Source organism: Diadema setosum, chromosome 17 (assembly GCF_964275005.1).
Source record: "Diadema setosum chromosome 17, eeDiaSeto1, whole genome shotgun sequence".
NCBI lineage: Eukaryota > Metazoa > Echinodermata > Echinoidea > Diadematoida > Diadematidae > Diadema > Diadema setosum.
This window is the reverse complement of record NC_092701.1, coordinates 10,736,850-10,798,997: the sequence shown is the minus strand read 5'-3', so window position 1 is coordinate 10,798,997 and position 62,148 is coordinate 10,736,850. Positions and strand designations below refer to the sequence as shown.

The 62,148-nt window shown below is 38.2% G+C and overlaps 1 protein-coding gene across 1 annotated transcript; it reads right to left on the bottom strand.

Annotated features, from left to right (window-relative positions):
- Nucleotides 1–17,048: 17,048 nt before the first annotated feature.
- LOC140241168 (sodium- and chloride-dependent neutral and basic amino acid transporter B(0+)-like) lies at nt 17,049–48,227 on the bottom strand. Its single transcript, XM_072320929.1, has 12 exons — nt 48,089–48,227; nt 37,498–37,629; nt 35,887–36,232; nt 33,114–33,246; nt 32,273–32,407; nt 31,498–31,601; nt 28,273–28,397; nt 20,598–20,710; nt 19,972–20,100; nt 18,904–19,119; nt 18,405–18,569; nt 17,049–17,072 (listed from the first exon to the last, which is right to left on the bottom strand). Exons 1-12 carry the CDS (start codon nt 48,225–48,227, stop codon nt 17,049–17,051), a joined length of 1,761 nt encoding a protein of 586 aa, XP_072177030.1.
- Nucleotides 48,228–62,148: the final 13,921 nt, after the last annotated feature.

Below are 62,148 nucleotides of genomic sequence, written 5' to 3'. Positions count from 1 at the left end.
TTTGACTTTCACTCAATATTGGCATCATGTTCACAGTGGAACTTGAATAAACTAAATTAAGCAGTGGTAATATTCTCACTTGTGCTGCTAAATTACGTTCTTTTATGACATAATTTATGCAAAAGCATGCCATATAATAATATACAACAGTTATATCAAAATCCTGCATAAATATCATAAAGAAAAAATATCTTGATTGATTTAATCAAACCAATCAATATCCCCTTTATTACACAAAAATGCATACTTGAAAATACAGTATTTCACCACAGCCTGCAGTAAACTAAAATCTCACAATTTGACCAAATGAACGAAATTCATCATTATCCGTACTTAACCATCCTTACTAACGAACCATTACCTTACTTTCAGCCCTAATTGCAACTACCCAACCCCCACCCTACCCACTTGAACATCTCTACACCATGGCTCGACACTAACTTTTTTGTTTGGTGTCCCGATGGGGCCACCAAAATCCTAAATTTCAATTTTTTGGTGGCCCGAGAGAAAAATTTGGTGTCCCGAAAAGACAATAAAAAACATTAAAAGCCTTTTTTTTGTAATGAGTCAAATATTTAAGTTTTATGATAGTAAGAATTAGAAGTTGGACATTTCTACTCATAAACAAACTTCAACAAACTTGCAACACTCACTCTCAGACACTCATTCAGTCCTTTTCATCCATCCTTTAAACAAATTTAACTGCTAATTTCCGGAGCAAAAAGTTACGAAATTTTGGTGGCCCGCCTCGGGCCACCAAATTTGCCCTTGTTGGAAATTTGGTGGCCCGACTTTCATTTTTGGTGGCCCCGGGCCACCGGGCCACCGTTAGTGTCGAGCCCTGTCTACACACATCAAACCTACATGTGCCCCGTTCACACTCACGCGCTCACCAATCAATTGCCCCCAAATGAAAAAAACAACAACAAACAAACAGAAAAAACTAAACGAAAGAAAGAATAAAACGCGACACAAGATACAACACATGTACATACAAATACAATCGACAAAAGACACATACACTCGACAAAAGACACATACACTCAACAAAAAGCAAATATACATAATGCATTATACGGAAATGCACATACATCTCACCTAATGATACTATAACGTATTACGGTTACCCGTTTACACCAGACATGACAGAAACCAAAACTAAGTAGACATCCGACGTAGAAGAAGAACAAAAAAAAAGTGAAAATATCTAACAAAATACATAATTTCGATAATCATCTGTAAAATATATCTCTCCCTATACCAACCACGGGAATAAATCCTACAAATCAACAATACGAAATAGTTTGTCATTTTCTAGTTTTGACTGAAACATTTTAAATTTCATCATATTTATCACAGCATTCACATCCTTAATTCTATTTGAACAACCTTATAAGTCCCCCCCCCCATAAAGAAAAAAGAAAAAAAAATGTCTCCAGTCCTTGGATCCTTTAAATGGCAAAAGTTATCATTCAAAAACTTATCTACAGCGCTGCTGATGTTGCTTGCACCCCGTGTAATAAATTAATCTGAAATTGATTCCCTGTGTCGACTAAGTGATGTCGTGCTTCTTGGTCTAGTAGATATCATTCTGATTTCTTTATCAGTAGAATCAAAATTCCTTTTCCATGTTTTATTTCCAACTATCAAATTCTTGTAGATTTGTTACAATATACCCATAAATTGTCTTTGATGTTATGTTTTGATATATTGATATCTTCCGCTACGGATGGACTCTTTCCAATTCACTGGAAACCATTCTGAAGTAGAAAATCTCCCTCGATACCTAAATTTTGAAAATGCACAACATGTTTTAAAGTAATGAAACCTCTTTGTAAGATAGACGTACATTGTAAATAGAAACCCTTTCATATGACTCAAAATCAAAAATACTCTTCCCCTTTATACAATGTTTCTAGCATAATGATATCATAGGGTCCATCACTAAGGTCTTATTCCATCCTTTAGAATCTTATATCTATCAATTTCCTGCCATGCCTTCACCATTTCTCTATAAAAGGTAGGATTGGATCTGTCAACGTCAATCTATAGACCACTCATCTGTAATCATATTAACAGAGAGAGAGAGAGAGAGAGAGAGAGAGAGAGGCAGACACACACAGACACACACACACACACACACAACGAACACAGCACGACTTCACAGATGGACTAAAACCACTAATGACAGACAACACTCTTACAAACTGTATGTTTGAATGATTTTAAAATAGGGGTAGATTGTCTCGTCCTTTACCAATTAAGATGAAGGCATATTGGACAGGGCCTTCTCTGTTTAGCCTTGGCGTGGACATTGGTGCTGCGTCTTAGGTCTATGGTGCGACTCAAAATCTGGTAATGGTAAAACGCACCTATTGACATGGGAGGTTTCATACAGTTGTTTATTTGTTTGTGTGTTGTTTTTTCTTGTGAAAAGGGGTTAAAGTTGCATTGTGTAAAGATATAAATGTTCCCCCCCCCAAAAAAAAAAAAAAAAAAAAAAATGATGAAATGCCGTAGGTTACCTGACATTCAGTTTGACATCTTTTTTTTTTTTAAAAAGACACATTTGTGCACTGCATTGTGTACAGTTATGTCACGGTGAAAAAAAAAAGGCAAAGGAAGTAGTTTAAGGGGAAAATGTAAGGGTAGTTTTCTGTGTGATGCAGAAACAGTACGAGTACCTAACTCTGTTGTATCATCTAATCCAAAGACGATGTCATATTTTGAGCACAGAGATTTCATACAGCGATGCTTTGATCGTTATCACGGTTATGATGAAGCTAACAATGTGATATAAAATCATTCTGTGTACTCACTGTTCAGTAAAAATTTGATGGACTTGATAAGTTCCTTCCTCTACAGGCGGTTATCTACTGGCACCAATGGTTATGTTTCTCATTCTTTCCAAGATCCCTGTCTCAATGGAGGCACACGCGTGGTAGAGGGAGGCTACTTTCGCTGCAAATGTCCCAGCAGATACGCAGGAAAAATTTGTCAATGTGAGTGGTTATGAGTCAAAATTGAATTTAATGTGACACAGTTCTATAGTATAGGAGTGCATAAAAATACATCTGAAAGAAAATGATGGGTATGATGGGGCCCACTTAAAAGCAAGCTTGTTTGATTTTAGGTGGCTTTAACCATTGGCTTTTAAACATTACCGAGATCAGCTAGACAAGTAATGAACTGTCCCCTTCAAAAAAAGAGGGAAATAAACCCACAAAAACAAACAGAAAACAAATAAAGTAAAAGAAAAATAAGGATGAGAGAAAACTAGAAATGAGTGACAGGCGACTTGTATGCCTCGGCCAAGCGCATTGTTCTCCCAATAACGCTGTATATAGTACATCTGGACAATGTGAGACAATAGTTCTACATGATTGAAAAAAATGGAATAGAATGTTTGAAAGTTTGACACAACCAACATCACACAACATGTGTTGAGTGTAACTAGTCCCCCCCCCCCCAAAAAAAACAACAAAAAACAAAACAAAACAAAACAAAAACAAAACACCAAAAAAAAACCGCAATGTTTTATAATAGGGGAAAGTAATAAAAAATGTACGAAAATGTTTTTTTTTCTTCAAATTATTGTTTCCTAATTGTATATCAAAAGGAGATCTATAACATCACTGAATCGGCAGGGGTGAATATCAAATGAGAAAAGAGCTGTTCTCCAAGTGCACATCTTGAGTTTATTATTTATACGCGTTTTAGTTCGAGTTATTGGCATATTTTCTTGAGGGATGGTAACTGACCAATAATCAAGCACTGCTGGCACCTTTTGACGCATATCACACTTTTTCTTTTATTTTTCTCTTTCTTCTTCTTCATCCACGTCACTTCCTTAACTTACACCATACCTTATAGAACATACTTCAGAAAATTTGACAGAATAGTGTCACAGAAATAAGCTTCGTTTTTGGTAATTATCCCGCATTCATCCCCGTGGTCTGATAACGTCTATCCTCTTCTCGATATTTGGGACACTTTTTTTTTTTTTTTTTTAGTATCGTTCACACGGTATTCGTTGACATCCGATCTGAGTGGATGGCTTGTAGCGATACTCGACATAGATTTGAATATGAAGAGTTGGGTGACTCGATTTTCTTTTTTGTTATGTCATTATTGTTTTTCGTTTAGTTTGCCGCATCATCACCGACTTAACCTCGACATTATTGTTCGTCCATTTACAAGATTTGGCGCCGATACCCTTTTCTGTTCGTCGACTGGAATTCAGTGTGAAGGGAAGGTGTTTCAATTTAGAGATCAGGTTCTCCAAGAAATTTGGAGTTCTAATAGGTAAGCAAATGAATAATCTTCCTAACTGCACGCATGAATGATATTCACAAATTCAAACCACATTTCTAAAAACGGTAAAACTCCCAGAATGCGTAGACTAACAATATTGTCCTCTCACGCGGGTAATGAATCAAAATAATTTCTTCCGAAGCTATTTTGTCTAACATATAGCTTTTCTATGGAATGTGGAAAATGACAGATTAATTTTCAATACCGGTACGCAAAATTTAGCAGACGTATGGTAACAGATTCATCAAAACGGCCGTGCAATATAAAAGATACTGTATTGAGGCCGATCTTACGTGAACCTAACCTATCTACTTCAGCCAGTCAGATTAAAGTTGCACATTAATTACGTCTTTTCACCAGCAGTTTGACAGACCTTGGCAAGAAAATATATTGGCTGTTATGACTCCTGTCCATTTGTCCTCACTATGACTATTAGCATAATGATATTGATTGGAGCAGTTACATCATTGTCATTTTTACGACGTGTACTCGTTTTCCATTTATATAACTTTCCTCTTGTTAAGATAATCAGATGATTTTGTCTATCATTATCTTTTCATCCCGATCTTCGTAATCTTAAGGTCATCACTTATGTAGTGATTCGTTAGTGATTATACTGTTTGCGCGAAAGCTTTGCCTTCAACAATGTTGAATTGTTTTTGCCCAAAATCTATATAGATGTATAGACATCGTGATACAAAATCTGTGACAACTGAAATCAAATCAAATCAATCAATCAATCAATCAATCAATCAATCAATCAATCAATCAATCAATCAATCAATCAATCAATCAATCAATCAGTCAGTCAGTCAGTCAATCAATCAATCAATCAATCAATCAATCAATCAGTCAGTCAGTCAGTCCGTCAGTCAGTCAATCACTAAATCAATCAATCAATCAATCAATCAATCAATCAATCAATCAATCAATCAATCAATCAATCAATCAATCAATCAATCAATCTATCTATCTATCTATCTATCTATCTATCTATCTATCTATCTATATTTTGTTTCCCATTCAGCTCTTTGTGGTCGTTACGGGATTGAGGAAAACACACATTTCAAGTGGTATAAGTGTGACGGGGAGGCTTACTGCAAAACATACTTCGGCTTTACCCATCCTGGCTTGTGTAGCGAATCACGCTTTGTTCATTATTGGTTGGAGTTCCATGATGGCCAGTTTACCGTAGGGATCCTTGGCCATCCGAAGCCATTCACTGAAGGCGTATACCCAGTTATGGGTGTTCAACAAAACATCACTATCCGTACGCCAATGCTCTACTACTGCACGTCCGAGTGGTTGTGGCAGTGGTCCTGTGTATAGAATAGTAGAGAACTTGAACCCCTTTGGATAATATTGTACTGAAAGCTTGTTCAAAGAGGAACGTGCATGAAACGGCATCTCTCCCCGTGGCCAAAGCTGATTAATCATGTTGACTGCCTCAGTTTCGGTTAAGTTTATTTGCACCAGGCATAAGAAAAACACACAACATAAGATGAAATACAAATACAAAAAACTTCATAAATCATACAACATCGTTTGAAATAATGTCACGATATGAACGTAAGCAGACATTGCAATAGTTGGGGTAAACAGCAAAAGAGGGTAAAGTCCTTGTGAGTAGCTGACCCATGTGGTAAAACATGCATACCTTTAACAGAATATGTATGTCCGCTATTAACGAGTTAACAATGCAAAACAGTTCTAAACAACACTGACGATATAAAGCTACGAGGGTATGAACAATAACAACACGAAAAATATGCCTTGAATATGCTTTGTTTATACTCCTTCAAAAGAAATTGTTCATTCAAATTTCAAATTAATTAGAATCTTTAATGCTTTCACTTCTCCAAGGATAAATATCATGTATAAGGACATATAGATAGCTGCATTTTTTTTTTTAATAATGAGGGCGCATAGTTGTGTAGTTTGCAGAATTTCTGAATTATGAATAATAATACTCATCATTAATAAACGGATAAATGCCATCGTCATTTGTTTTTAGAACAATTTAAGTGATTTATTTTTCTGTTCATTTAGAGCTCTTTGTTTCGATTACATTTAGTTCAATTCAGTACACACTCAATTTTCACATTTTCACATTGAAATTATACACGATATACAATGCAATCTTGAAACTCTAGTATTATACACTTCTTTTAATGAGCACAGGCCTATGCGATTAATTCCGATCATATGGATATGGCAAAATCACTTTCTGTGTATTTCCTTGATTGGTATTTGCATTAATTGGACTTTACGTGACTGATTGAACGCTCTACAGTTGAAGCTATAAATTTCTTAATGTTGGGGAAGGAACTGCGGGGAAAAAATGTTAATGTGTGTTGTTGTAACAACATCTTGCCGTAACAAAGACACTACAATAATGCAGCAACAGACGAAACTCTCCCCCACACCCCCCCCCCCGTCTCTTTTTCTGGCTGTCTTTGAGCTCATGGATACAAAATGACAATGATAATGATGATAATGATACTACCACTACTACTACTAATAATAATAATAATGATAATAATGATAATAACAATGATAATAAAAATAATGATAATAATGAACGGGTTTAAAGGGCGCACTTACCCAGTTCTTTTAAGTGCGAGTTGAAACTACTTCTTTTCGAGTCCTATCGAGGCAGCATTTCTAACTGATCCATGGCAAATTCGAATAATAATCATCACAACCACAGAGGTGTCATGACAAGCCCCCCCCCCCAAAAAAAAAAAAAGGAAAAGGGAATATATCGTCATATTTGCTGCTGCCATTTCTCAAAGTTATTATTAAGATTTCTTATTAAAGATTAATTTTTGCTTTCTTATATCATAATCAGTGAAAAGAAATGAAACAAAAATATAATTTATTGCAATCGCGACTCAGTCGGGGTCATTCCACGAGACCGACACCCACGAGTCATACGGGCCACGAGACCAACATCAAAAATATGTCCATGAATCATACAATCCATGAGTTATACCAGGGAGGTGTTTCCTCTCGCTTCCCTGCATATGCGACGTCTCCACGATATTTCCTTGAGACTAGCTGGGTCTCCGAGGAATCTCGAGAGAATTCGACATACATGTATTTATTGTTATTACTATTATCATTATCACTATTATCATCATTATTATTTATTATTATTATTATTGCTATTATTACTATTATCATCATCATCATTACTATCATTTTGAAGGAGACTTTTTCCGATATCCAGCTCAGGATTTTGAGATGTCTCTACTACCTTGAGGAGACAATGGCGACCTATTAGAAATGACGTGAAGACGCCGCCGCCATTTCTAGTCCAAATGAGTAGTCATCTTGTTTGAAGATTAGTCGGACACTGCCCTTGACTCGCCTTCTCCTTGACAGCTGAAGCCATTTTTTGTTTTGTCTTCCGAGATGCAGAGAAGTTTTAAACCTACCCTGCTGTAAAAAAGAACACATAGTGTTCATAATGTATTCACAAAGTTGGATATGGGGAAAACGCTCAAATTTAACAGTGCGAAGATGATTTCACATTGCGGTAAGATTTTTCACACAGGGTTCACATGCAATTTTGTAGTAATGTTCTGTTTCACGATGTGTTCACAATGTTAAAACGCTCGAATTTAACAATGTGAAGAGATTTCGCACTGTGCTCACAATGTGTCCACACTGTGGGGCATGGTGTTCTTTCCAGCAGGGATATAGCAATCCACTGGTGTAAGAAGTTGTTAAGATTTTTGGTGTACGATTCTTGTGCCACGTGTGGGTTCCTGTACACTTTTGGCTAATTGTCGTTTTGATACCTTTTACGAGGGGTCCCAGGTCCGGCGTCAGTGAAACGTACCTCCCACCTGGGGGGCATTTCCAGAGACTCCAACCCCAAGCACCTTCTGATCTGGAGATTCTCCCGTCCGAAACCCCTAGCAAACGGGAGACTCCAAGTTGATGTATGCGAACCGCGAAGTTCCTAGGGTTCTAGATGTTCTCTGGTGCTATCTAAGGCTTATTTTTTCAACATACGATAGCAATAAGTAAGAAATCCTTTCCACCGAGAGACACAGAGCCAGGGCGGGAGAAATCAAATCTCAAGCGGGAGAACGGGAGATTTTGCAAAAATGGGCTTTCGGTGGGAGATCTCCCGTCGAAAACGGGAGAGTTGGAGTCTCTGCATTTCATGAAGCATTTTGTCCGACAAAGTTGTCAGACCAATTTGCTCTCAGCCAATCAGATACCAGGATTTCTGTAGCTTGTAACAGTTTGTCATAAAAATATCTGATCAAAACATTTCATGAAACGCCCCCCTGATTTGTCGTTCTTTTTTGTTCTAGGGTTGCATTTTCTAGACAATCCGGCTCTGTGCCCCGAGCAGAATTCTCAGCCTCAGACCCCGTTTACAGTGCGAGGCTGGGCCGAGCCGCGGCCGAGCCCAGCCTCAATTGCGGGGCCGAGCCCCGCAATTTTGTCCGTTTACACTGCCGGGCTCGGCAGCGCTTTTAATTTCAAACCTTTCAATATTTTGTCGTAGTGGCGCTCTGCTTGTAAACAAACGCAATTTGGTATAGCCTGGTTTTCAGACCCTTTGCCAACTGGATTCCGTGGCGACGAAGTCGCCGTTCGGGCAAAGGCCTTTACCGAAGGAAAATCCTTTGCAGGACAAAACCACCTTAAACTATACTAGTTTTCGACGTTGAGGGAGTTAATATCGTGAATAGCGAAATAGTACTGGTAGAGGGTCTGGAAGCCAGACTAAAATTGGCCGCGCATTTGGCCCAGTTTGCGTTTACACAGTTTACACCAAGAAGAGGCCGAGACCACCTCCAGAGCGTGGCCAAATGCGCGGCCAATTTTGGCCTCCCATTTGGCCTTTTGCGCGTTTACACTGAAATGAAGGAGGGCTCGGCCGCGGCTCGGCAGCGGCCGAGCCTCGCACTGTAAACGGGGTCCTAGTCCACTCCGATGCATGAGAGGTGTTTACTGCTCCATAACCTGTTATTGCCTCTCTAATCCGATAAATCGATGGAATTGCTATGTTTAAAAAGGAAAAAAGGTGGTTTAAGTGGAGCCATTGAATGCTTCTGAGGGTTACATCCATTTCATTTCTTAAAATCAAACTTTATTTTCTCGTCCAAACAATTTACATGTAGGCCCGATATTACAAAGGACAAACCAATGTAGTAGTACATTCCATATAGCACAATAGGCATACGTCCCTTCTCCGAGTCTCCAAAAATAGCTAACCATGATTATGACTGGTTATGACTGTTTAAAGGGGCATTCCAGACGATTTTCAAAATAATTCCTATATTTTAACATTATGTAGTACCATGAACCTGATATACAAGGACATTAATTGTATCGTTAATTGATACATGCATCTGTACATCTCAAAAGCGCCACAAAGACATTTTTTAGCATGCATGCTTCACTGCTTTGATCCCATGATCGTCACCGCCAGCAAGCCGGGAGAAGAACAAGACGGAGATTCGAGAAATCTAAAACTATATGCGCAGAAGAAAATAACTCACAAAAATCAAGTAAAGTGAATGTGCAGTTGTGGTGTATGTTAGGAAATCATGCCTCAAACAATTTCGCTTGGGAGAAGCAGGCAGTTTTTAAAAGGAATTAACATTTTGGCAGAATGATTGTCATTTGTGATCTCAATGTTTTACTTTTCCGCAGCTTATTCCAGAGCAAAAAGGGACGGTAATGGCAGAAAACAGGTATATTTTCTCATTAGGCAAGGTCTTATGCGTGTGCGAAAATGTGCGAATCAGCAATTACCCACCTTTTGACACAAAATTTGTCATGATCTCAGGTTTGCTGCTCCTCATCATCTGTATTATTCAAAGACATTTCCGTCTGAAAAAGGCGTATCAGCGAAACAAGACTGAAATGAGGGAAAAGATTCATTTGTTAGTGACGATCCATGATCACACAATCGTTATTGTCCAGACACCTGAATGTACTCATTAAGATGCACATAATCATGTGACTGCCGTGAACAGCCTATGTATATTAGGTCCATGGTAGTACATACAGCTCCATGTATGGATTAATTGTATTGATTGTGGTCCTTGAGTAGAGAAACCAATACACTGAAAATATTAAACAATTGACACTGGACAATGTTGATGACGTAGGAGCCTCACATACATTTATTTCAGAAATGTAGCAGTGTAATACCATTACAACACCACTTGCTTAACAAGTACAGCTGTGTAGAATCTTTGCACGCCTTCTTCTCTTGTTCTGCTTATTTGAGTCCCAACTCATGCATTTTTATGGTGAGGCTGGACCATGTCATCATTCCTGTTCATTTAAATTTTTTTTCTGTAAATTTTGAAAACATTCTTATTCCTCATATCAATGACTATAAATTCTGAAACTCTGTACTCATCTGGGGGTTTCGTTTTACAGAATGGCAGTTAGATGAGCCAGCTCCTTCTCAAGACCATATTGGTAAACTTGTGACGGTCACTTCATGACATTGACAACTTTTCGTGTGTTTCTGGCAAACAAACGGACTATGATTATCCAGATGTAGAAATTACAAAAAGCGAAGCCGAGCAGAAGGGAGAGAGGAAACAACTCTGACTTAAATTCATCTCAGTACAGTTTTTACTTTCCACTCACGGGGTTAAACACCCTCCTCAGTCAAAGTCTGTTATCAGTGGGGTCCATACTGTCGGCTTAGAATTACAAATATTATACGTACAGTATACAAACCTATTAGAAAAGAAATATAAAGCGTAATTTTTCCTATTAGCCTATGAGACCTCCTGAAGACAGTTTCTGTAGAGTGCGTATCAAAAAAGATAATCCACCTTTGGAGGGCTACCATTTCTTAATTTTCAGCTATGGAGAGCACAATGTTGCTTGTGAGGAAACAGAAACCCTTTCTCTTTCCAGTGGTACCTAGTTATGTAGACAAATGTCATTCATGACTGAGCACATAAACTTTAAAGACAACAATGACACATTGCCCTTTTTCCAACTTTGAGTGTCACATGAAGGAACAATGCATGTATCCCTGAAGGGATGAGATCTGTCAATGCAATGTCCAAATAAACAGGCCAGCCTGTACGAATGCAAGTTTGTATTTAGGTTTGTATTCAGGGTTTCGTTTAACAATTTTCATAGTCCATAGTATTAAACCTGCAACATGGCCACCTGTCCGATAACTTGGTCACTCCCACAAGGCCAACCCACACAGTCCATTTTCTCTGTTCATATTCAACACATGGCTTGTAGCGACAAACCATGTTTTGAAAATGAAGGGAGAAAATGAATAATGGGTTGACATATTTGTGGAAGTGATAAAGTTATCAACAACATGACCATGTTGAAGGGTAAAAAAAAAAAAGTTAGAAGAAACCACACAAACATGCAGTCATGCAGGCTGGCCTGTTAATCTGACCACTTTCACAGATAGTTCTCATCCATCTAGTAAGACATTCATTGTTCCTTCATGTGACACTCAAACTTGGAACAAGGGCAATTTGTCATGGTTGTCTTTAAAGTTCATGTTCTCAGTCCTGAATGACATTATTTTGACGACATAATTAGGTACCAATGCAAAGAGGAAGAATTCCTCTTTTTCTCATAACCAACATCGAGCTCTCCATAGCTGACAATTAAGAAATGGTAGCCCTCTGAAGTTGGATTACCTTTTTTTTTTTTATATACGCACTGTAGAGATCAGTGATCAAATCCAGTAACACCATGTCTTCGGTTCGGTGCTGTTATCTTTTCAGTTAAAAAATCACTAAAGACGAGGTTCCAATGACGTCACCCTCGGGGGCAAAAATTGCGTATGGAGGACCCCATACGTGTGGGCAAGAGTGTAAGCATTACATACGCCTACCACGTCCCATTACGCGGTACGTGTACCGCGCGCTACACGCGTTATTTGGCAACGCGTTATTTGACGTCGCGGAACCTCGTCTATAGCTGTTTTTTCTTAAGTACGCAATCTATTATTTCCTTCGATAATTGTTTCAGTTGCAGAAGGCCTCGTAAGCCTTCGGACCTTCAAATAAAAGCCTGTAATATAAAGCCTCTAATCTAACGCTACCTCTATAACTGATTCATAAATGCACAACACATGATAAATTTTTACTATTTTCCCGATTAATTGCCTTATTTCAATGAAAATCTATGAAGAAGAGCTACTTCATCTAATCTACTCCCTTCAATACAAGGTGAGAAGTTAATCCCATTTTTAGATCACACCATCAGCAAAGGTGTTTTTTTATCACTTAAGGTCACATGACAGTGGGCAAACAACAAATTACAAAAAGACTCTGAAACTTATTAGCACTTTATGGTTCAATTAAGAACACTTGTGCATAGAAGACTGTGAGGTAACGATGGTAAAACCTATTTACAAACTTTTAAAGCATCCTAATGATAACTACTGGTCATTCAAAGGTAAAATAGAAGATATATGAAGGCATGGAAAGGCACACAATACTCATACTTATACATGAGAGAATTATGAAGCAGATCCTAATCAGCCGATTGAGAGAGAGCGCACACGTATAGGCCTACAACCAGGCATATAACTTCTTTGGCTAATTTTGCTCATGAGCAGCCATAATAGTAATGGCCGGTCATTAGCACTTATCACGTCGCGATGATGACTGGGCGATTTCATTTGTGTGTGTGTGTGTGCGTGTGTGTGTATGTGTGTTTGTTGTTTTTTGTGCTCGCGAAAATGGCTGTAGCGGAGTTTCACGCATACATAATTTTTTCGACTATTAAGATAATTATGTAATATGACCGATCAAGCAATAAGGACCTGCTTCATTACATAAAACAAAACAATTCACATCAATTTGTTCTTAGTAACCTACTGACCCACACTCTGTATCTTCAAAACAGTCTTAACAGATTTATATGTTAGTCCGTTTGTCTGTGTTTAAAGGTTTGAATTTTGTGCCGAGTAATGATTACATGCATCTCATTTGGCACGGGTTTTGCTGCGGTAGCAAAGAAAACTTATACCATTACATGTCGTTAAGCACTTTTAGTCATCATTGGTGAGAGCTCAACGTTGGCGGCGTGCTCCTTTGACATTGGCAAATCATCGTCAACTTGCAGGTGTATGGGTGCGGTGGTGCCGTACTGGTAGTGAACCCGCTGCGCCTCCACTCTGTCCTCGGGAAGCGTTGGGCCCCAGAACTCCATGGGTCTGATTGCAATACGAATCCGCTGATGACAAGCAAATAATTACATATCAAATGCAGTTGTTATAGAAACAAAATCAAAGCTTGCTTAAACAAGATTATGTTCAGTTGTTAACAGCAAACTCTCTAGTCATGACCATAATTCATAATACAACAAGCAGATTTGACTTATCAACGTCTCTGAAGAAGGGTTACATCATAATACATTGATGAACGATAAACATTTTGAGTAATGAACGCGTAGGGTTTGGGCTTTGGCTTCATGTCGAATATATAGTGCAGTTTTCTTTTGTTATAATTGTTTTATCAAACTTTCAAATCGAAACAAAAACGATTAGAAAAAAAAAATATAGAAAAGATAGCTTGCGAAATAAGTTCATAAGGATGGTTGATAAGTATAGGTAAAAAGTTCTCTAAACACATCCAAAAGTTGTATTTGCCTGTGACAGTTTCGACGACGGGCTGTCATCTTTCTCAAACGATGGCTAATTGCCACTTAGCCATCGTTTGAGAAAGATGACAGCCCGTCGAAACTGTCACAGGTAAATACAACTTTTGGATGTGTTTAGAGAACTCTTTACCTATACTTATCAACCATCCTTATGACAGGGCTCCACACTATCTTTTACTTTTGGTGGCCCAAAGGCAAACATCCGACCTTTTTTGGTGGCCCGATCAGGCCACCAAATTCTTCATTTCTGAAATTTTGGTGGCCCGACGTGCATTTTTTGGTGGCCCCGGGCCACCGGGCCACCGTTAGTGTCGAGCCCTGCTTATGAACTTATTTCGCAATTTACGTGAAGATTACGGACAGAGTACCGTCCCAAAGGTCAGACAGTTGGAAAAGCTCGAACTTAACATGCAAGACATTGCAACCATCTCTCGCTCACGCTACGCTGTGCACGATGCGAATATCACCCCTCCCAGTCTACGTATCAAATGCCCGATATCAAAACACCAAAAATGCCAAGAAAATTGTGGATAAAGCAAGAAAGGATCTTGTCAGAGAAAGAATCCGGTTAATCAACAACAAATTACGTTCAATCGAAAGAGAGAAAGAAGAACTCGAGTTGGATTTGTACCCTACATTGCACAAGGATACGAAAAAGAACGTAATCTCGTACATCGCGGGAAAACGCGAGAAAACTTTCATCACAACGCGGGACAGACATATTGGAAAATTCGAACACTGGTCGGAAGACAACAAGTGCGGGGGTGTTACTCGACATGAACATGGAAATTCATACCAGGATGAGGTGGATCTTTCAGGAACACAGCTGAAGAAGTGGGTATACAAGGCCAGTAAGTACAAACTTTCCCGTTCACAACATGATGTACTGTCGAAAGGGCTAAATTTCGCTGTAGTCCCACCTATAGAGAAGACTCCGGTAGACGATTTTATCGTAGCAACGGAGCAGGCAGCAATACAAGTGCCTCAGAAAGATAGGAATCGTTTTGAGAAATGAAGTGACAGGGCTCTTACGCTCATTCAATCCGCCGACTCCAAATTTATCCAAAGAAGAAAGGAAAGCCTTAGACGAGTTGAGACAGGAAGATTCCATCACGATTTTACCAGCTGACAAAGGGATATGTACTGTCATTTTTGACAAAGAGGAATACGAAGGAAAAGTGCAACAATTACTGGCGGATGAAAACACTTACAGAAAACTGAAAAATGACCCCACTGGCAGCTACAAGAGAAAGCTGATCCAGCTGTTAGAAGGTCTCAAGAATAAAAGATTTCAGAGCCACAATACAAGTACCTTTACCCCGCGCAGGAAACGATTCCAAGATTGTACTGCACTCCCAAGATACACAAGCAGGGATTACCGCTCCGACCAATTGTAGACTAATTATACAGGCTCTATTCTGTACAACTTGACAAGATCGTTGGCAGATATTCTCCAACCTGTAGTAGGCTTCACCGAGCACCATGTGAAGGACACTCAAGATCTCATTGAAAGCCTCAAGGACACTTTCTTACAAGATAATGAGGTTCTCATCTCCCATGATGTGGTGTCACTGTTCACCAAGACACCTATAAGTGTGGCCCTAACTGTCATCAAACAGAGACTGGACAATGACGCATCTCTCCGTGAAAGAACCTACTTCTCCTTTCGAGGAACCATCTACAAGCAGACCTTCGGCGCAGCTATGGGGAATCCAGTATCCCCCATAGTTGCAAACATGTATATGGAACATTTACAACAAGAGCATTAGACACAGCTCCTTCTGAATGCAAGCCACGCTTATGGAAGCGTTATGTCGATGACATCCTAGAGATTGTGGACAAAGACTCGGTGTCTCTCCTCACAGATCACCTAAATCAAGTAGACCCAACAGACAGCATAAAGTTCACTTTTGAACTTGAAAAAGAAGGATCAAGCCCTTTTCTAGACACTCAAATCAGCAGAAAGCCAGATAGACGCATAGGCCCGAATTCACGAAGGTGGTACAAATGAAACCACGGTTTAAACTATGGACAAAAACCATGGAGCGCCAAGTGTCGCATGGAATATTTCGTTACGAAATCAGTCTTTTCGTCGATGAAATGATTATCTTGTAACGAAATGGCAACATTTTGTAACTAAATGAACTTATCGTCCACGAAATGATAATTTCGTTAATGAAATGGTTATTTTGTCAACGAAATGACCAATTTCGTAACGAAATATTCCGTACGACACTTGGCGCTCCATCTTGTAACGAAATGAACTTATCGTCCACGAAATGATAATTTCGTTAATGAAATGGTTATTTTGTCAACGAAATGACCAATTTCGTAACGAAATATTCCGTACGACACTTGGCGCTCCATGGTTTTTGTCCATGGTTTAAACCATGGTTTCATTTGTACCACCTTCGTGAATTCGGGCCATAAAGTTCACGGTATACAGGAAGCCAACACACACCAACCAATACTTCAATTTCAAGTCCCACCACCCCCTTTATCAAAAGTTAGGCGTGGTTCACACTCTCTTCCACCGCTGTGAAACAGTAATACCTGACCCCAAAGACAAGGAGGAAGAGGCCACCACCAACTCTACTGCTTTGACGCAATGTGGCTATCCCCGATGGACGTTCAAACAGAAAGACAAGAACAACACAACAACCTCCAAACAACAGAAGAAAGACGCAACCACACGCAAGAAGTATCCGGTAGTCATCCCTTTTATACATCAAAGGCCTGTCAGAAGCAATCAGCAGGATTTTCAGGAAACGTGGCATCTCTACAGCAATGAAGCCATGCAACAAGCTTAGAGACATACTGGTTCACCCAAAGGACAAAATCAAAGAAATGGACAAAGCACAAGGAGTGTATGTAGTCCCCTGCTGTTCTTGCCAAGCCAAATATATCGGGGAAACCAGCCGCAAATTAAGTAACCGAATTGACGTACACAAAAAGGATTGCCAAAATTAGATGGACAATCATACACACGAGCACAAAGGGCATCCGTAAGCCAAACATACAACAACTCTGCCATAACTGACCATGCTGGGAGGGAAAATCAAAATCACGTCATCAACTGGGAGGGGTCGCGGTTAGTAGCGAGAGAGAGCCAGGACCTGAACAGAGGCATCAGGGAGGCCATTTGGATTAAAAGAACCCCTACAATATGAACCGGGATGGGGGTGCATACCAACTAAAGATGTTTCATTTTTCATCTGTAATTTCTGGACTTAAAATCACCTGGGTGAAAGGATTATTAAATTATCAAAATAGAGGAAAATGGAAATGTTAATGTGTATTATTTAGATAACTTAGGGGACAATATGATTTGGTATTGTAATATGGCCGTAACATAAAAGAAAATCAATTGATTCAAAGCAGTTTTATACTTGAAATTCTTAAGGCTTGGTGTGAATATACCTTTTCCCCACAAGATATCCGTAGAACAAGCGAAAAACCAGGTGATCTGGTTTAATTCATTAATTCGTATAAATAATGAGATTGTCTTTTTAAAAAACTATGTTTCAGAGGCGTATATTAAGGATTAAACAATTATTGAGTGATGATGGTTCATCTTTTCAAAGTTTTGAACAGTTTCGGGCTAAATACGGTGTTTGTTGTAATTTTTAGAGTATTTTTCAGTTATTCATGCAATCCCCTTAGAGTGGAAAAAATATAATGAAAAGAAATCAGTAAATGATAATGAAATAAAGACGCAACAAGAAGATACGATATACAATTTGTTTAAAAGAATTAAGATATGTCGATATATACATCGAATATTATGTGATAGGATATTTCAACCATCTAAATCAGAAAGGAAATGGGAAGAAATTTTTAACCAAAACTTGGACTAAAATATATAATATTCCTTATACATCTACTTTGAATCAAAGACTTCGTTATTTTCAGTACAAAATTTTACATAGAAATATTGGTGTTAACAAATTACTTTTTGCAATGGGACTATCTGACACACACCTCTGTACGTTTTGTTCGAGCTCCACAGAAACAATCGCACATTTGCTTTGGGAATGTGACGCTACCCAAAGGTTTATTGCTCAACAAGAAATTATGTTACAGAATAAAATTCAAATTACTAAAAGTTCCTTTATACTTGGTTCGACAGAAAATCCAAAATGTTACAACGTGGTTTATTTATACGCAATATACTTCATATTTTCATAAGAAATAAAAAGAAATCGTTACATTTTAGCCAATTTTGTCAATTTTTGAAGCAAGCAAAGAAAGTAGACGAATATATGTCTGAGAAAACTAAAGGTTTTGTTCCTAAAAGTGGAATCGCATTTACATTACCTAATTGTTTCGCAGTTGCCTGTCAAATGTCGATCATTTGTGTTTATGTACTGTATGTGACATTGATTTTGTACCTGAATGTTTGTATGAATAAAATTTCTTTGTGAAAAAGAAAATAATTATCTACACACCTCTGCAAGCGATCCCTCAAAGCGCACCAAGTCGTATATCCAAACGCCTGGGATGCAGATGGTCGTGCTGGCGATGAAGAGCCAGCCGATCACGTGGCACCAGACGGGAAAGGGTCCGTTGTATTCGGGGCTCTTCCAGTTGGTCATGTTGTATAACAGAATTACCTTGGGTTTTATCGAGGACACACAAACAAAAATTGATTTAATTTTGCGCGCAAGTACACAGTCACGCCATTAGTGACAGACCAATGAAAAAGATGCAAAAAATGAGAATGATAATATTGATGATTGATGATGATAGTAATGACAATAATGATAATCATTATCCATATAAACGTCATTTTGATATTATAATCATGTTAGCAGTATTATCATTTACTTCTTTTATCATTATTCTAAGTATCATTACAATAATACAGTCATAGAAAAGTAACTTTTAGGTTGCAGGATTATCTAAACGACTTTCTCGTCACATTATTAAAACTTGGGACCCGCTCACCGTTAAGATCATCGGCGTAACAACAAGCCATGTGCCCTTCCAAAAGTTGAACGCCCAATGGTCCACAATCTTGTTCCCAATCATGCTACGGATGTCGTTCTTGAGCCGATCGAAGCCGTACACCCAGCCAAAGCTCAGCGGGAGAACAAAGCCGCAAATGATGCTGGCCCAGCCAACTGCGTAGCTATCGACAAGCGACATCCAGTACGAGCCGGCCTGTAGAGGGAGTGAAGTGTCTAGAATATTTTAGTTCAAAGATAGTTCTCAATGATAGTACTACAAAATCTGCATCATGTGAGACAGACAAGCAGTCATTAGGACATATATTGTTTTTGGTGCCCGTATAGTTCTAGAATGATTCACTGCATGTATTCTTATTATATAATAAAGACCCCCAACCCACCCCAAAAAGGACGAAATAAACAAAATCAAAAGCGCTCGGAGACTAGAAGGTCACTTGTGCAACAGTTAACTGTGTTCTAATTGCTCACGTCACGAGCAGGACCACCACTGAAAATGTTGTCAATATCTCTTCATAGTTTTAGGAGTAATATCGCTAAAAAAACAAACAAACAAACAAACCCACAAACGCCGTTCGGCCGATAGAACCAATGATACATATCGAAATCCCTCAAGCTACATAGACGTGACCAAAGACAGGGATAATATTGTCTGACATAGTCAGAAATATCAAAGGGCATACAATTCCAAGATGAAATCAGAGTTTATAGTTTGATGAAAATCGGCTCTGATATGGCTAAGATATCCGCAAACAAATTAAAACAAAGTGGTCCTAATAAACGGTGGGTCCCAATTTTTTACTAGGACCTCTTTTTTTTTTTTTTGATATCTCAGCCATTTCCAAAATCCATCATATTGAGTTAATCATTAGAATTGTATCTTCTGACATATGTTATTTCAAATCTAAATAAAAAGGGTTTCTCAGTATCTCACAAAAAATTTGGGAACCTGAAGCCCAATCCTCTACCATCCCTTTAAAATCACGAAATTATGAAGAGAGATCAAATAAATAAGAACGTTTCATCAGAAACACAAAGCTTATCTTACATTGGTCATGTAGGCGAAGCTGGCCATGTAGGCAAAGGAGCAGAACATCGCTACCACAGCTACGCGCCATTTCCTTAGGCCTGGAACAGCATCCAAGATGACCGTAATAAGTACTTCGGTCCCAACAAACTGAAGAAAGATAACGATGAACACATACAATATAGGTACACATTGTAATCCATGCGTAGATATCAATAAGTGATATGATTATGATCGTAACTGCGCTTGAAGGAGACTAATCTCGTCGACTAATTGGTTGGTTTTGTTGGACTGTAGCGTTGAGGTAGGTTTTTGTGGGGACTGTATAGCGTTCAGGTTACTACAAAAAATGTCGGTACTTGAGTTATGACTACATGACAGATTCTGTGGCGGTGAAGAGGATTTTGTCTACATTATCAAATCATAAACATACAGCCTTCATAAAACCAACATTCACACTGGACTGTCTAGCATGAAGTAACGTTTTCAAAGTTCTGACACACACACACATATGTATATATATAATATATATGTATATAGAAGAGCTTGCTCCCAAAAGGCGCTAAATCCATCATTTTCAGTGAATTTAGCGCCTTTTGGTTGCAAGCTCTTCATATATATATATATATAATGATGAATCGTCCTACCTGGCTGTCAAGAGCCACAAGGAAGAGCATGAAGAAGAACATCACTGACCATACAGGAGCAGCCGGAAATTTGGCCAGAGCAGCTGGACATACGATGAACACCAGACCAAACCCTATACGGGTAAATTATTATCATTATGTTAGCTGACGAATCATCCAGTGCCTTGTTCAATCAATCAATCATGAAGAGTCGCATGATAAAGAATACATTGGGAATTGCGATGGAATGACATTATCAGCTTAATTGCTGATTTGAATATTCATTACGACCAGTGACGACCGGTCAAGAGGTGATTTCCAAAAAACTGTTAAATTTCGCAATGATATAACTCCTCATGTATCCGATTTGGATAATTTTTGCACTGTACTGTCGGGAATTGTTTCTCTCCTTTTTTTTTAAAGAATTTACAAAATTCCGGAGTGGATTTCTTCTTTAATAGAATACAACAGGGCTATAAATCTTTTGGATTCCGAAAAAAAAAAACTAGAAATGTCGCTATGGCGACTGATGCCTCCGCCATAATGCATGATTCTCCAAATAGGTGTATAGTACAATGTCTTCACAATGTGTGATGACAGTTTCACATAACTGCAAAATATTGAAAGGACAGGTTTGTCAGAAATATCTTGAATGTTCACTTTCCTTGAACTGGGTTTGCTATGATTGTCTAAGAGTGCAGGTACACATATTTAGGGAATTGAGAATTTTTACTTGACTTCTGACGGACCCTTTTATAAGTTTATGCATTGAGTAATTTCCAAGGTATGGAAAAAGAGTGTAATTACAGTACAAAATAGATTATTTGGGGGGCATTGAAACCTGGCCTTTGACCCTTAACCTTTGACCTTTGACCTTCTGGCTGGAAATTTCTCGGAGAATCTCCATTAGGCAATGCATGTATATATTAAGTTTCTAAACTAATAATGCAAGCATTGCATATACTAGTATATGAGGGAAATAGTAAAATTTTGAGGAGTTGACCTTGGCCTTTGACCCCTAAATTCCCTAGATAATCCCTGCCAGTCAGTACTTGCGTATGTACCAAGTTCCATGAAGATACATTGAACCATTTGCGAGAAAAGTAATATTGCAACATTTTCACCTAACCTTTGACCTTACGACATGAATCTCTCTGGGGAATCTTTATGCAGTAGTACATGTCTACACTAAGTTTCAAGAAAATACCTTTGGGCATTGCATAGATATGGGGAAAAATAGCAACATTTTTAGCATTTGACCTTGACCTTTTGACCTTTGACCTCTTGCCAATGTCCCTAAACTCTACTCAACTAATTGTCCCATCATACATCATCCTTGGACCAAGTTTGGTGAAAGCTGCTTTATCCAGTTTTGAGTTATCACATAAAGAGATAAATTTTAGGATTTGACCTTGATCTTTGACCTTTGAACTCTGTCCGATTTCACTAAAAAACTAATCAAGTAATTGCCCAATCATACATCATCCTCCGACAAAGTTTGGTGAAATTTGCTTGATCCAGTCTTGAGTTATCGCGTAAACAGATACAATTTCATGATTTGACCTTGACCTTTGACCTTTGGACGATTTCACCCAAAATCTAATCAAATAATTGCCCCATCATACTTCATACTTGGACCAAGTTTGGTAAAATTCCAGTCAATATTTCTCAAGTTATCGCGTAAACGAAAGCGGACGGACGTACGGACGTACGTACGGACGTACGTACGGACAACCTGAAAACATAATGCCTCCGGCACCACTTCGTTGCGGAGGCATAAAAACCATCAACAAACGAAGAATAGTAGACCTTCTGTCATTCACAATTTACACACATATCAACTAGAAGTTCGCCTTAGATACGTTCCAAAAGTTGCTCTACGCATGACTCTAAGAAAAAAAAAACAACACCAAAACCGAAAAGCTGTGAACTGCTAATCTCACATCTGTGGAGGTTGAAAAAGAACAAGGAAAAGTAGAAATTACGCGGTGCGTAATATATGTCCCCGCCGGAAGTAGCATTTTGTAGCAAACTGTGCAATATAGGTAAAAAATCAAGGTCAAAGGTCAAAGAAGTCAAAGGTCAAAATTCTGTGTAAAAGTTTTGAAGCCCTCACCTAGTGCCATCACATAAAGCAAACGGAATCGAAATCGGGTTAGAAATGGCGGAGGAGTAGCATTTTGTAGCCAATGTACAATACAGGTCAAAAATCAAGGTCAAAGGTCAAAGAAGGCAAAGGTCAAAATTCTGTGTTAAGTTTTGAAGCCCTCACCTAGTGCCATCACATAAAGCAAACGGAATCGAAATCGGGTTAGAAATGGCGGAGGAGTAGCATTTTGTAGCCAATGTACAATACAGGTCAAAAATCAAGGTCAAAGGTCAAAGAAGGCAATGGTCAAAATTCTGTGTAGAAGTTTTGAAGCCCTCACCTAGTGCCATCACATAAAGCAAACGGAATCGAAATCGGGTTAGAAATGGCGAAGGTGTAGCAAAATGTACAATATAGGTCAAAAATCAAGGTCAAAGGTCAAAGAAGGCAAAGGTCAAAATTCTGTGTAGAAGTTTTGAAGCCCTCACCTAGTGCCATCACATAAAGCAAACAGAATCGAAATCGGGTTAGAAATGGCGAAGGAGTAGCATTTTGTAGCAAAATGTACAATATAGGTCAAAAATCAAGGTCAAAGGTCAAAGAAGTCAAAGGTCAAAATTTTGTGTAGCAGTTTTGAAGCCCTCACCTAGTGCCATCACATAAAGCAAACGGAATCGAAATCGGGTTAGAAATGGCGAAGGAGTAGCATTTTATAGCAAAATGTACAATATAGGTAAAAAATCAAGGTCAAAGGTCAAAGAAGTCAAAGGTCAAAATTCTGTGTAGAAGTTTTGAAGCCCTCACCTAGTGCCATCACATAAAGCAAACAGAATCGAAATCGGGTTAGAAATGGCGAAGGAGTAGCATTTTGTAGCAAAATGTACAATATAGGTCAAAGGTCAAGGTCAAAGGTCACAACTGAAATTCTGTGTAGAAGTTTCAAAGCTCCCATGTAGTGCTATCATATAAAGCAAACAGAATCAAATTTTTTTTTTTTTAATTTTTTTTTCCCTTCCACAGGGTGTTTTATTCATACACATATTCAGAAAGTCACATTTACAAATAATTTTCTAAATACAAAACATCGACAAAGAGTGGCCTACTGCACTTGTACATATAACATATAACTTATATCATTTTTTTTTTTATTTTATTGGCAGAAATAACCCTGAAAACACTATGAATATCATGCAATTTTAATATTCAAAAGCACTTAATAAATAAAGCCCATTTTTTCACAAAAGTTTTTTCTCTACTATTCATTTGACTTATACATTTTTCCATCTCAAAATAACATTTTATCTCAGATATTATATATTCGAATGACGGAACGGTCTTTTTTAATTTCGCTGAAAAAATTTCTCTTCTTATAACAATCATCATACAGTTTAATGCACTGTTGTTGAGACCATACAATCCGAATAACTTGTGTTGGTTTGTAAATACAATTTGTTTATCTATCTTCAAAAGTAACCATCGCTCAAACTTATTCCATATATTATTTGAATAAGGACATGAACAGAATATATGCATTATGGTTTCCTCACTGTCATTACAAAACGTACACTTTTTATCTGTTACAAAACCAAATTTTAAAAGAGCATCTTTCATATATAATATTCTATTGAGAATCTTAAATTGAAACCACCTCATATTAATATCAATAGTTGATTCAAAAGGAATTAAACAGTATAAAGACCATGTTTCATCATCAAGATCCAACATGCTACTCCACTTAACAAAACTGTTACAATGTTTTGACGTGTGTCTTAACAACGTTTGATAAATATCAGAACAACCTTTCTTATGTTTCAGTATTACATTTAAACCATGAGGAATAAAAGGGTCTGCTATTTTCGACATGCGGTTTTTTGCAAATGATTGGATAGAATTACACAGTCCACCGTGCTGAAGAAAGTTAGTTTGTATATCAAACTTCCTCTGAAATTCAAAATATGAAAGAAATTTTCCATCATTATCTAACAAGTCATTTATAAATCGTACACCTTTTTCACACCAAGACTTAAAATATACAGTGTTATTATTCATTTTAATCAAAGGATTATTCCAAAGAGGCTGGCTTGCCCAATTATCATTTGTATTGATTTGTAGAAATTCTGAAAAAGCCAGAAGTACCTCTTTCCAAAAATCATTAGACATTACATTGGCAAGTTTTTTGTAGTACAGTGACCCCATAAATAAATGAAACGATACTGGTTGGGGCAAGAAAGAACGGAACATGTGGAACGTATAATTTTCAGTCTGCGGATCACTAATAAACCTTCTGATCCAGGATATTTTAAGAGATTTAGCATGCATGAAAATATCAATCATTTTAGTACCACCATGACAATATAGCTGGCACATTTGATTTCTATTTATTTTATCGGGTTTATTTTCCCATATAAACGAATAAAAACAACGATTTATATCTGTCAATGTTTTAAAATTTGGTTCAGGAAGTGATAACAACAAATAATTTAATTTTGACATCAATAATGATTTAACTACAGTAATTCTTCCTAAAACAGTAAGTGATCGTTTAGACCAGGAGGTCATTGTGTTTGTAATATCTTTCATTTTTTCACAATAATTTTGTTCAACCATTTCATATAATTTAACTGAAAATTCTATCCCCAGGTACCTAAAGTACCTACCCTGAAAAATCCAGTCAAAATTACAATCTTCCAATAATTTAATTCTACAATTCCGATTCTTTCCTATCCATATTATTTTAGTCTTTCTGGGGTTAATTCTTAAATTCGATATATTAGCAAAAGTATCAAAAATCTCAAAAGCATCTTTTAGATCTTGATCTGATCCGTTAAGTGTTAAAAGTGTATCATCTGCGTATTGTAATACTTTAAAATTTTTTTCATTAATTTGCAACCCAACCACAGAATTTGTGTGCCTAATCATAATTCCAAGAATTTCACTGACCAACAGAAAAAGGTAGGGTGACAAGGGATCTCCTTGTCGACAGCCCTGTTCTATTTTGAATCTATCTGTAAAATAACCGTTCACTAAAACACTGGAAGTAGCATTGTTGTAAAACAACTGAACCCATTTTTTCATAGATTGGCCAAAGTTAAAAAAATCTAAAACTTTAAAAAGAAACTTATGAGACACAGAATCAAAAGCCTTTTCGAAGTCAATTAAAAGTAACAAACCTGGTATATCATGTAACTCTGTATATAAAAGTATATCATACAGTAAACGAATATTTTCACCAATGTATCGACCTTCCAAAAATCCGGTTTGATTTCCATGTATCAAATATGATAAAAATTTCTTAAATCTGTTTGCTATACAACCAGATGCCAGTTTATATATTACATTCAATAAAGAAATTGGACGCCAATTCTTTAGAAACTGTCGGGGTTGATTTACTTTTGGAATTAATGTGATTACTCCCATTTTTTGTGCTCCCGACATTTGTCCTGAAAAATAAGCATAATTTAAGGAATTTAACAAAAAAGATTTTATTTCCTTCCAAAAAACACGATAAAACTCCACGGTAAAACCGTCTAATCCGGGAGATTTATTACATTTCATATTTTTTAACACAGAGTATACCTCTTCTTCATTTAAGGGACCTTCTAATGATAACGACATTTGTTGTGATAGTTTTGGTATGTCAGAAGATGACAATAATAAGTCTAAATCTACATCTGTGGTTTCTTTTTCTTCATACAAACTGGAATAAAACTTAAACACTTCTTTCTGTATATCGCACTGATTCATAATAATATCATTGTTACAAAAGAGCTGACGAATTTGTCTATTAACATTATTCTGTTTTTCCAAAGTTAAGAAATACTTTGAGGGCTTCTCTCCTAATTCCATCCACTTAATCCTGCTTCTCATTGCGATTCTTTCATTTTCTTTTGAGCGTAATATTTCAAATTCTTCTTTCTGTTTATTTATTTCATCTAATATTTCGCTTTTATCATTACACAGTAATAATTTTTCTTCTAAATTTTCTATATTTTTCTCCAATTCCTTTTCTCTATCAATATTTTGCTTTTTAATATAAGAAGCGTAAGAAATAGTTTCCCCACGTATTATCATCATTAAAATTTCAAAAAATAACTGATCATTAACAGTCAGCTGACATTCACCAATTACGTTGTCACTGTGATCAAACTGGACATTTCCCTTTGCATAAAATATAATTGTATCTTTTATAATTTGTTTAATTTTCTGAACATATATTTCATCTTTCAATAAAATATTATTAAATTTCCAAAACCCTGGTCCCCGTTTAAACTCATTAAGATTTAAACTAAGAGAAACTTTAGCATGGTCAGTACGGTAACCTGAAGAAATATCAGTGTTACAAACTAAAGAGAGCAATTCGGAGGATATCAAAAAGAAGTCTAATCTACTTTGTTTAAAGGGATTTTGTTGCCGCCACGTATAACATCTTTCATCCGGATTACATATTCTCCATGGATCACATAAACTTAAATCATTTTTCATTGTGTCTAATTGTTTTTTGGCCCTAGGGTTATTTACATGTACATAATTATATGTATCGAGGGTTGTATCCTGAACTAAGTTCCAATCACCACAAAGGATAGTATGTGGGTTTTCGAATTCTAATATAATCTTTTGAAGGTCAACAAAAAAATCAGGTTTATCAGTATTCGGACCATATAAAGATATAAATGTCAGATTATATTCATATAATTTCAAATCTAATATCACAAAGTTTCCTGTTTTATCTATCATAACTCTATTAACTTTTACTGGGATTGTGTCTTTAAATAATATGGCGACACCTCTTGAATTTGAGGTATTACATGAAAGAAAACATTCACCTTTCCATTCCTTACGGATTTCTGCCTCAGTGCTCGGTATAAAATGAGTGTCTTGAATACAACAAACATCATACTTTTTTGACTTCAGATAAGACAAAACATCTTGCCTTTTTTGGCTATTCGCTAGGCCACGACAATTCATCGAAATAAATGTTACATTATCCTGCATTAGGTAAATATACTTTCAGAAAACGTGCAAAAGGACAACCTGTGGGTTGTCCTTTTGCACGTTTGCAATCAAAATTGGCTCAAAATCAAAATTGGCTCATAAATGACAGAGAAGTAGCAAATTTAACATTTTGATCACACACGGACGCACACACGGACGGACGCACGGACGGACGCAAGGACGGACGGACGCACAGACACACACACGTACGGAGCCCGTTTCATAGTCCCCTGCTCGAACTCGTTCGGCGGGGACAAAAATATAAGGGCAAACTATTCGTGCTAGGGTTAACAACCATACTTCCTCGGAAGCACGCCATTGGTCATTGCAAGAGGCCATTTACTCTATCGGAGACATGAAATAACATTGCATTGTTTCAGAAAACACCCTCAAATGCGCTCATGTTTCAGAATGGAGTGTTGTCAGTACCTCTTGGTTATTCTACATACACGGCATGCTGATGGACCTTTCCTGTTTGTGTAACCTCGTTTATCTATCTTTTTGACATTATTCTTTTAGAGTACACTGAATGATCTTTTTTTTTTTTAAAATTAACAACATTGTTCATGGGAAGCAAAACCTCCTTTAAAGCGCATACTGTGTTGTATATCTTACCTGCTTTCACAACCTCGTTCACAGGAACCCCCGTTTGTTTGGCCAAAAATCCGAGGATGCTGAATACGGTCAGACCGCAGTACATGCTAGTCAGGCTGTTCCCAAGCACTACGAGAAGAGCATCACTTTGATAAGAAATGGAAAGAAGCAAGAAAAACTAGAGATTGTAATTTGTCATCACTGACAAATTAAGGTGATCCGATTTTTTTTTTTTTTTTTAATCAATGATTCAAGTCCTGATCGCAATAGGCATGGCCATGCAGGTTTCATCTGTGTTCGAGACATTGGCCGTGTGATGTTTGGATTCTCATTTAGAAAAGGGAGTCATATCTGCCATCTTTGGTACCAAATCTGTATACACTATAACGAAGATACAGCAACAAGTACATATGACCTTTGACCCCACTTTGCACAACCTAGATGGCATCTGAGCAAAAAGTGGTTATTTTGTGAAATGATTCTTGTAACATGATCTTTGCGTGTGCAAAATATGGGAAAGATAAGACATGTGTTCACCAAGATACAGGATGAAACATTTGTGACCTTTGACCCTAATTTACATACCCAAGATGTTGTCCGATCAAGTATTTGTTGTTTTATGAAATAATGTGCGTGACATGAACTAAACATGTGCAAAATATGGGGGTGATAGGGGCTGTTTTTCTTGAGTTATTGCAAAGAAAGTTGCAGAAACATAGAAATAGCTCAATACATCGAAGATAAGCTTTAATTTCAACCAAGTATTGTAACATGATCCCGACATCATATGAAAAAACAAAGGGTACGGAACGATAGCGCAAAATCTCAGTTACAACATATTAAAATCTGAGAAAAATTCACCGAAGGGTAAGTGAGCTAGTGCTCGATAAAGACAATCATGTCAATTTTCACATCTAGAAAAATTCCCTCCCATAGAGATAACACGTCATAACGAAGAAACAAAAAGAAGTACAGATGACCTTTTGACACCACTTTGCACAGACAAGATGGCATCTGAGCAAAGAGTGTTTTTTTTGTGTGAAATGATTCTTGTAACATGATCTTTGCGTGTGCAAAATATGGGAAAGACAGGACATGTATTCACCAATATACAGGATAAAACATTTATGACCTTTGACCCTAATTTACATACCCAAGATGGCGTCTGATCAAGTAGTTGTTATTTTATGAAATAATGTTCGTGACATGAACTAAACATGTGCAAAATATGGTGGTGATAGGGTATGTTTTTCTTGAGTTATTGCACATAAAGTTGTAAAAAGAAAGAAATATTACAATACATCGAAGATAAGCTTTAATTTCAACCAAGTTTTTTCACGTGATCCCGACAACGTATGAAAAAACGAAGGGCACACTCACGATAGCCCTACGTCTCAGCTACAACATATTAAAATCTTAGAGAAATTCACCGAAGCATAAGTGAGCTAGTGCTCGATAAAGATAGTCATGTCAATTTTCATTTCCATAAAAATTGCACTCCCATAGAGATTACACGTAAACTGGTCAAATTTGACAAGGCTACCTTCAATCCATTTTTTCGAGGTGATGTCGTCATCTAATCAAATTTGTGTAATTACATTTATGAAAGAGCATTTCATAAGCTACAACATATTGAAATTTAGGTGAAAATTGGCAAAGGATAAGTGAGATACGCTCGAGCAAACTTGAAATTTGATGACGTCATTTTGAAAATTTACTTTTTTACTTTATTCAGAAATTTGATATCTTTCAATCATTTTTTCAGCATAGCCAGCCCATGAAATGACATGTACAACTCATCAGCTTTCAGAATATGTCAAGAAAATGGGGGGTCACCGTCCATCCTGACGAGTAAAATCCGATTTAAAATTGGCGGTTTTTTGGCATAGTTGCACTGTGTATCCCCATTGACGCACGCGCGGAATTTTGAATTTGACGGGTCTGTATGACGTCATATTGAATCGGATCGACTTGAAACTTGGCATAAATATTCCTTGACATTTCGGACATCCGATCCGTGTGAAAAAATTGAAAATTTCTATTTCATATGACCTGTGCGTGCGAATATGTGCGCGCGCGTACGCGTCCGTCCAATTTTTTCAATTTTTCAAAAAATGCTCCAAATGGTCTGAAACGTGTGCAAAAAAGTTTTGAGCTCGATTTGAGCATACAAATATTTCAACGCGCGCGTACGCGCGCGTTTTGAGATTAAAATGAATTTTGAGAATATGAGTAGAATTCGCATGACTTGAAATATATGTGACGTAAATTTCACTGAAATATTCTATTCCATTAATGAGATATGCCTGAAAATGTGTTTTCATATAATGACGTCATAGTGACGTCACGGTCGACTGATCACTATGATTTTACTTGCGCTGTCGTCTTTGCGACATGATACATATATGGTATAAGTTTGACATTGAGAGGCAATGCACTTTCTGAGCTAACCTCTGCACAACTTTTGAGGAGAAATAAAGAAAGAAACAAAGAAAGAAGAAAGATTCAGTACAGATACAGAAGGTGATCCGAGAGGATACTCGGATCACCTAACAAAGAAATCACGCAAACCTATAAAAAAATACTATAACTTCTTAACTGAACAACTTCAGATTGTGTTCAATGTCAAGCTGTTTGCTGTAGGTACTACCATTAATCAAAGACTGCAAGTATCTGTGAAGTAGCGATTACTCACTGTGGAAAACACGTAATTCTGGCCAAATCCGAACTTTGGTCATATTTGCGACAAAATGTACAATTCGAATTATTCAAAATTTCATTTTTCATGAAAGGCACTTATTCCATTAACTTGTAGTGACAAATGTTTAGTGTAATATTATTCCTCATGCTTTCTGAAAGAGGCATAACCAAGTGCTATTTCATTATGCCAGAAAGTGAAGATTTGTTGAAATTTCTTAATGTATGATTTCTTTGTATTCAGTATTTCATCCAGCGATGTTGACAACGAAAATTTAAGAATGCATAACTTTTGAATCGATTATCTATATTTCATCATATCATTTTCACTGATGTGTTTTGTTAACATCGTCCTTTTATTACATGTAATTTTCTTTAATATTCTATGCTCTATGAAGGCACACGCGAGGTAAAATGAATTGCTGAAATACGAAAAACAGAAACAAGAAGGAACGGCTATTAACGAATGTTTCCAGTGTATACACGACACTCTAACGTACTGGTACTTTAACAGTCGATCGCAATGAAAGAAAAAGAGGAGAAACTTACTTGATGAAGTTGTTATGAAAAGTGTTGAAGGATCCCAGGGTGGTCATACTCCCCATGCCTGCTCCGGATGAGAAGAAAACCTGCAATGCGGCGTCTTTCCACGGCTGTGTGCAAGGTTTTCAGACAGATGAAAGATGATTTAAGTGTCTCAAGATAAAACCAATGGAGGAGATCTCTGTACGTGTAATTACGCAGTCAAGTAAATTCCTGCTTGCATTGACCCATAGTTCAGGCAAACGCAAACATGATCGTGATTGCCTAAAAATAAAAATGTCAAAAGAAGACGTTTTCCATTTGAGGAGACAATGAACAGAAATATGAAACTACTGACCGTGAGAAAATTATAAGAAGGATAAGTTAAAATCTATTTATCAATAGGGGCTTTACCTTTATTCTGATAAGATAACAAACGTGAAGACAAGAACGATGTAAAAAAAAAAACCCTTCATTTTACTCTGAATAATGAATATGATAATTGATGAAATCGACAGTTTGGTATCCTCGGTTAGAGTTTAAAGGTCTGTTGGGTGTAACTTAAAAACAAGATAAGAACCCCGCATTCTTTTTTTTAGAAAAAAAACAAGATTACTATCTTTTTAATTGGCCTCTTAAGTTTAAAGTTTGAACATTTTAATAGTTGTGATTATAATGAAAATTGGAGGCAAAGAGTACGGCCTATAAAAAAACATGAAATCGATGTACGGCAGCTTTTATGAAGTTTTCTATTTGTAGAGTTCTTCGTTACATAAGCATAACCAGTGGAACGGGGACGAACCTTTGGCTTTAGAATCTCCTGCCACCGAGGGTTTACAAAGAAACGGACACCATCCCCGCTTCCGTCGAGAGTAAGGGCGCGAATAAGCAAGGCCGTGAGCATGATGTATGGGAAGAGGGCAGTGAAGTAAGCGACCTTGAAGGCATTGAGAAAACACACACATAGTGAGCAGATAAACGGTTAGAAAAGAGATATGATGCTTCCCTTTCAAATCATAGTGGACTCCCTTTATAACGAAGTCCTCAGTACTGGCCTCGTTATAACGGGAGTGCACTCTAATTCTATGAAGAATTTGATTAGATACCCGATAAAGGCATACTAATTTCATCGCTGTAACAATCGTAAGATAAACAAAACGACTGCACTTAATTTCACTGTTCAATATTACTTTTGCGAACAAAATGAATATGTGATTATGCCGCGCTAAGAATACAAGTCTACCCCCAAATCTTGCCAGATTCAGTCGAATTTTGCAAAAATAAAATTTTGTGAAATAAATGAAAAGCTGTAATACCATATAATTTGAATGACGTATATTCCTCTTTTTGAATTAATTTTAATAGAAAAAAAAAACAAATCTAGTGGATAATTTTTAATATCTGCCAGCCAATTTGATACTTATTTGATGATAAAATCATTTTGCAAAATTGCCTGGGTCTTTTTTGCTAATATGATTTTTCTTAAAATGTATACTGTGTTGTGGGGGAGCTCTGTTATTTCAGTTATGTCTTAGAAAGAAACATTTACGTTTTAAAAAAATGTTGACTTTTTTCTGTAACTTTTTAGTCAATTATACATATAAACTGCAATGCAATTTTCTTTTTAGCTTGGAAATGTTCACCTTGCCAGAGATCTTGATGCCTCGAGCCACGATGAAGAAGATGACGATCCATACAAATAGGTTACAGAGAGCGATCTGCCAAACCACGCCTCCTGTCTCCTCAATACCTGACGATTCCTGAAGAAGTTCATTTCTTTATTTATGAAGGGAGGGAGATACGGCATAATTCATATAAATGCACAGTAAGATAGAGATTATACCGTCATATCATTAAAAGGATGGTACACATTCAGTTAAGATGGGGCTTCAGGTTTCTGACGTGTTTGATGATGATTTTTTTTGAGATAATTAGAAACTATATGAAAGAGCATGATTCTAACAGGAATTCAAAGTTTATTTGATGAAAATCTGTTTTGAAATGGCGGAGATATCCAAACCAAAGCAATCCTTTTATTAGCATTGCTTTAATTGTTGTACTTTGTTTTTGAATATCTCAGCCATTTCATAACCAATTTTCATCAAAATAAACTTTAAATTCCTCTTAGAATTGTATGCTATTTAACATTTCACACAATGGTTTCCAAAATATATTGCAAAAAGTTAAAAGCTGTATCCTCACCTCAACCAATACTGTACCATCCCTTTAAGTTCCTTTTTGTATAATATGTTTTGCTGATTCTCACAGAAAAACAAACAAACACACAAACAAACAAACAGTCAATATGAAAAATCTACAGTGCCAAAACATGAATATTCAAAAGCTTGTCAAAATTATCATAATTAATCAACTTCAAGTCTTAATATAACACAGAACTCATACACATACTCTGCTACTACTACTACTACTACTACTACTATTGTGGTAAAATAAGTAAAATTGATTTAAAAAAAAACTGTAAAATCACTTTAAACAAGAAATAATAGCAACCCCACCCACTTTCAGCCCACAAGAAGACAGTGAAGAAAGACGCAGCATGCTAAGAAGAGACTCTTGTCTGTACTTCTTGACACAGACAGTGCAATACTTGAATATCCAATCACCATTTTCTTGGAATTGGCAAGCATTGTTTTTTAAAGCTACAGAACATTCACTTTTTCTTTCAAACTTTAAACGTGATTCACTTCAGCCAAGAAAGGATTATAATTTTGTGGGGGCGCTGTGGCATAGTGGATAAGACTCCCGACTCCCGCTCGGAGGACCCGAGTTCAAATCCCGCCCAGCGCTTACGTCCTTGGACAAGATGTTTTACCCACCATGTCCCTCTCGACCCAGGTGTATGAATGGGTACCTGGCAACGCTGGGGTAATAATAATGGTAGGGCCATTATTATTATTATTATGATGATGATTTTGGAATTCGCAGATATAGGTATAAGACTTAAGACATGAACATACATAATTATGTTATGGATCTTATCATTTGTATTGACATAACATAGTTAAATCTTTATGTGCCGTGGTCGCACGTCCCACTCAGTAGACGGTGTGCCAACTTCGCATATTCCGCTCAAACGCACTAATCCTCTTAAAACGATCGATAAATCGCCTAATCCCACGGTACAATGAAAGCTTTTCTCGCGCTTTTGTTTTCTTTTTACATACAGCTTGCATTCTATGTGGTGATTGACTATCAAGCGGTGTTCCCAACTAAATTTGCGTGTAAATTCGAAGTTTCTCTCACGGTTTCATGCGCAAAAGTCACGCCTTTACAGTAATGTAGCAACTGGTCATTAAACAAATAAATAGAAATATATTTGTCATACAATTCATATCAAAGCAAAGCTTGGCATTCCTCTTCAACTTTGCTCACCATTATGTCCAGCTTAACAGAAATTTGTAGAAGTTATATAGATTGGGAAAACAGAATTCTTTCTCAAAGCATGACTACCTTCGTGTCTCAGAATAACGTGGCACACAAGGGGGTTTCCACCATGGCAAATAAAGAGTTAAAAAAAGAAGCGATGTTAAAGGTGTGCGAATGACGTCTGATCAAACACCATGAGACCGTTTCAAATGAGCAGCTCTTTTTTCTTTTTATCAAAGGCAAACTTTTGGCAAGGAGACCGTCAAACTTCCGCGGCGGTAACGGCAGACTATTCTAGAGAGGAGGTCGTCAAACTCCTGCGGCGGATGGTTTCAAGTATGTTCATCAGAATAAAACAAGAAATTGAGACAACTGACAGAGGCAATATTGATGTACTATAGAAACACAAAGTCAAATACTCACAAACATAACACTTGAAAGTGTTGCTATGGAGCTGACTCCCCTTACCCAAAGTCATTTGGTCACCCTCCCCCCACTTAGCAAAAAGTTAGATCCGACTATTCCGATACACGCATTACTCTCGGGGGAAAAAAAGTGAAAAAAGTAAAAAAACAAACAAAAAACAACAACAACAACAACAACAACAACAACAAAACAAAAATCTACGCCGATTGCAACTCGAATCGATATGCGCTTACGTTTTTCTTACGTGATTCAACTTTCAATCGCAATGTAAAGGGCGCGGGCACTCCCAGCCATGTCTCATAGCAGCTAAGTGTTTTTGTGAGTAGAATAAACTTGATATGGTATATTGGCCAAAAATGCATTACTAGTTTGTTTCTTCATATGATTCTAACATATATATATATTTATTTTTTTTTCGAACAGACTAAGAATTATCCCTTGTTTTAATACTCTGATAAGCATGTATCTTGAGCTTGTAATTTGCTGTGCAAGATATCTGCTTTCCACACACAAGATGCAAGTGTTTGATCTGCACATCGAAGCAATTCATCCTTCATTTCCTCTGAAATGTTCCCTTTTCACAAAACAAGTATATATACTCGCCTCCAATACTCCTCGCTCGGAAGTTTGCGCTGACCGTGCAGAGGATCCGTGTACTGACTGAGATCCACGTAACTCTCATTATAAACCGTCACGTTGTACTCTCCTAGCTCCTCCTCACTCAGCGTAGTCAGATTGGCGCAGCTGCCATTGGTAATGATGATGCCTCCATCTTCCAGACAAGCTCCCAAAAGCTCGCTGCAGTACGGTGTGTTCCAGGGGTGGTGGCATCCCACCCAGGGCAGGTTGGAGGTGAACGACGCGAAGCAGAAATAGACGGAGTAGGTGATGATCACGCAGTAATAGCAACGGACGACTACCATGGCGAAGAACTGGCCGTAAGACAGACCTGGTTGGATGACGAGTTTCAGAGAGCATGTTTTCGTGCTGGCAAAATCTCGACCAACTACTTCTGTTTAAAACACTAAGTGATCTGGTATTTAGGCCTAAGATGGATATACAAGTAGGCTGAACCAAACCAGTCTTCTCTCGATCCTTTTTACATTTTCCCTTCCTTCTAAAATTGCTTAGTTCTAAATTATGACGGTGTTCCTTACCGTGATACTAAAGCTTTTCCTGATAATAAAGAAGCGTCTGGCTCGATGTTATCACCATAGCCACCCAACTACTTATTCCTATTTATGTTGTCGGGTAGTAATTTATTGAAGGGCATATTATGTTTAACTCCAGTGAAATGAGAACGTTGCTCTATTCTTGCCGTTTTACAATTGACAATATTTGAGTTTTGATAGAGGTGAGAAAAATAATACACTTTCTTTCACTTAGAACGTAGAATATATTGTGTGTAAAGTAATATTTGACATTTTGACATTATTATTATCAAGTATTATGTCATGGCTCTGCTTACAACCCAAGTCCGACATCGTTCAGTTTCTTGGTCCAGAGTCCCACATCATTAAGAAGAACCCACTTATGCGACCAATGATGTATTGAACAACAGCAGCTCCTTTTGATAAACAGAGTACAGGTCTTTAATATCTTCTTTCGTTCTGTACGCAATATGTTTAGGTTTGTAGATCACCCGACCGTAAAGCAATTTACCCTTGGTGAATGTTTTCCTGAGGAGCGCCTTGGTGGTACAGCGGTATAAAATGAAGAGCAACTGCTCTAGGAGAGGGTCCTCACAAAAAGTTATAACCCACTTGAGTTATCGACTTGTACAGGTTGTATGTTTGTGAGTACACAGCACACAGCTAACACTGTAAGAAATGTCATTTTTATAGTTTCAAACGATATGGCAGTTTTCAACGACAGTCTCATTCGCAGCGCTTATAATATTACAATTGTAATATATTGAATAGAAATACTATATATCATATTACGATACTATGACCCCGTTTTATCAAAAGATATAATCGATTATAAATTTCCAGGCTGCCATAGGTTTACCATAGAAATCAACTATATAATCAATTATAACTTTACATAAGACAGAAAACATCATCACCAGATCGTGTGCGAGAGACTCGTAATATATCTCGCTATATATATATATATATATATATATATATATATATATATATGTATGTATAAATGGTTTGTGTATGTGTGTTGGCAGAGACTGAAAAAGTAGCCATCAATCGGAATCATTACCTCTCATAATCGGGAGCGCATTCCAGATGTTCATCATATTGCTGGTACTGTATTGACCAACGGCAAACTCCAGGACAACCAGCGGTACTGCGCCCAACATTAGGAGAATAAGGTAAGGGACCATGAAGGCACCTGTCATGGCAAATCAAAAACAAATAATAAACCACAATTACAGGGTAATTTACCCGAAATATATCCGTGGATTCTGTGGACGCAGGAATATCAGCCTTCTAGCAATCAAGTTTGAAGAAAATTTCATGATTTGTTAAAAAGGTATAAATCTTTAAAAGACTTGGTTAGATCTGTCCCGCAAATCACCGGACAGGAATGCCACCAAAGTTCGTAATATCACGATAAGAATATAATGATATAAAGAAAATAAAAATTCATCTCATGCATATTGCTTTTCTAGTACAACGAAAGAGCACTTGACTTACCTCCTTGAGATGACAAACGAGACTATTATAGGCAACCTAATACTAGCAGTCGGAAATTGAACTTTCTAAAAAGAATCAAAATTTTGTGAAATTGTCTTTAGGATTGCCATACACCACGATGAGTTTTAGCTTTCCATCATTCACTGCATTCACATGATATAATGTGTGACGGTATTAAACATCAGGTATGTCTGATGTAAAGGATGTTCCATCTTTTGGAGAGAATGACTCGTAATACGCTGTCAATTCCAGTAAAAGAAACTATATATGTTATTTGCACTCTAAGGCCCGAATTCACGAAGGTGGTACAAATGAAACCATGGTTTAAACCACGGACAAAAACCATGGAGCGCCAAATGTCGCATGGAATATTTCGTTACAAAATCAATCATTTAGCCTTAGTCGATGAAATGATTATTTTGTAACGAAATGACAACATTTTGTAAATAAATGAACATTTCCTCCACGAAATGACCAATTTCGTAGGAAATATTCCGTGCGACACTTGGCGCTCCATAGTTTTTGTCCATGGTTTAAACCATGGTTTCATTTGTACCACCTTCGTGAATTTGGGCCTAAGTTTTAAACATTCTTCATCGCAGATCTCACCGTCGCCACCTGATTATGTGAATCTTAATGAGTACATTCAGGTGTTTGGATAATGGCGATTGTGATATCGTGCGTCGACACTGGCAAAAACAACCATTTCCCTCACTACGGTCTTATTTTGCTGAAGTGCCTTTTCAGACTCAACTGTCTTTGAATAAACATCGATGAAAGGGAACAGAAAACTCGAAAACATGACAGTTTTCTTATCACAAAATTGAAAATTACTGAAGTGGACACTTGGAGAAGTATGTAACATGACTTAATGATAGGACATGTCATCTACTGTTACTGTCTACGGTTACTGTCTGGAACAATGTGCGAAAAATGGGGAAAATTAGATTACAAATCACAACCAACCAGCCAAAATAATTTCTTTCTCTTGTATCGAAATAGGCGCATTTCGCAAATGATATCACTTGAGCGATAATTTCCCAATGTACACTTGTTTTTATCCAGGCTGGCTGTCGGCGGTAATGATAAAAACAATTCAGGAAAGCATGTTCAAAATGCTTTTGTGCCACTTTTGACAGAAACATGTGAATGAATTAATTAACGAGCGATGAACGTCCATGTGTAGTAGGTCCATAATCAAGGTATAAGAACACTATACTTCTGTTAAAACGGAACGCTGCTCAGAGCACACGAGTGAAGATGTAAAGATTGGCATAGATTATTGTCACGACAGTCCCGTGATAAGATAGGTGTCCGTGTATCACTTCCCATCTTTGAAAAGAAAATGCGAACATTTTGTCAAGTATAAAAATACTGCATTGTTTAGACTCTTATTTTGATTCCCGCATAGAATCTGATCTTACTCATCATAGATATCTGATTTCAGACACAGTTTCTATTTAGATAGACTATAGAGATATTTATTCACTAGAATGAACTGCCACACATTCCTTCTGGTACAGAAGTTCTATTTGCCTAGTAATAAAAGGAATATATGACCGAAATTTGCTATCAAGTGTTTTTTTTTTGTTCTTTATATGAATTATGAATACGTTTGGTAGCATGCTTTAACGTTGGTACAAAGTACAAAGTGCTGCATGTTGAAGATAGACAACAGCACAGGAATCATGCTCAATTCTGTGTTTCTATTCAGGGTACACAGGTCAAAGAGAGTTGTAATTTACGGCGACTGTTGAGTTGTAAAACGTGATAGATAGGAAATGGTTAAATTCCATGATAGATCAGCACACACATTTTGACAAAGGAACTTACGTGCCAATAATGGTTCGTTAAAAGAAAATATTGCACGATCAGCGGGAATTAGCCACGGCTGACTTTACCTGTGAGGATTGTTACTGTGGGTGAAGATGTATTTAGGACCCAAACTATACTTAGCATACAGATAATCTAGGCCACATAATTTGATTCAGAAATTATACAAATTAAAAAAAAAAATTGACACGTGAGTTTTTGTGTCAACAAAAAAGTTCGATACTATTTAAGATGTCCCATACATATATATAGTTTATAGATAGATTAATGAATTAAGTGATTGTTTGATGGATTGATTGATGAATTGATGGAATGACTTTGCCTGATTCGATTTCTCCATTCCCTTTTCATATAAAAGTTAAACACAAATCGAACAAAGTTATCGAGTAATATTTGAACAAAGGAAATACTTGGAAACAGGAAGTGATTGACTTGACAGTATACAAAATAAAGACGTGTCATTTTACGCGTGAAAAAAAAAGGTTCCACGCACCAGCTGATCGAGAGACAAATTTAGGAAATGTACAAGAGTAGTAGAAATGCAGGAGACAATTATCACAAACAGATGCTAGACGATGATAACTGCCTCAGAAATACACATCTTATGCAACAATTCCATCATAGATATTCCGGTCACCACTCACTAGGCGTTTTCACATCAGCCCGATAAAAATCCAAGATTTGATTAAAGCACGAAACTTTCATAAGTGTTAGTACATATCACAAGATCTATTTTAAGATCGGGAGGTAAGTCTGATTTGACCTCTGATGACCTCCAGAGGTCAATGAACTTTAAATATCAGAATATTAATGTATGAGTTTGACATTAGCTACTTTCCCCGCTGGTGGTCAGTTCAATGTACTCTCCATCTCCAAAGCCCCGCACCAAATTACGGGAAATGACATAATGACGTGTTTTTGTCCTCTAATCACCAAACGTAAATGACCCTCTGAACTGGAAGGGTGTCCTCGTTCCAGAATGTATCCCTCTTATTTTAGCATTTACTGTTTAGTGGAGTGGGTCAGACAGGAACTCCAAAGACAAATTCAGGGACAACGACCCAGAACAACGATGACGTTGGATGTCATAATGACACTTATATTCATTTGGTTTATCATTTTGTTATCTAAGAAACAAAGTCTTGACCAGTGGTTATAGAGAAGAAGAAGATGAAAAAATTGATAGACAGTGGGTGAGTTAATCAGAAATTTAGATGAATCATAGAAAATTAAGTTTTTACAGAAACGAATAGGAGGAGAAAATTGGAACATTTGACCATTCTAGTGAACGCCACACCCCAATATAAGAATGAGCCAATGAAATGTTTTTAGGGAAAGGAAGTTTGTTAGTAAATTAGTTATAAAAGACCATGTTTGAGCCGAGAAATCAGTTAGCGTGGCAAGCACAATGGGAGCGGCTTCACACTATGTACTGAAGCAAAGGCTGCAGAGTATTTTTGAAGTTTAAGGAACTTTGAGAATAGTTGGAGACCACAGAGATAAAGTCAGGAGCTCCTCTTCCATGATACATCATGCCCCCTCCAACTAATCTTTATCGACGCTGAATGCACCATCGACCTATTCTGTAAATGTGATGACGATCTGACTGTCATGACTGAATCGGCGAGCAACAGCACATGAGGAGAAACTGTGCATCACGATAAGGCAGAACTTCGGTTTACGCCAATTTGGAGTGCAATTACAAACTCCAAAATAGTCAACTGGTGTCATCGGAGATGTTAATGCGCCCTGTCAGAATGACACAAAGTGTACAGTGATGGTGACAAAGAGTTTAATGACGGCATGACAGCAGACCGCTCAAGTTCACAGGGTGTGGGAGGGGGCATACCCACCCATCCCCCCCCCCCCCGACGAAGTTTTTCAGTTTTTAGAATCTGATGCATACTTTTGGTGGAATATTCGGAAAATTATCGATCCCCAATGTGTAGCCAGTCTATGATATGGAAGGAAACCACTCATAGGCAGGGTCGGAGAGGGTTTATATGGTATTCCACTCCCATTCGAAAGAGCTTTTGCCTTTTAGGGTTGTTTAGAATTGAGATTCAATAACATCTGGCACACATGCACTTTTGGAGGAATATCTCGAAATTTGTATCAGAGAGGTGTCATACGTCAGCCATCTATGGAAGGAGACAAATCGAGGAAAGGATATATGGTTGGCGTTATCCCTCTCCCACATTATGGAGCTTTTGCATTCTTGTGTTTGCAATTCAATGATCTCGTGCCACTCTTGGTGGAATATTTGGGGAAAAAATTATCCACCCTAAAAGTGTAGCCATAATAAATACATGGAGGGAAGGCTGCCATAGCGAGGGGAGTATATGGGAGGGGCTGTCCCCCAACTCCTCCTATGCGAGGGAGCCTTTTCATTAAGAAGGAAGAACGTGTGGAAATGAAAATCTTGTATACATGCTTATGACGGAATTTTTGGGAAATTATCAATAAAAGGGGTGTACTGAATCTATGGGTAGTAACCGAGGAAGGTAGGGTAACTGATTGAAAGAGGATACCCTTCTCCAAAAAGAGGAAATATTTAAATATGTTTGAACTGAAATGACAAGTCTGGTGGAAATTGAAAACGGAAAAAAAAAACATTATTAAAAAATCAACCATTGACCCTTGCCCAAAACACTGTCCCTCCCCCTCCCCCCCCACGCTTAGAAAACACACACACACACACACACATACACACACACACACACACATACACACACACACACACACATACACACACACACACACACACAAATTCAGCCGCCCCTGCTTAGGTGTTACTTTTGAGGAAAATTGAACATGGAATTGTGAAGTCCACGTCACCATGTCCCCGGGGAAGAAATATTAATTACACTGTATAATGCACTCGCAAATCTGTCAAACCTGGACCACCCCACCCTGGCAAAGGGCAGCAAGTGACAATGCGATATAATTCTCGTAAATAAACAAAAATGTTGTCCTGCCGATTCCAATGACATATCTCAATAGGATTGATTTCTACGCCATATTTTTTTCCAGGAAAACATCAATAAATCGGATTTGAGTATATTATTTGTCGAACCCTTCACCCCCTCCATGCTAAAGTAGGACAGTACGTGTATACTGTTTTATATATAATTATATATATATATATATATATATATATATATACATATATACATATATATAAGAAAGATCATTTAAGAGGACTGACTTTAATTTACTTTTGAATACATTTCAAGAGATGTAGTCTGATTTGTTAAGGGGCAAATCATTCTACTGTTTGCAGTCTTGTAAACATACCTGTATCTTTGGCGAAAACTGCTCGAGTACGTGGACGGTCATAAGTACAAATTACACTGTCGAGTAAAATCGGATGTATGAACCAAACGGTTTCTTTTGAACATTTATTGTGTTGAAAAGTTCTGGGTAATTCTTTTGGTGCTCTATACAAGACAATCGAACCCGCCTCCAACTCAGACATCCGTAGGCGTTGTGGTGTAGAGTGGGATCTTAACATCTCTCATGAATATGATGAAGCGAGACTTCTTTTTTACTTTTCTTTTCTTTTCCCCACTAACCAATAAGTTTAGCAGGAAGAATAGAAGCATTATCACGTACTGTTTGCATTTCCCATCACACGATTTTAACAATGGCATTTTCATGTACACATTTTGCCTGCAAAAGAAGAGACACATTACTTGTTTCACACAAGCTGATAGCAGAACGACAACTGATAATCATCCGCTCATGTGAAATCAAGCAGATCTTTTTTTTTTCTCAAAACATTTCAAGAGGCATCTTGGTGAGTTACTGTCTGTCAATATAATGTGTAAGATGGACCTACTATACATAGACTTGAGACGAAGGTCTTTCTTTGATCCCATCATCATCGCCGCCATCCGATTATGTGCATGATCTTAATGAGTACATTCAGGTGCTTGGATAATATGACGATTGTGACATCGACACTGACAAAAGAACCATTTCCGTCACTACGGTCTTATGACAACATGATAATTTTCCTGTCACAAAATTGAAAATTACTGAAGTGGACACTTGTGGACAAGCATGAAAAATGGCTTAATGATAGGACATACATGTCATCTACGGTTACTGTCCATGTTTACTCTGGAACAATGTGCGAAAAATGGGAAAAATTAGATTGCAAATCACAACCAACCTGCCAAAATAATTGCTTTCTTTTGTAAAGTAAGCGCATTTCGCAAATTAAATTTAGTATATGAATATAAGAACGACCCAAGTCCATTAGAGAAAATTTAGGAAAAATGGAAATTAATAAAAAAATCCATACTCCCTTAAGTGTTTTCGGCTATTGGGGTGTTATCAATTCAAATTTGAATATAAAACAGTCACTTGAATGATTATCTGTATTTGCATGACTACGTAAATGGCTTTCAAACGCGATAGCCAAATTTGGACTTGGGTCGTTCTTATATTCAGGTACTCATACTTGAGCGATAATTTCTCAATGTACACTCCAACTGCACATGCATTTTTCTTGATTTAAGAGAATTACTATCTTCTACGCATGTAGTTTTTAGATTTCTCGAAAGACGTTTTCATATCAGCTCGATAAAAATCCAAGCTCGAGATATATTTTTGCGATCGCAAATTAGCGCGCTATTTCATTTCCTATTCACATCAGCCCGAAGAGAATTAGCCCGATTTTTTTTTTTCGAGCTAATTCGGCAGCTGAGCATGCGCAAACAGTGTCGGGTATACCAGTAGAGCGCGCGCTTCGCGGCGGGTCACACACGCTAGGCATGATGGGATGCATCGCGCTAATTTTTTTTGTTTTGTTTTTTTGAGGCGAGTTCACATTATCAAATAGCGCGCTAGTTCTCCAATAATCCCGCTATTTCAAAAATTTCCCGAGTTGGACTAGAGAAATTTTCTCGATCAGAGCGATACAATTAGCGCGCTAATTTGTGTTTACATTATCAAATAGCGCGCTATTTCGTGATCGGGTTAATTTCCCAAGTCAGAAAATAGCGCGCTATTTCGAAACATCGGGCAGATGTGAAAACGCCTAAAGCGTCGTCTTGTTTTAATCCAGGCTGGCTGTCGGCGGTAATCATTAGGCGTTTTCACATCAACCCGATAAAAATCCAAGCTCGAGATATTTTTCGCGATCGCAAATTAGCGCGCTATTTCATTTCCTATTCACATCAGCCCGAACATTATCAAATAGCGCGCTAGTTCGCATTAGTTATCCTGTTATTTCGGAAATTTCCCGAGTTGGAATCGAGAAGTTTTTTTCGATTAATTAGCGCGCTAATTTGTATTCACATTATCAAATAGCGCGCTATTTCGTGATCGGGTTAATTTCTCAAGTCAGAAAATAGCGCGCTACTTCGAAACATCAGGTTGATGTGAAAACGCCTATTAGATCAATGCAGAAAAGCATTTTAAAATGCTTTTGTGCCACTTTTGACAGAAACAGGTGCATGAATTAATCAACGAGCGATGAATGTCCATGTGTAGATGGTCCATGCTGGCAGAGAGTTTTAAAGGGGCCCTGAAATCCAAATGCATGTTGATTAGTGTTGATTTATGATACCCTCAACATCACTTTTGCGGTAAAACAAATATCTAGAAACATTTCATATATTTTTAACATTTTTTTTCTGCTATTTTTCTTCAGATTACTTGGGAACGCCCACAAAAAAAAATCCTTCCCAAACAATCAATATTAATATTCTTGAGATGACCTCATCCGTCAATCACTGTTAAAGTAGTGAAATGTTTAACAAAAGACATTGAAATGCACATTTCTCTCGACTCAGCATAACTTGTGTTTCTGTCATATTAATGTGACTAACAAAAGACATGGCGAGGGAATGCATGTTAGACCTCTCAATAGGCGTTTTCACATCGGCCCGATGTTTCGAAATAGCGCGCTGTTTTCTGACTTGGGAAATTTTCCCGATAGCGAAATAGCGCGCTATTAAGGTTTGATAATGTGAACACAAATTGACACACTACTTGTATCGCTCTGATCGATAAGATTTCTCGAGTCCAACTCGGGAAATTTCTGAAATAGCGGGATAGTAGCGCGCTATTTGATAATGTGAAAACGACTCGAGAAATTAGCGCGATGAATCCCATCATGCCTAGCGTGTGTGACCCGATCGACCGAGGCAAACTGCACACAAATCATGGGGAATTTTTGAGAGGGCACACACATTACTGATGCTGTTTGCACATACTCAGCTGTCGAATTAGCTACAATGTGTATTTCAAAATTTTTAACTATTCGGGCTACCCCCTCTTCGGGCTGATGTGAATAAGAAATGAAATAGCGCTCTAATTCGCAATCGCGGAAAATATTTCGAGCTTGGATTTTTATCGGGCTGATGTGAAAACGCCTAGTATGTCGTTTTTCAAGATGGTCCATGACGCGACTGTATGCTCCAGGACCATTTCCCTGAGTCATTCATCGGAATCGTACAGCCAACGAGCTTGACACTGGCCAACACAGACCCGCCAGCAGCTAAACTAGTTAACATTGCCCATGAGCTTGACACTATAGGCGAACCAGGCCCACAAGAGTCCGACACATTGGGGGGGGGGGGGGGGGGGGGGGGGAGGCCCACGAGACCTATACACTGAGTAGATCAAGCTTTCTGATGTAATATAAATCTCATAGGCCTTGTTTTCCTCGAGTGTCGAGCTCGCGGACCGCACAGCTTGTGGACCTGTATTTGATGTCGAGCTCATGGAAGCATTGTTGTTCATCCAGTGTTTAGGTCACGGGATGTACGACTCGTGGGCTGCGTAACTCATGGGCTGTACAACTCTTGTGACGTGCACCCGATGAGGTGGGCCTGTTGTTTTCTGGCTAGCATCTTTCACCCTTTCATCCAGTTCAAGGGACTTTGCCATATGCCTGTTCACAAATTATCAATAAGCATCAGCCCAAACATGGTACTCCTCTCCCCGCCTTCTATATTTAAGCATACAAACTTTGTTCAGTGCAAATTAGATAATGTTGCACATAATTTCATGCAAGCTAGTCTGCATAACTAACCCAAATATAGATTTTATATTTGAGGTCACTGCCATCACTGAAGACACGTAAGCTTAAAATTTCTGAAGTAATTGATCGCTCACATTCCTGAGACCAAGACCTGTCACTATCAACCAATGCTCTGTGGAATATGCATGCATACTTTGATTGTAACGTCAGTGCGTGATTTGTACATGATTAAACATTTAGGATTAAACCAATGAAACCAAACATCAATATTCTATTATGTAATCCTACACAAATTCTGATATTCTTATAGGTCAGTGACTTCACAGTCCTGAGAGGTCAAAGTTGGATACACACAGGATAACGACCAATGTTCTGTGGAATGAGAAGACACTTCTATTGTAGCATAAATGCTAATAGCATAATGCATGATTGCACACCAGGTATACAGTTAACCATTGAATATACATCAAATATCAGTATTCTGATATTTTAGGTCATTGACCTGTCACAGTCCTAAGAGGTCAAATGCGGAGACATGATATTTCCCTTGATCTGAGGAATAGGAAAACGATTCAGTTGTAACACAAATGAATTTTTAGGACATTATTAGCATGTTTATCATCAACCAAATGCACCAAAAATCAATATTCTGATATTTTGAGGTCATTGACCTCTGGAGGTGGTCATCAGGGGTCAAAGGTAGAAACCTGTCAAGACTCTGTGGAATATTGAGGCAATTCCACTGTAACATGCCGTGTTTATCATTAGCCAATGACGCAGAATATCAATATTTTGATATTTTGAGGTTATTGACCTCTGGAGGTCATCAGAGGTCAAAGGTAGAAACCTGTCAGGGCTCTGTGGAACATGAAGACAATTCCACTGTAACAAAAATGAGTTTTTAGTACATCATTATCATGTTTATCAATGACGCAAAATATTAATTTTCTGACATTTTGAGGTCATTGACCTTTAGAGGTCATCAGAGGTCAATTCAGGCTTACCTCCCGATTTTAAAATGAATCTTAGCATGTACTAACACTGGTGAAAGTTTCATGCTTTAGTCAAATTATGCACAATTTTTCGGCTTGTCTGCTCTACTATGTTTTGTACACATGTGTATTACGATACCACATTCTCTTTCTGGCTGCCCGTCTATAATATAGCGCACAAAAACATGAATTTTTCGTCTTGTCGGTTTCCCATTGTTTGCATTGATACTTGCTGTCTTTGTATTAGGTAATCAGGTGATGCTGAATAAGCGATAAAACATGTATCGTTGAGGATGAGGAAATGATCGTTGAATCTTGCCATGCTTGCTTACCTCCACCATTCTGGAAGCACAGGTAAGGAAACCGCCAGATGTTGGCAAGACCAACCGCGTAGCCAAGACAGGTAACCACGAAGTCAAACCGGCCACTCCATGTGTCCCTTCCTTTTTGATTCGTCGGGTCACTTGACATCTGTCGGAGGTAAACGTTGATTATTCAATGCTTCACCTTTTCAAACTAAACTTTTCAAACAAGTGAATTTCCCTTTATAACAACCTATCGTTCAACAGGTAGATTCTTCGAAGCTGCTCCCGTTAACTCCGACCTTTCCAAGAATATCTTTGAACTTTTCAGGGAGTCACGTAAACCTTTGGCAAAATTTTGGGTCTCTCCATGGAGAGCACGATCTATTTATCTATCAAAGTCATACTTGTACAGTGTATACACATTAGGGCATTAAGCACTGAACAATGAGCAATGACCCTGCGAAAGATGCACCGTATTGTCAGGTGAAAAAGGGCTTTAGTAAGAAAAAAAAAATCAATGAACTGAATTTATTCTTGAGTCATGCTAATGATATACATAAATTGCATCTGCTTTTATCTGCACGACTGCATTATATTCATACCAGTGAGTGCAACTCTTTGGTTGAAAATAACATCCTAATGAAATTCAAATCACATGGAAGAAGATTCAAGATGTGTGCTTTATGATTATGGGTAACATTCGTGAGAATGTATTAATTATCTAAGACAAGTAAATAAAAAAACAAAACAACATCAACAACAGATAAACCCTCCCCTCTTGTTAGCTCATAGGTGAAATGAAACAAACTCTTCAGGTTATGCTCAACAACCATACATGTATATACATGTACGTATGGATTGAATATGATTTTTGACATAGAGTCAGAGGAAAGTGAATACATTCCTTCCTGAATTTGACTCTTGAATCCCCAAACGCTTCAATTTTTTTTAAACAATAATGAACTCCTACGAACCGTTCGAACTCCATCCCACTCACAAATATCCCATATACAACATATCCTGATTAAAGGGGCACACTGGGACAAATTCAGAATTAATCTCGAAGAAGTAACTTTTAATACAAACAACGAATGTTTTACTGCTAATTGCTTAGAATAAGGGAAGTTATATACTTGCGAAATTTCGTTTATTTTCACAAAACAGCTGTTTCAAACTCAAATATAATTATGCAAATAAATGAATTGACGATATTACCGCCTTAACTTGGTGCACCTCACTGATGATTTTTTTTTTCACCAAGGAATAATTTTTGATAGTTATTTGAAATTTTAAGATTAATTTCATTTGATTAATGTATCTTTTAAATCTCTGTTAGATGACGTCATGATCACATTCCGCATTAATCTAATCAAGAATAGTTTTGCAAATATCGGCGCATTTTTACGGTCGGCCCCTATACTTTCTTGTCTAACTTTTGATTATTGCTTATGTCTACTGTTTTCATTCCAGACTCTCATTTAACTGTAATGGAAATTCCTTTCATATCCTATGCTTCCTACCACATTGAATGATATACGCTTTCTTTCATTCAGTAAGATAAAACATCGGCAATGCGTGACCGTACGGCGTATTGCTTTCTGATCAGCCTCTTACTTAAGAGGATAATTATGTCTTTATGATGATAATTCCTTTTCGTTGTTCCTTCTCACAAAATAATTAAGGGAGCATACTAAAAAACTGTGCAAAGATTGATGAAATACCAATCAAACTTACTCAAGTTGACGTGTCTTATCTGAAATATGAATAAATGAAGGACTAAACTTGAATATTTTACCAAAAACTCAGTAACATTTGTCGGAAATGATCGGAAAAATCACAAAATTGGCGGGGTATGTATAACTCGTGGGCTGTATAACTCGTGGGTGTCGGTCTCGTGACGTGTACTGAAATTTGGTTTTCCAGTGAGGGTACCGTTTCATATAGATCAATTCGCGTTCGCGTACTGTTTTATGGTAATTTCTAGCCGGGGCTTCAAGTATGCCTAACAAAAGATGATTCATGTACTGACATAGCAACGCATCCGGCTTATTGCATAACCCGCTGAAAGTGTTTTTAATTTTTTCCTCTTTGGAATTCCGCAAGTTCTGGCCGCCATACTTTCGCAACGTACAGCTCAGATTAAAACTTTTGCACAAATCTGGAGGGGATTTACGTTTGTGTGATATCTTTATCATCGGGTGAAATTTCATTTCATTCAATAATATTAATAAACAAGCAAATTTTTGATATACTCCATATTACAGTGAAATGAAGTCCGGGCTCGGCCGCGGCCGAGCCCGGCCTTTTCACTCACTGTAAACGGGGTCTATGTGTTGAGATGCAACGTTACTTACCCGTTGAACTGCTTATGCGAGCTGACCCGGGAGGGTCGCGACAATGATTTCGGGGGTCCGGCGACGTGGCCCACTGTTGTGCTCTTCGGAACACGTGTGGAGGTAGTTGCGTAGTTTGAATTTCGCACTTGATTTGCGCCATTTTTTATTCATGAATTTCAGGGTGGTCTATTCATGAAAACGGTCGAATCAAGGGTAACTTGCTTTATTTCCTATATACGAACATGTTTAGAAAATGCTCACACTGATTTGTAAGTTTTAGCAAGCTTTTGGATTCAGTTGTCGCATGATCACATAGTCTGATTACAGGGCAAGCCACCATATAACAGAGTGCCAGCATTGTATGATTTATAAGTGCAACGAACTATGAGATAAGTGCAATGTTTCCTACACAGAAATATACAAATTTCGGTTCATTCGCTCGTACTAATTTATATTTTTTTCAAGTCCTCAGTTTGTTGGTATAAATCGTTATCTATAAGGCCGTCACTATATCTTGATTAGAATTGCGGTAAGATTTAATAACAAAACAAAAAAATGACAAGAATTTTGTATAAGCTGTAAGTTTTGTAAGCTGAAATACAAATATTTTCGGCTCGCTCGCTGCGCTCGCTCGCCAAAATTTATCAAAATTTATTACATTTAAATCACCCTCAATAGACCCCTTTTAAGGGCTCGAAAAAGCATATCATGTGGACTTTTTTTAAGTCCCTACCGGGATGGGGTTGCGGTTGAACACTTTTTCAGAAATTAGGGGCACAATTTTCGCGCTTGCCCCGGGCGTCGTTTTCCCTACATACGCCATTGCTAACTAGTGCCACTTTCCACTCAGATGAAAAGAGACCACTGGAGAGAGACATGTTGATGATTTTAGTAAAGACCGGGAGGAGTGATTCTGTGCAATGCAAAACAAGTTTGTTGGCATGGGATCTAACGAGCAGGACTTCTTGCTCAGACTAAAAACTAATTTCTCAATATCTCTCAAAGATAACAATTTGAAATTATCAAAATCTGCATTGTTTGAAGTCTGGAAATCTATATCATAAAAAGAACAAATCCAATCATCTACAGAGAACTCAATCTGAAAATGAATTTTCATTATCTTATCACAGAAGAATTTTCCCAGATCATCAACAAATGTCCTTTTATCAATATGGTGAGGTATTACAATATGAAGCTTAGTCATATTCAGCAGTAATTTAGTAACACTGAAAGGACACCTTTGATCTGAACTATTTTCTTTGATCATTTGAGAGTAAATATACGACGAGCACTATTCATAACAAATATGCCCGAATTCTCAAAGGCTGGAATAACTATTTCGCTGAATAGTTATTCCGGGGAATAAGTTATTTCACCTTTGAGAAAAGATTCCGGGGAATAAATCGCGTCATTTTACGTCACGAGGGCCTGATTTGCATAAGAGGCGTAATAAATCGGCGGAATAAGCGGTGTAATAAAGTCATTCCATCTTTGAGAATTCGGGCCATATAGAGTTCTCTCATAATCGAGAGGAGATTTCGTTCTCGACCATTTCTTCTCAGCTTTCCTTCTTTTTCTTTTTCGTGCTCTTAATTCATCTGTGAACCATGGTACCTGTGGATGAGATGACACAGTCTTGGTAATCAAAGGTGCATGTTTATCCAAAATTGAACTAAGTGTATCATTGTATAAAGTAACCAACTCTGTACGATCATCAGGAGTGTCTGTACAAAGTAAACTGTTAGCCACATCATACTTCAGCGAATCCAAATCCATACAGCCAATTTTGCCAAAAGACATTTTCTTAGATGGTGCATGTGGCCTGACTGAATTAAGGTCGCACATAACAGAGAAATGATCAGACAATAAAGGACCAGGCCACGGTCGGCCCACAATAATGTTGTGGGCCGACTTAGGAGATATAACCAAATCTAAAGTGTGACCATGTAAATGAGTACTAAAATCAACATGCTGAATACAAGAAAATGACTCAAGCAGATTCGAAAATGACCTAGAATCATAATTATCCACATCCACATGAATATAAAAATCACCAGTGATTACAACAGGTATGTTGCATAACAAATACTCTTGTATAAACTCATTAAATTCAGATATAAAAGTAGACATGGATAAAGGATGAGCATCAGAATATGGCGGCCTGTAGATATTTATGAGATCAAGTTTGAAAGATTATATATGGTAACAAGCAAACTCAAATGATCTCTTTTCACCAGCAAGAACTTGATGGAAATCAAGAGTGTCCTTGAAAAGGAGGGCAGTTCCTCCACCACCACGACCAGTACGCGGACAATGAACAAATCGGTGACCAGTGTAGGGACGATATCATGGATGCGCGCAGAGTCATTATCTGTCAACCAAGTCTCAGTTAAGGCGTACACCCAAATCAGCTTTTCTTTCACAGATGAAATCAAATACAAATGCTGACGTACTACGTATTGAACGAGTATTCACAGTATGCAACCTGAGATAGCTACGAGGAGTAGAGACAGAGGGTGTAGCACTGTCGGATGTATGTCTCTTACCTCCACGCGTTCCTCTCCTGGTTGTCTTTCTGCGCTTAATGCCAAGAAATTCAACATTGTCTGAAATTTTACCACGATCAATATGAAGTGCGTTGATAATTTCAAATACATGCCCAGGTAATGAAGACTTACAGTCTTTGAAGTGGCGAAGCTCTGTTGAAGTGTAGGTCTACTTGATTCCTCGTTCAGAAGATGACAGTCTGAGCAAAGATGATGTAGGTGACATTTGCTGGTCTGGACCTGGGTTAGGGTTGATATCTCCATCCTGCAGTATCTCAATCTGAAAAGAAGCACTGCAGTTCTGGCTATAGGAGATCCTTATACACTTCAAAAAATGCTTTCTGATGAAAGGCTGACGAACAAAAGGAAGGAATATTGAGCGTCCATCGTAATGTTCAGGTCCATTCAGCCTCACATGAAGTCACACAGCAAGCACCAGGCACAGCTGAAGAAGTCCCATTGTGTCCGAGTTCAGGTTCATTGAATACACGTTATGCAGTGGGTATACAGCTGTACATGTGGTAGGCAACTATTTACAGTGTGTGGGAGACCATGTCTTCTTGCCTTGACTGAAAAAGGCTAAGTTGCAGAGGAAAATTTTGCACAGGAATCAATTGGTGTGTATGGGAACGTATGATTAACACCCTGGCAATGGTCCTGAACAATGGCAAGGATTGGAATGTTCCATGAGAAATTCCACTATCACAGCTAGTCTTTATTCATCCTGAAATGTTGTGTATGCAAGCACATAAGAACATGCGCTTATTTTTTCATGTGCATGCATTTTACCTTTTACCATGAATTCAGACTAGCAGTGCACAGGGCAATCCATCATGGATTATTAATAAAGCATTCATGTGCCTTGGAGCAAGAGACCAGAAGCCTATTTGGCAGAGCGCTGAAAGGTGGTATTCGTGTCTATTGTTTCAGGTTCATTGTAAGCATACACTCACATACACAACACTGGTCCTGTGTAAAGTTCAATTTTATGCAGAGGGTCCAAATTTGACCAAAATCTGGAACTTAACTTTAAAATCAATCATGGATTTCATAAAACTGATTCATGCTCTCATATTCAAATAACCTCCAGCAAAATTGTTCACTATTCAGCTATTATCCATATCAATGACAGTGCTTTTTGATTATGTATTATTTTCGAACTATTAAGGATCAAAAGTGGAAAAGTTTTTTTTTTCTTTTTTTGTTTAACACCAAGTAGTTGGGGGCGTAAGGGCTCAAAATGGGTTGTTTGGTTCAGATTCTTCCAAAAGCACCAAATTTGTCTCATAGGTCCCTTGTACCATACTCTTTCGATTTTTGATGGGCGCCAAGACTAAAAACCCTTGGGGCCGCCATATTGGTGAAATCCAATATGGCCGCCATCCGGGTTAAAGGTCAACTGCATTTACAAAGTGAAAAAGGTTGATTAAAGGGACTGTGCAGTACTGGTTGAGGTGGGGATTCATATTTTGAACATTCCTAAGTGAAATAATGAGAAAAATCGTATGAAATATGAAAGCGCATGTAATTTTTAGAAGGATTCAACGTTTATTTGATGAAAATCGATTTTCAAATGGCTGAGATATCCAAAAAAGTGATAATAATAAGAGGCGACAGGCCACGCCTTTTATTAGGATCTCTTTGTTTCACCTTGTTTTTGGATATCGCAGCCATTTCAGAACCGATTTTCATCAAATTAACTTTTGATTCCCCTTAGAATTGCATGCTCTTTGACATCTCATAGAGTGGTTTCTGAATATCTCGCAAAACGTTAAAAGCTAAATCCTCACCTTAACCAGAATTGTACACACCGTTTAAAGTAATGGATCTCATGTGGAAGATTTTACGGGGTTAGAGAATGTGATTCTAAGTATCATTTCCTGCAATTCAAGGTCACTATCACTTCTCAAGGTCACTTTTAAGGTCAAATAAGGGTCAAATCAGGCATTTCGGGCATTTTTCGAAATGGCGTCTGTGAGCATTCAACTGCAATTCACTGGTACCCCTATTTTGTCCCATTTGTCATCTCTTCCATACTTCTTCAATGGTCAATTAGGGCCAAGAGCGGTTTTATCCCCCTAAATATCAATAATGATTATGACAAAAAAATGAAAAATTAGATTTGATATATGTATATATATATATATATATACATATATATATATATATGTGAGACGGAAGGAAAACTTGCAGTATAGACGTTGCAGTGGTGTTCAGTCTTGCCTTTATTCCCCGAGCTTTCGGCTATTTCACTAGCCTTTTTCAAGGGCTTGATGAGACATAACATAAAAGCAAAATAGCAACCAATTTGCATGCATTTGAACAGAAATAGAAATAGAAATAGTAATAACAAGAAGCCAATCAAACGGAATACAGGCAGTGACACCAATTCGCATACATTTCAACAGAATATGGCAGACAACAGAACAAAAACAAAAACAAAACCAAAAACAGAAAACAAAGCAAAAGAAACATGGGCAGCAACGTCTATACTGCAAGTTTTCCTTCCGTCTCACATATACCAATGATGCAGTACCCACCACGTACGAGGCCAAGCCCGCTTCACATTATATATATATATATATATATATATATATATATATATATATATATATATATATATATTATATATAATATTATAGTGAAAACTTCGACCACAGAAAATGGGTTTTCATCGGTTTCGTTTTCTTTTTTCGTTTTCTCTGCTCAAAGTTTTCACTATTTATCTTTTATTTCTGGTCAGTTTTCCCTTTCTTTGTTTCAATATATATATGCTTAGATACGGCCGCCATCCTATTCCAAGGTGCTGAATCAGGGTGCAATGGCAAAGAGGGTAATAAACACACCTAATTTTATATTGTCTTCATTTTTCCTTCTGACGAGATAGCTGGATAGCCCGTATGCAACTAGCTTGTCTGTTTGAATAGCTGGCCAGTTGTATGTACTTGGGGTGGATCACTTTACCGGGTCATGCACCTTGAGTTTTCCTATATAGGAATGCCGATTCGGAATCATTTCATGTGTTTATAGTTTGTGATTCTTTCACACACGGGACTTCCACTTTTTTATATCCTAGTGCTGAGGTGCAAAGTGTTGTGCCTCTACTAGAGGGGACGGTATGACAACTCACACCATTGCTCAGCTATAGACTTGAGATAAGTGGGATTCGAACCCGTGCCGGAACACAAGTCTTTAGACTGCAAGTCATACACTACCGACTCAGCCACCTCGTCACCTTTCATGGTCAATTATAAAACTTTCCATCTGGCAAGCGATATGATTCTCCTCCTGCTAAAATTGGTGTATGCCTTCTCTCCCTTGACAAGACAGCGTCTGCATCTTCAGTGAATGAAGCAATGGCCAAAGCTTAGATTCCAGGGAATCGAGCTCCTCAATCTAGGTCAGACCAGTATTCTAGGGGCAGTTAACTACATGCGATCATTAGAGTCCTTTAATGGCAGTATCTTATCAGAGTAGGTGAAGACAATTCAGCTGAAGGTTTTTTTCTTATCTTTTTTATTCTTTTTTTTATCAAACGAAACCGTTTCTTTACTGAAGGCGCAAATGACTAGGGAAACTGAACATCTATTGATGTTGTATGGGATACTGATCCTAAAGAAAATAATCTTAACATTTTTGCGCAGCAATGTGCAGTCCTCTAACAAGAGATGGTGATGGCACCACTCAAACCTGAAAAATAAGATTGACAAATAAAGAACTGCCCTCATTTATCAGCGCACAGATCTCCAAGAACAAATGGGACGGAAAACTCAGCCTGAGCACCTGATTCGAGGCTGCAATATCCCACAGGAATTGTGATCTCACAACCCTTCAGCTTTCCAACAACTTAGATGCGATCTACGCAAAGCTATCCTTACATAGGATGACGTAATGTTGCAGAACATTGTCTGAAAACAGTATACAATCGCACGGATGAGCATAACATCATATTTTCGGTAGTCTGCTTTTTTTTTAAATCCCTTTGATCTGAGGGAGTTACGGGTGGGTCATGGTATTGAAAAGATAAAGGCCTTTTCAGCTCTTCCCTGTACAGCATACCTCTCTTCCAGAGCCCAACAGGCACTGACAGGATGCGACATTACTTCAGACTTACTTTGATGTGGCATGCAAAATTTCTAAGTAGTATGGGTCAGCAAACCAGAGCTCACTGACACATTAACTACACAGATTTCATCCTGGACCTGAGCTCGACGGTATCGAGTCCGTTCACATGCAACGGGTAGAACACTTTACTAATCGTGCTCATGTGCAGCAAGGGCTGATGAGCAACAAGATTTATGGGGCAGCGAGCGTCAACGAGGGTAGGCATCATCCCGTCATAACGTGGGAGCAGATCATCAGAAACAACCCTATCTGCTAAAGCGGCGCTGTATCAACATTTCGAAGATGAGTGCTGCAACAAGCGAGTTTCTACTGGAATTATGACAGCATGGGTCATGATGTGATCCCTGACTTCAGGGAGTGGAGTTGGAGTAAAGATGCCACAGGTACATGGCAATTACTATCAGCCACTGTCCGCAATGCTTCAGTACCAAATTTCATTCTTCTGCACTACAGCTGTTTCAAGGCATGCATTAGGAGGTGGAAAAATGGAAATGGAAAAAAAAGAAGAATGAAATGAATGAAAGTGAAAATGCACAATGCAGAGCAGGTGTCAGACGAGCCATGATCAGTAGTTTGATATTGCTGCAAACTTAAAGTGGGGGGGGGGGGGGTGGGAGTCGAGGGCCTATCTGACGGGAGGAGACATTGTCGCAATGCCAGCGTCTCGAAGAAAATTATTTTAGCTGCCACAACTAACGCGATTTCCAGGGCGACGTCCGAAACGTCTTCAAGCAAAGGGACAACTTATTTTCTTGGAAGTCACGGGGATGTCGGCACGACTTTTGCAGTCGCAGGGACCTAATAGAGACGTCTTTTCTCAGCGACTTCTCCATCTCGTCGCCATTAGGTTATTACGGGTCTCCACAAGATGCGGGGACATCTCGAAGATGTTGCAGACAAATTTAGTCCCCACGACATGGCCACAGTGATGGAGACTTCGCGGAGACGTCTCTGAGACAAGCTGGAAGCCGGAAATAGTCTCTGCAAAAATGTTCGATTCTCCTGCGACTTCTGGAGATTGGGCTCGTCTCCAGGAGACGTGCGTCGTAGAGATGTTGCGGAGACTAGAGTTGCAACCTATAGTCTTCAGACCAACGAGATACCAACTTATAAAGTCTTGTGATATCATACCCATTCGCGTCCAAGCACTTTGGATAGAATCTTAGACCCTAGATGGTGACATGAAAGTTGTACTACAGCATATCTAATCTGTACCCCGTTAATGGTGTCACTGTGGCACCTGTGAAATATGCTTGTTCCCTACATGGCGTCGCCAGGATCGTCATATTCTCTAAACGGTATATTTAGCTGTGGTGGCACGTAAAATTTCCTATTAGGACTTTAGAATCGAACTTTCTTACACAAGTTCGAAAATAACAAATTGATGCCAACCTGATCTAGTAAAAACTTTCTTATTAAAACACGACATAACTATTTCATCCAGATTAGGAGTGATCTTCGTAATTATTATTCTATTGAATTTAAATCTGAATTATGAAAATCTATTGTGATTGAGGATCCCTGAACTGCAACAGAAAAATTAAAAAGACTTCTCTTTTTAGTGGCAACGTCAAGGACGCTGGTAATATAGAGAGTACCCCCCCCTTATTGTTAAACTATTAATGTATTAGGTAGCAATAGGATTCTATTTCTCATATAAGTATGTTTTTATAGCATTCCTTGCAGATGAAGATGAAAATAATAATCCAATAATCAAATCTTGAAAACTCTTTGAAAGGGCATTGCCATAATTCTAACTAGCTCGTTTGGCTGTCATTAAAGCGAATGCAAACATATTGAATTCTGCAAATATGACCAGTCGGTGAGGACCTTTCCTCTTAGAGTCTGTCAAAAAAAAAAAATGGAATGATTGTGACATGAACTATGATATTTCATATCTTTGGACAGAACCTCACTTAAAAGCTTGTGTAGCCATATAATAACAGGCCATAATTGAAATGATGCAGAGAAAATTACCGTAAATAATCATTAAAGTGAAATTAAAGGATGACCAAGTCTTCAAATTAAATTGTGAAATAAGGATCTGAGTAAGATCCCTAGAACCTTATTACTCTCAGAAAGGGGTTCTTATTACTATTCATAAGTGAATACCTAGTGTTTGAAATCTTTAACACGAAAGCAGATATATTGATATTACTCGTGAATGAAATGAATGAAGGTGAAAATGCACAATGCAGAGCAGGTTTCAGACGAGCCATGATCAGTAGTTTGATATTGCTGCAAACTTAAAGTCGGTGAGGACCTTTCCTCTTAGAGTCTGTCAAAAAAAAAAAATGGAATGATTGTGACATGAACTATGATATTTCATAGCTTTGGACAGAACCTCACCTTAAAGCTTGTGTAGCCATGTAATAACAGGCCATAATTGAAATGATGTAGAAAAAAAAATTACCGTAAGTAATCATTAAAGTGAAATTGAAGGATGACCAAGTCTTCAAATTAAATTGTGAAATAAGGATCTGAGTAAGATCCCTAGAAACTTATTACTCTCAGAAAGGGGTTCTTATTATTATTCATGAGTGTATACCTAGTGTTTGAAATCTTTAACACGAAAGCAGATATATTGATGTTACTCGTGAGAAAGGCCACACCTCCCTCTCCCACAGCCCTCAACAACTGCAATTCTATTAGCAAGACTGGCATTCCTGCTATATTGACTATAGACAAGCCATTTTTAAATTACCTATTGTGAATGTTTTGACCCCAAATGACCTTTAGTGTGACCTTATAAGAAAAAGTTGACATCAGACCATAAAAACAACTTCAGAATCGAATTTCTTGACCCAGAAAACCTCTAAAGCTGACTTTCAAATTCTTGTAACACTTTAAAGGTTTTTAATTGTTATTCTTGCCTTTAAACGTAGGTGGCCGCCATATTGGATTTTGCAAATATGCCGCCCGGAGGGCGCCAATCACAAGAAATATGCCCTTTTTTCAGCCGTCGACAACTGCAATTCTATTACCAAGGATGGCATTCCTGGAATATTGACCATGGGCAAGCCATTTAATTACCTGTTATGAATACGATGGCTTGACCCCTAGATGACCTTTAGGTGACCTTTTAAGGAAAAGTTGACTTCAGACCATAAAACAACTTCAGATTCGAATTCCTTGACCCAGTAAACCTCTAAACCTGACTTTTTAAATGATTGTTACCCTTTTATGTTTTCAGTTGCAAGTGACCTTTAAACCTACATGGCGGCCATATTGGATTTTGCCAATATGGCCGCCCAAGAGGGCGCCCTTCTTGGCACCCATGAAAAATCGAAATAGTATGGTTTGGGCTACATGAGTGCCAAATTTGGTGGTTTTGGAAGAATTTGAACCCAAAAGTCCCTTGCGCCCCCACTATAGTACAAAAGTTTATTCTTTGTTAGAACGTGATTGATGAATTCCAGATGATTGTGATTTTCCTCAAATTTTCACAGATGTGCTCTAGTTATATTGCTGCATTCACTCAATTCAAATGTGTATATGAAGGTAACTTTGTCCTAAAGCCCCAGTCACATAATTATAAACACGGATCCTCAAACATCTACACGGTGATCCGTGGAGTTCCGGGATAATTTCGCCCTGGATGGAGCGTCGAAAAGCGTTCATGACTGTGCACACAGTATCAACACGGCAGCTAAACGTATAAGGCCGGATTAGCAGGGCATCTACACGGCATCTACACGGCGCTTGCATGGGTCATGGTGGACCCACCCGGCAACTACACGGTCAATGCCGGAAGAGTGTGGCGTCTAAGAGCTACACGGACCAACACGGCAGCTACACGGATCAACACGGCAGCTTCACGGCAGTCACACGGACCATCCCAGATTGCTCAGCCAACACGGCAGTCCCCGGAGGACGTCGGATGTTTTTGACCTCCCAAAGTTGCTGTGTTCAAGGATGTCCAAGGCGTCAACACAGATCTCTCCCCGGATCACCCCGGATGAGATCCGAGGTGATCCGGCATGTCTATGTGATTGGGACTTGAAGCCTCAGTCACATATAAACACGAATCCTCAAGGATCTACACGTTGATCCGGGGAGTTCCGGGATAGTTTCGCCCTGGATGGAACCTCGACAAGTGTTGATGACTGTACACACGGTATCAACACGGAAGCTACACGGATAAGACCGGAATAGCATGCCATCTACACGGCATCTACACGGCGCTTACAAGGACCAACACGGCAGCTACGCGGCGGCCACACGGACTATCCCGGATGCTCTGCCAACAAGGCAGTCCCCGGATGACGCCAGATGTTTTTGACCTCAAAAAGTTGCCGTGTTGGCCTCCAGGATGTCCAAGGACGCCCAAGGCGTCAACACGGATCTCTCACCGATCAGATCCGGGGTGATCCGGCATGTCTATGTGACTGGGGCTTTAGGGGTAGCACAGCGAATGTCAGCAAGATTTAGACTCTTTATGGCTATGACGAGTTGTGCTGTTGCAATTCGGGTGTTAAGTTCGGGTAGCAATTCCCCTGTACATTGATGGGCAGCTTACAAACGTTTCCACCATAACGCAAGCTTTACGGCATTTATCGCCATAAACTTTTCAGCAACGACTACCGTTCTGAAACTTACCAGCTTACTCAATGGCCAACACTCTCTACCCTTCTTCACTGCATTTCCAGCTTCCATTATTGCGTATCGGCCCACCATCCGAGCGACAGTTGTAGAGGTGACGAGTCAAATACCGGCTTATACTGTGGAGATTACTGTCGCATAGACAAAGGCAAAACGTTTTGGAACTGTTTCTCAAACAGTCATGCGCACTCGTGCACTTCACACCATCACGTACGTAAAGACGCAGGCATGGAGCTACGTTTTAACTGCTTGTGTTGTTGATTTTCATCTGGGTTACAAGGCGTCAATTGTCAGAGGGGTTGAATGTTCACGTCAAAAGTGAACACTTTTTATTGTCGCGAAGTCCAAGATTCATATTGCTTTCTTTTAATGTGTAAAGTATCATTTTTCTTTTCTTTCCTTTTTCTTTACGAGTGCATTGTTTGCCTTCCAGATATGTAACGAGAGGTCTCTTATTGCATGAGCTGTTCCAAGCTCA

Bases quoted from the DNA above. Each gene is read 5' to 3' on its own strand.
- LOC140241168 (XM_072320929.1), bottom strand. From the start codon at position 48,227: ATGTCAAGTGACCCGACGAATCAAAAAGGAAGGGACACATGGAGTGGC. The intron at 20,711-28,272 runs GTAAGATATACA...TTACCCGTATAG, and splicing joins GAACGAGGTTGTGAAAGCAG to GGTTTGGTCTGGTGTTCATC. The intron at 20,101-20,597 runs GTAGGACGATTC...ATCTTTCTTCAG, and splicing joins TTGTGGCTCTTGACAGCCAG to TTTGTTGGGACCGAAGTACT.